The 63,993-nt window shown below is 42.0% G+C and overlaps 1 protein-coding gene across 1 annotated transcript; it reads left to right on the top strand.

Moving 5' to 3' along the window:
- Positions 1-25,602: 25,602 nt before the first annotated feature.
- HPSE (heparanase) lies at positions 25,603-62,039 on the top strand. The gene is made up of 12 exons (XM_036121309.2): positions 25,603-25,924; positions 39,123-39,268; positions 41,016-41,141; positions 46,303-46,476; positions 48,258-48,426; positions 48,744-48,791; positions 49,514-49,607; positions 50,492-50,598; positions 51,726-51,840; positions 54,384-54,502; positions 55,322-55,468; positions 60,453-62,039. Exons 1-12 carry the CDS (start codon positions 25,707-25,709, stop codon positions 60,610-60,612), a joined length of 1,623 nt encoding a protein of 540 aa, XP_035977202.2. The 5' UTR covers positions 25,603-25,706; the 3' UTR covers positions 60,613-62,039.
- Positions 62,040-63,993: the final 1,954 nt, after the last annotated feature.

The raw sequence follows: 63,993 nt of genomic DNA, 5'->3' as shown, positions 1-63,993 counted from the left end.
CGCTCCTAGAGCCTCCTCCAAGGACATAACCTTGAGATGGTGATGTGATGTTGAAAACACCTGCACAGTATGCTTGACTGAGCCCAGTTAGGGCCTCTGTATAAATCCTAAGATTTGGAGGACGGGTGCGGGGATCCATTCATCTCGCTGCCTCGCAGGACAAGCTTCCTATGTAAGTTCCTTTTGCTATTATTATAATTGCCACCTGCAAACCTGGAGTGGCCGGCCTCTTCCTTTGGTCTCTCCCTGCCCGGTGAGTACTGGGGCGGGTTTCAAATTTCACTGGGAAAGCTCCCAAGAGGGTTGTGAGCCAGGAAAAAAAAGAGGAGACAGAGCTTTTGTGAAACAAAGGAAGTCATTTTAGGCCCCCAGCTATTTTGTGCCTTGCTCGCCAAGCACTCTGCTTGCAGAACTTCCCAGGAGGTGTGGAATTACAAAGAAATGCAGAAACCTCAGTCGTTAAGGTTGTCAAGGGAATTCAAAAACTAACACTCCACCAGGCCTGGAAATTGCCACACCAGATTAGAGACAAATACATCAGTGCTGCTTCAAAAGTAAGCAAGGCCCTGCACGCCTTACCCAAGATAAGGAGCCCAAGACCCCATCCAGTTCATTCCTGCTCTTGGAGCTTGCCCGTAGCCCCTCCCCCTTGTCCAACGGTTTCCTCTGCCTCATTATATTGTTAAAAGCTCTGCCCAAGGAGGAGCACAAACCTCCCTAACATCATGTATCACAATGTACCTACAGTGACGTTTCCTTAAGATGCATGCGCAAACTTATGCCTACCCCTACGTAAGATGACAAAATTCCCCTTTCTGAAGATATAGCCTAACTCTCAAGAAACCCACTCAACCCTGCTCCCGGGGTTACGGCTTTGGAAGTTATTCCTTGTGATCTCCTTATTTGCTGCAAATAAAATTTCCTTTCTGTGACAACCCCACCTGGTGTAGCCTCCACCTGTAACTCGTCCAGGAACGAACTCACGTGAGTTGAGTTACAATTATGGTTACATTAAGTTAGGTATTAAATTTTGGTTTGGTGATGTGGGCTTGCACAAGTGACTCCATTCGGGGCCTGTTGTCTCTTTTTTTAACACTTGAATCGACTGGAAGTCTGGGAAAATCCCAAAAGAAATGACTACTTTCTATGTAACCAGTGAGCAAGGAATGCTGAATATGCAGTCAACGTCTAAAAAGCCATGTCAAATCTGGATTGAAGGTAAAAAAAAAAAAAAAAAACCAACAACAACAATAAAAAACCCAGCAAACAAGAGTGATCTAGGAGATACTGCCTATCTTGTATTTCTAATTACTTACTTTTGTTTTTTAAATATTTATTGAGGAGGAAAGAGCTTTTTTATTACAAAACTAATATCGCTGCTGAAAATTTAGAAAATGAAGACCCCCCCCCCCCAAAAAAAGGACATTTTAAAATGTCTTCATCCAGAAATAACTCACGCTGACACTTTGGTATGTATTCTTTCCTTCTTCCCTTGCAAACATACACATTTTAACAATGTAATTAAACGTACTGCCTGTTCCTTCTGTGTAAGGAAGAGAAGGGTCGCTGTGGACATCTGTGGTTCAGACATGGTTCAGCAGTTGCTAGAAGCTGGTGAGAGCAATAATGATCACACCGTCTTTTGGCAGAATCATCCATCCTTTTTAAGATAATGTTGCAGGATGTATGTATTTGTACATAGTGGAGCCACACAGCCAGAAATGAAAAAGATAGATCTTTTCCAGGGGCGCCTGGGTGGCTCAGTCGTTAAGCGTCTGCCTTCGGCTCAGGTCATGATCCGAGGGTCCTGGGATCGAGCCCCACATCGGGCTTCCTGCTCAGCGGGAATCCTGCTTCTCCCTCTCCCATTTCCCCTGCTTGTATTCCCTCTCTTGCTGTGTCTCTCTCTGTCAAATAAATAAATAAAATCTTTAAAAAGAAAAAAAAAAAAAGAAAAAGATAGATCTTTTCCAAAGCGTTTGTAGGAGAGGAAAGATGTTTTCCCCTATTCTCTTAGGTTTAGTGCCCGGGGCCTGTGAATTAAACTGACAAAAGACAGATTAACAGGAGAAGGTTTGTCACTATGCACACAGGAGTCAGTAAAAGAAGTAGCTGGTTTAAATGGTTAAAGCTAAAGGTTTGTATATCTAACAGCTTCTATTAATAGGAAGAAGAAATAGATTCCTTTAGCAAAAACAAATGGATTTTTAGGAGAACAAGTGGGAGAGGGGAAAAAATTATGAGAATGTTTGTTTATACAGGTGCCAGGTGGTCTTTCTATCTTCTTCATGGCCTTGAAACACCCCTGGAGAGGGGATATATGGTAGGTTTATTCTTGGTCCCTTTCCTGGGAGTAGAAACCACCCCAAAGAGAATTTAGGGCAGCCTCATTTCTTAGGAATTTCTGCTTTTAGATAAGGGAAGCTCTAAGAAGGCTTTTCTCTACATCGGTTGAATCTCAAATATCTTCATCTTAAAATAATCTTCATACCAACTCTGGAGGTTCCAAGTGAGTCCCCACACCTTCAAAGATGGAAAAGCAACAAAAGGGTTGGAAGCTAACACTTTCTGAACCATGGCACTGGGCTGGGTCCTTTATTTACAAGTTCCACAGTTAGTTTTGACTATTTCTATTTTACAAACAGCACACTAGAGGCTCAAAGGAGCTAAGTAATGGACCCAATAATCTAAGCCAAATTGTATCTGAGAGTCTAGAACCATTCTACTTTTATTCAACAAGCATTCGGCGAGAGAATCCTGTGTGGCAGGTTTAATAGCAGGCACTCAGGATGCCAAGTAACAAATCGCTCCTGCCCTCCAGGCATTGCAGCCTAAGGGGAAATCCAAGCAGAGCGGTGATTACTGTAGAACGTAACAGGCGCTGTGATAGAGACGGTCCTCTGCACACAGGTAGAAGCAGGTGCTAGAGAAACACAGAGGAGGAACACCACAATCAGCCGGCTCACAGCCCTCTGGCTGAATCAGGCCCTCCCAGGTGTCTTAGTTGACCCATATAGTCATTATGGGTTGAATTGTGCCCTCCAAAAAGATATGTCGAAGTCCTAACCCCAGGACCTCAGAAGGTAATCTTATTTGGAAATAGGTCATTGTAGAAAGAGTGAGACAAGGTCATCGTGGAGAGGGTGGGCCCCAAGTCCAATATGACCGATGTCCTTATGAGAAGATGATGTGAAGACACAGGAAAGAATGCCCTGACAGAGGCAGAGATCGGAGCAATGTGTCTACAAGCCTTCTCTCAATTTCCTCTTAGGAATGATCCTGCCCTAACAGAGCCTCTATTCTGTCCAGATCTTCCATGTTATGAATGTTATTGGGGCGAGCCTCCCTTTGGGGGTGGGTCTTTGGGTGAGTTCCCCAGAAGCAGAACCTGAGATGCGAATTCACGTTCAAGTGCTCTAGGGGGAAAGCGTGGCAGGAGGAGCAGAATGGGGGAAGCAGGGCAGAATAGGGGAATAAAGTGAGGCAAGCATGTGGTCTCCACGGAAGCCTAACTCAGTCTCATAACCTGGAGATGCTCTGGAGCACAAACTGCAATACCGAGTCAGTCGCCTTGGAGGCTGCTTGTACCCTTCTTCGTCAGTCAGTCATTGGACAACTCAGGGATGGGCGAGCGGCAAGCCCAGTCGCCTGGGCAGGCCAAGGCAGCACCTATGTGGCTGAGGGCAGTTCTCTAGCTAAGGCAGCAACAGCGGATGTTATCAGGCCCCCCTCACAGCAACAGTAGGGGGGTGGGTGCACCGGCTGGCAAAAGGGTTCTGGGCCCCCTCACACCAACCACCTCCAGCACGGGGGAGCCTGCCGTGGCCCCGTGCTCTTCTGCCTGGGTGGGCAAGTGTGTCTAATCTGGGGAAAATTAAGAACCAGACCAGAAGGAGAAGCCCTTTCCTCCTGCAGTGTCCTTCTAGCACCTTCTATTGACAAAGTCTAACAAAATGCTTGCTGCAAACAAGAAGTGCTTAAAGGGTCTAGCCCATTACAGCAGAGCAGATAATAAAAGATAGATTCTGAGCTGAGTAGCAATAAATTGATAACTGGTACAGCCACTGAGATCACATCTCCCTTTGCTTTTCTTCTTTCTCTCCATTCTTTTTGCATGTTTATAACATTCACTCCAAAAAATGAGCAAAAGAGCCTGTGCAGCCTCACTCTTTCGCTCAAGCCTGCAATGCTGGCAGGCTAGGCCAGGGTTCAGTCTCCCCACTGCCGGGAAGCTCTGAGCCGCTGATACGACCAGCGTGGCATGATAAACGGTAGGAGAAAACCCACTGGGGCACAGGCCTGAAGGCCAGCTCCTTTGGGGGGTGCTGGAGAAAGTAGGGGTCAAAGACAAACGTCCAGATTCTGCCATGCATTGTCCGAGCAGTTACGGCTGCTCAAACTTTATGGAGAAACATGATGAAGTTCTGGTGGTTGAATTTCGCCTCAAAGGTCACGCTGTTGGGGACATGACTGGAGTCTGCCTTCAGGTCATCAAAGTAGCCAGAGCCTCTCTTTTGTCCTTATGAGTTTTCATAATGCAAACAGGGTAGTAATACATTTTCATAAAAACATTTAAAAATTATATTTATATTTTCTATTAAAATATATTTGAAAATAAATTTCTAAGAAATTAACAGAAGAAAATAGAGTAACAGTCTATTTTCCAAATAATATCTTTTTCATTGTCATAAGGAGAACACTTTGTCATTATTATCCCCAGAAGTTACAGAGGACAGTGTACGAAGCACCAGGTAAGGTCTTTTCCCATTCTGTTCTCTGTGGTGACCGACCTCCAAAGTCAGTTTCAAATCATGTGCTCAGCCTTAATTTAGGCTGTTAGAGCTGAGTGAACCTGTCAGGCACAGAACTCATCTATACTCAACCTTGCAGAAACAAAAACAAAACTGCTCACCGGTATTACACACTTCCTTATTTCCTTTTCTTTTTTAAAGATATTATTATTATTTTTTTAAGATTTTATTTAGGGGCACCTGGGTGGCTCAGTCGTTGAGCGTCCGCCTTCGGCTCAGGTCATGGTCCCAGGGTCCTGGGATCGAGCCCCAAATTGGGCTCCCTGCTCAGCAGGAAGCCTGCTTCCCCTCTGACACTCCCCCTGCTTGTGTTCCCTCTCTCGCTGTCTCTCTCTCTGTCAAATAAATAAGTAAAATCTTAAAAAAAAAAAAAAAGATTTTACTTATTTATTTGAGAAAGAGAGAGCATGAGCGGGGGGAGAAGGATAAGCAGGCTCCCCACTGAGCAGGGAGCCCAATGCGGGGCTTGATCCCAGGACCCTGGGATCATGACCTGAGCCGAATGCAGATGCTTAACCAACTGAGCCACCCAGGCGCCCCAAGCCATATATTCTTATTCTTATTTCACAAAATGAGAAAAAATAGGGCTTAGAATGCTTAAGCATCTTGTCCAAGGCCACAAAGCTAGTACCAGGGACAAGAGTAAAACCTGTGCTTAGTTCCAAAGCCCCTCCCTCCCCCCCAAGCAGCAGTCAGAATTCTTGGTTGCAGGTGACAGGAAGTGGATTCTAATAGAAGGACAGTGCAGGTTTACAATATTCACCTGGGGCCTGAGGGCCACACTGGGAAAACTCGCTGGAAGGAAGGACGCTCCAGGGAACAGAACAAGGAAGGACATCAAGTCCTCTTTTAGCCACGACAGTTGGGAGGGACACTGACACCAACCCTGCTGCCATCTCCATAGAACATCACTGCCGTTGCCACGAACAACTGTTTGTCCCAGATTCAGAGTCCCAGGTGAGCGTCAGATCGAGGGAGCCTGGCACGTACCACCCAGCCCAAGAAGAGGGGAGGCGCTGTGACACTTCACGTGGGGACTCAGTTTCTGCACACACCTCTACAGACAGAGGAGACCAGGGCAAGGAGAGAAGTAGGTTTGCAAGTGACCTCCTAAGCCGCCTCCTCACAGGCAGAGGGATGCCCCAACCGAAACATGAAAGAACACTTTCCCATTCTTTCTGGTACTGGTCTGAACCCATATGTAGGTCGTGGGTGCAAAGCAACAGAGTTACATAAAAAGACATTTACAACATTATAAAAAAGACATCATCACTTATCAAATGAAAAAAGGAAGGCATACTCAAAAGCTGATGTCGGAGGGGCATCTGCATGGCTCAGTCAGTTAAGCGCCCGACTATTGATTTGGGCTCAGGTCATGATCTCAGGGTTCTGGGATCCAGCCCGGCATCGGGCTCTGTGCTCAGCGGGGAGTCTGCTTGTCCCTCTTCCTCTGCTCCTCCCTCTGCTCACACTCTCACTCTCTCTCTCAAACAGATAAAAAAATAAATTATCTTTTTTTTTTTAAGGTGATGTTGGAATAATTAGTTAAAAATTTAAAGAAATAAAAACTATTTAGGTTCTCACTTGAATAATACCAAAATAAGCTTGGGAGACTTTAGTTATATAAATAAATAGAACAAAAAATTCAGGGGCATCTGTATGGCTCAGTCGGTTAAAGCATCAGACTCTTGATTTCGGTTCAGATCGTGATCTCAGGTCATGATCTCAGGGTCGTGGGATGCAGCCCCTCATGGAGCTCTGCACTGGGCTCTGGGATCAGCGAGGAGTCTGCTTGTCCCTCTCCCTCTGCTCCTCCCTACTCCCTGTTCATGCTCTCTCTCAAATAAATAAGTAAATAAATAAATAAGTAATATTTTTTTTAAAAAGAACAAAAAATATAAAAACTATAATTAAAGAATTGAACGAAAGATGCCATTGTTTGACTACATAAAACATTTTAACTCCTGTATCTAAAAATAAAATTAGATTTGGAAAAATGTATTTGGTATGAAAAATGCTCAGAGTACAATAGTTTAATTGGCAAAGGACATTGTTATGGGCTGGACTGTGTCCCCCTGTATTCATATGTTGAAGCCCAAACCCCCAGGACCTCAGAATATGAGTGTATCAGGAGATAGGGAATTTCAAGAGGTAATTAAGTTAAAATGGGGTCATTAGGGTGGGCCCTAATCCACTATGGCTGGTTCTAGAAGAGGAGATTAGGACAGAGAAACACAGAGGGAAGGCCACCTGAAGACACAAAGAGAGGCCTCAAAAGAAACCAACACTGTCAACACCTTGATCTCAGACTTCCAGCCTCCAGAGTAGTCAGAAAACAGATTTCTGTTTTTAACGCAGTCTATGGTAATTGTTACGTCCATCCTAGCAAACGCCTGCAGGCATGTACAGATCTTTCATAGAAGAGAAAAGAATTAATACACAAAAGTACTCAATGCCAGAGGGAAATCCTCACAAAGGAGATGACTTTTAAGTTTGGTTCTGAGAAATGAAGGGGAATCGTTGACAGCCAATGAGCTTGTGATATTTTGTAGAGTCGGTTTGCTTGTTTTTAAAGAAAAACACTTTGTATTTTGCCAAAAATGAGTGAATCTGAAACACTAAATTTTAGTTAGTAACTCTGTATGAATGAAATAAACACAGACAACAAACTAAATGAAGCTTTGTTCAAACAGGAGCTGTGTCAGATACCATCTAGAAGCTGTCCGTATCACTTTGATAGGGTTTTGTGGTGAGCTAATCTTTGGGGACCAGATGACAGATTCAGTGCGTTGAATCTATTTGTACTGAATCACTGTTGCTGTGGCATTTTTGAGGCTGTAAGCCGGAGGTCTGCAGCTGTGTTGTGGGGACGGATGTGGTAGACAGCCCTGTTGCTGCCTTCCTGGCTCCCTTCTAGTGTGCCCGCAAAAGCTGCAGGGGTGGGAGAAACGAAAGTCATGTTTTACTTCCCAGACTTCCTTGCAGCTAGGGTCTGAACAGGAAATCAATTACACCAATAAGATGCATGCACATCTCTACTGCTGCTTACTACCTCTGTGACCTGAATAGGCCTACTCTCTCCTTTCCTCAGGTTCCTTGTCTGGAAAGTGGGGTAATAACAGCCTTTACCTCAGAGTTGTTATGAGGACTAAGTGAGTAACTCATATGAATTGCTTAGACTGGTACCTAATACCAGTAAGTGTTAGTTCTACTAACATTGAATAATCATTGTTGTTATTTTGAAGGCAGAAGTGAGGTAGAGGCCATCTTCCTGATGTGTAGCTTGTCTTCGGCAAGTACTGTCCTGGGGTTTTCTGTAGCAGGGTTCTGATGGCCATCAGTAGCTTCGTGGGTGTCCAGAGGCAGCCGGTCCTGGACCAAGGCTATAGAAGTGTGTCTTTGAAATCAACAAGTGCCGCTTCAGCCTCTGATTCCCTCTGGTGAGCCAATTCTACAGTATGTTCTGGAGAATCATCCCAGACGTCCAGCCTAGAGCCCTCTCTTACAGTCCCAGCAGCAATTTTGTAGGCACTTCTTGCCTTTTTAAAAAATCCCTTTCCACAAAATATACATAGAGTGGCATCCATTTCTGACAACTGAATCCTGAGTGATCTACCCACGTGAGCCCTTCTCAGTCTCCCTTTACCCCAGTTACAGCTGTGAAAATAAACAAGGAAACTGGCTTAGGAAAAGGCTTCACAGATCTGGGTTGGTACTGGCAAAGCCCAGCTTTTTAAGCAGGTTTTTAATTCAGTGCTTAAAAAAAAAGATTATTTATTTATTTGTCAGAGAGAGAGAAAGCACAAGCAGGGGGAGCAGCAAGCAGAGGGAGAAGTGGACTCCCCGCGGAGCAGGGAGCCCGATGCAGGGCTCCATCCCAGGACCCTGGGATCATGACCTGAGCCGAAGGCAGAAGCTTAACCAACTGAGCCCCCCGGGTGCCCCAATTCAGTACTTTTCTGCTAGCTCAGACTCCAAGGAAGGTGGCTCATTCAGACCAGCTAGCTGACCCTGGTGGCCACACCCGATCTTCCCATAGAACCCCAACAGCAGAGATAGGGGAGGAAGGGAACTTACATGTATTGACATTCCCTCTTTATGCGTTTGGCACTCCTCTAGAGGCAAGAACCAATCCTACTCATCTTGTATTCCCAATATTGGCATAATCTATTATATGCCTATTAAATGTCTGCTAAAAGATCTGAACTGAGTTGTTGAATGCGGTCTATTACAGAATTCACAAATCTCCACTGGAAAGGAAAAGTTTCTGAGGAAATCAAATGAAAATGACAATGTGCTTATTTTTATGCAATGTTCCCTCTGGTAATTTAGGTTGAACTTTTTGTGCAGTTTATTTACTCTAAGATAGGAAGGAAAATCCTAATAACAGTAGAACCTAATAAAACAGTTTGGATCATGATCTTTATTTAATATCGGATTACTCTTAAACAGACTCTTAACCACAGAGAACAAACTGATGGTTACCAGAGGCGGGGGTGGGGTGGGGGTGGGGATGGGTGAAGTAGGTGCTGGGGATTAAGGAAGGCACTTGTCGTGATGAGCACTGGGTATGTATAGAATTGTTGAATCACTACATTGTACACCTGAAACTAATATAACTCTGTATTTTAACTATACTGGAATTAAAATAAAAAAAAAAACAAAAACGAGAAAAAGATTGCAGTACTCTTCTCCTAAATAAGTTAATTTTAAAAAAAAAGATTCAGATTCTGTACCTACTATTTAGTAAGTGGCCTTTATTTCGTAGTCAAAGTTCTTTGGGTTACAAGTAAGAGAAACCCAAGCAAAGTAACCCACAATGAACGGGAGGATTTATTTTTATTTTTTTTTTAAAGATTTTATTTATTTATTTGAGAGAGAGAATGAGACAGAGAGAGAGAGCATGAGAGATGGGAGGATCAGAGGGAGAAGCAGACTCCCTGCTGAGCAGGGAGTCCGATGCGGGACTCAATCCCGGGACTCCAGGATCATGACCTGAGCCGAAGGCAGTCGCTTAACCAACTGAGCCACCCAGGCGCCCCAAACGGGAGGATTTATTATAAAATGCAGGGTCACTTCACAGATTCCAAGGAGAGGATGTGCCCTCAGGTTCGCAAGGGATTGGAACCAGGAACCACAAAGCCATCAGAAATCAGCTGCTCCATCTCTCTCCCTTGCTACCTTGGCCTTATCTACCTTTACTTTGCTCTGAACATCTGGTTCTCTCTCTGTAGATGGGCTCCTTGGGCTCTACAGATGGGGGGCAGCCTGGCTACCCCAGAGCAGTAGATTCTGAACCCTGTTCACGGGACCTCCCACGTGCATATCAGCAGACACTCTCCCGGATTTCTATCTAAATTTCCCAAAAAAGAATGACCAAGTTGAGACTGCATTTCTGTCCTTGGTCAATCAACGACGGCAGGAAACAGTGGCCATCACGTAGTACAAATTTTCTGCCCAGAATCAACTCTGTGGACGAGTGGGAGGAACAGTTCTCAGAGGTGTGAAGAGTAATGTGTGCATGACAATATCCCAGGGAACAAATATTTTAAGGTGAAATTAATATAACTTAAACTGCCTGTATATCAGAATATCATCACCTTCACATTTAAAAAATGATACTTATTGCATATGAATCTGTACATATTATACGTATATGTTTTACCTCAGATAGCAACTTAAAATAACCCACATTAGCTCAGTGGCTTTAGTATTCCCCTTATCCAAGGAAGATGATATGGCTACTCTGAGAATAGTTCTCAGAGTTAACTAGAAAGTTAACTAATGAGATAAATAAAAATAGAATTCTAGATGTTGCCGGGTGGCTAAATCATGCTCAGGATGCAAATTAGGCAATTTGAAAGGGGGCATCTATTTATTCAGGCCACCAGGGCAGCATTTAAGGAATTATTATTCTGTTAAATGAGGGTAAATAGGACCCTAGTGACTGAAAAATTTGAGGCTGCTTCCAAAAGCTCTCATTTGCACCTAGGGAATAAAAAGAAGAATCTGGGTGGAATAAATAGCCAGATAAATAATGCAAAAGCAGAGAGTCTGGGCCAAGGAGGAAGTCATATTCCAGAGACCAGGTACTGACGGAAAGATTTAAAGTGTATTTTGTAGGAAGATGATTGTAGCAAATTGACCCAGGGCTTTGACATTGGGGTGTCAGCATCTAGGACATATGCCACATGACTTCATAGACACATGTTTGAGCTTGGGACCAAGGTCCAAACATGGCGAATATGAGGCTTGGGTAAGAGGAGCGGGCTCCTCTTCGCACTTGGCTCCCGGGATCCCTGCTTTATGCAGCCTGTCCTCGTCACTTATCCAAAGCAAGTTTCCTTCATTGTCGCAATATACAATGACCACACCAATTTTTTAATGTCCTCATGGATGGTTTTTTGTGCACAGAGTTATTTTCATTTTAAAAATTAATATTCAAATAATTCAAAACCTATTTCTTAAGCTTTTAAGAAGTCACAGTTTTAAAAAATTTATAACTCTCTTGATAAATCTAGACAACTTTAGCACTCACCTTAAAGAATTTTTAAAGTGAGTAGATTCCCTTACGTATTTCCAACTATATTTATACATTTAACATATTTGATTTTCTTTCAAGTACTGCTTAAACAAACAAACCTTTCTATGTTCTTAGGTAAGTTAGAATCTAACAGATTAAACTTACAACACCTGAACTTAAAACCATGGGCTGAATCAGTTGCTCAGTTGTACATTTAGTTGGGACTCTCAAAGCTGAAATATTATTCTAACAGGCCCAAATCTCTTAAACCCTTAAATATCAAATTTGTACAGTTTCTTCCCTCCCAAAATATTCATTTATAGGTGTGATTTTCCTGAACATTCCTATAGCGCTATGTATAGATGCTTCTCCACCAGGGAAAAGATTATGTTGTCCCACACTTTGGGGAATTACCCTCTCAGATGCATGGAAGGTTGCAGAACAACCAGAAGATTCAGCCTGGATTACAGACCTCAAGGCCTGCTTTTCTTACAACCCAGACCTAGGGTGAGTTCCCTTTTATAATCACTATAGTTTTATATGCCATAATTTAAGGAGGAGGCGGTCAGTAACAGGAATGACCTTCATTTTTGAGAGTGGCACACTGTCTAGGACCTATCATACTTTTAGGTGCCCACAAATATACTTCAATTTTAATTTATTTTATTTATTTATTCTTTTTATTTTTTTTAAATTTCGAGTAGGTTCCACACCCAACGTGGAGTTTGAACTCACGACCCCAACATCAAGAGCTGTATTCTCTACTGACTGAGCCAGCCGGGCGTCCCTGAATTTCTTTTAAAATCAGAAGAAAAATATTAATGTAACAAAAGTGAATATATAATGCCAAATCAAGGTTGGATTATATTCATCTTTATACCAATGCAGTAGTAGAATACAATTCCTAATATTTTTTCTTACAAAGGCAAAAGGGCCCCAGAGCCTCTGAAAGTCATAATGTGACCCTGGTCACGGTACACATCCTTGGGTGTGAGTTTTATCAGGCCCTAATTCTTAAATGAATTTACAGAACTCTGACTGACCCCACCTAGACGGCCCATCATGCCAATGCCTTTTGCATTTCTTTGGCTCTTTATTTAATTTAAATATTTAAATATCTGAATTCACAGCACTATGTATTCTTTTTTTTTTTTTTTTTTTGCTATCTGGAAGGGCATACAACCCTTACATATGTTAAAAAGCTGTACAATCAACTAAATTTTGGACAGTCATTTCATAGAGGAAGCTATTCAAATGGCAAATAAGCACATAAAAAAATCATTAGTCATCAGAGAAATGAAAATTAAAGCCACAATGAGATAGGATTATATGCCCTGTCCTATCCTGGTATATAAAGCTACAGTTTTTAACTCTGACAATGTTTATTGTTGGTGGGGATGTAGAATGACCAGAACTCTCATACATTGTCCATGGGAGTATGAAATGGTACAATCACTTGGGAAGAACTTTTGGCAATTTCATAACGACCCCATGACCCAGTAATTTCACTCCTATTTACACTAGAGAAATGAAAATACATGTCCACAAAAAAACTGAGATAAGGGTGTTCTTAGCAGCTTTATTCATATTAGCCCCAAATTGGCAACAACCCCAAATGCCCATCCATAGGAAAATTGATAAACAAGCTGTGCTATATTCATACAATGGAAACTGCTTAGGAAAAGAAGAAATGAACCTTGAGACATGCGACAGCCTGACTAATTTCAAAAACAGTATTCTGAGTGAAAGGAGCTTTACACAAGGCTATGTAATATGTGATTCTAGATCAGGCTAAACTAATACACAATGAATAAAATCAGAAGAGTGATCGCCTTGGGATGAGAGCAGGGGTTTGCCGGGAAAGGCTTTGAAGAAACTTTCTGAAGTGATAGAGGTTCGGGTTCATACATTTGTCAAAATTCATGCAATGTTACACTTAAGGTTTGTGCATTTGTTAGAAAACAAAATTCAACTGAGTCTATTTTAAAGATCTTATTGGCTTTATTCAATGATTCATGAATCAGGCGACATCCAATCTAACAGATTGAAAGGAGCCCCAAGGAGCTATACATAATGAAAGACTCTTATAGACAGAAGGGAGCAGGAACAAGGAAGTTACACTAGGTAAAAAGAGAAAAAGTGGGTTAGTTACTGCAAGGTCTTTCTGTAGGGGCATGGCAGGGGTCTCTCAGGCAGATTACCTAACTAGTGCTGATCATGTGATTCCTAACTAACTGGTTTAAGATTCCAACTCTGGGAGAGCTGAAACTGTAATTAAGTCTAGGTTTAGTGACAGGGGACTTAGCATAAGCGACTCCATTTGGGGCCTACTGTCTTGTTTTTAACACACCATATGTAAATTTTACCTAAAAACAAAGAGAACCATAAACAAATACTGAACTCTCAGTAATAATGATGCATGTTGGGGCGCCTGGGTGGCTCAGTCGGTTAAGCATCTGCCTTTGGCTCAGGTCATGATCCCAGGGTCCTGGGAATGAGCCCCACATCAGGCTCCCTGCTGAGGAGCCTGCTTCTCTCTCTGCCTGCCACTCCCCCAGCTTGTGCTCTTTCTCTCTCTCTCTCTCTGTGTCAAATAAATAAATAAATAAATAAATATTAAAAAAAAATAATGATGCATGTTGAAGTCTTTAAGAGTAAAGTATACAGTCTGCATTTTACATTGCACTATCAAAAAAAAAAAAAAGATTATGGGCAGGGGCCCCTGGGTGGCACAGTGCGTTAAGTGGCTGACTCTTGGTTTGGGCTCAGGTTGTGATCTCAGGGTCCTGAGATCAAACCCCGAGTCAGGCTCAGCACTCAGCACTCTGTCCCTCTCCCTCTATCCCCTCCCCCTATGTTCTATCTCTCTCTCTCTCTCTCAAATAAATAAATATACCTTTTAAAAAAAAAGATTATGGGTGAAGAATTTAAATAGACATTCTCCGAAGAAAATATACAAATGGCCAAAAAAGAACAGGAAGAGATGCTTAGCATCATTTATCATTAGGGAAATGCAAATCAAAACCACAAGAAAATATCACTTCACATCTACAAGACTATAATCAAAAAGACAGAAAATAACAAGTGTTCAAAGGGATGTGGAAACATTGGAACCCTCAGACATTGTTTGTGGGAATGTAATATATTATAGTCACTGTGGAAAACAGTTTGGCAATTCTTCAAAATATTAAACATAGAGTTGTTATACGACTCATCAATTCCACTCCTACTCTCGAGAATTGAAAAACATATATCCACACAAAAATTTGCATTGGTGTTCACAGGAGCATTAGACACAATAACCAAGAATGGAAACAACACAAATGTCTATCAACTGACAAAGGGATAATACATGTGGTATGTCCATACAATGGAATATTATTCGGCCATGAAAAGGAGTAAAGTGAGTAAGGAGTAAAGGAGTAAGGGAGTAAAAGGAGTAAAGCCACAACATGGAAGAACCTTGGAAATAGTGTGTTAAGTGAAAGAAGACAGACACATATTGTATGATTTCTTTTGTATGAAATGTCCAAAATGGCCAAATCCATGGAGACAGAAGGTAGATGGTGATTTAGAGTGACTGGTGAATGGGGTAATGAAAATGTTCTGGAATTAGTGGTGGTGGTTGAACAATCTTGTGAACATACAAAAAACTACTGAATTGTGCACTTTAAAAGGGGGAACTTATGAGAATTATATCACAATTAAAAAATAAGATTGATGGAGGGACGGTTAGATGGATAGACATATGTAGAACAAACATAGCAAAATGTTCATTGCAGCATTTAGATGGTGGTTATATGGGTATTCACTGTATAATTCTTTCAACTTTTCTATGTATCTGCAAATTTTATAATAAAATGATAGAAAAATTATGAATAGTTAACAACTTTTAAGATTATTCTACCAATATGTAACAAAGACCTTTTTTTAAAAAAATAAAAAGCAAAATACAAACAGATGATAGGTGAGAGATAGATGATAGATGCCATAAACCTTTGACCCAGCAAGTCTGGTTCAGCAACTTAATTTAAGGAAATAATCATACCTTAGCTGAAAAAACAAAGTGTATGGGAAGAAGTTTCCCAAAGTGTTGTTTATCATAACAAAACATTTGTAAACAAACTAAATAGACACTGTGACAGAAATGAATCTCAAAGCACAAATTAAGGTGTGTACTACATGTAAAACTTTACATTTTCTACAACAATTTTTATTTTGAGCCCATTCCATAGAAGGGGTAGATGCAATCTCAGTCAATTAAGACTTTTCCCTCGTCTATATGGTTAGATCTGAGCTCTGGGGTGCATGCAGGGAGCAGGCAGGGGATGGGCAGGACTGGTCCTCCAGGCATCTGCCCACCCTGATATCGGCTGGAACATCTATTGGTCCATCTGCCCCTTGGCTATCTGCAAGCTCTTTCTGCCAATCGTAGCTTCATTATTTTGAAATACTTATTGTGAAAAAGTTTATTATATCTAAAAGTCCTTTCACTTTATCAGGAAATTCCAGCATTATCTTTGCCACCAGAGAAAAAGAATTGCTGTGAGATTCTTTGAATACAATTACAACTGTTTAAAAAAATAGAAAATTGCTGGAGCACCTGGGAGGCTCAGTCAGTTAGGCAGACGACTCTTGATTCCAGCTTAGGTCATGATCTCAGGGTCCTGGAATCAAGCTCCTTGATGGACTCCATGCTCAGCTGAGAATCTGCTTGAAGATTCTCTCTCCCTCTGCCCCTCCCCCACCAAAATAAATAAATAAATCTTTAAAAAAATTGAAAATTGCTTATGATCTACTTGTGTGAGCAAAATCTGATCAAGAATTTGGGGATAGAGGGATGGGCAAAATGGGTGAAGGGGAGTGGGAGGTACAGGCTTCCAGGTAGGGAATGAATAAGTCACAGGGATAAAAAGTTCAGCAGAGGGAATATCTGTAATAGAGTTGTGTGGTGACAGATGGTAGCTACACTTGCGGTGAGCCCAGCATGACATACAGTGTTGTCAAATCACCACGTTGTACATCTGAAACTAATGGAACGTTGAGTGTCAACTATATTTCAATTTAAAAAAAAGAGTTTGAAGAGATTATCATCTAAAATTTTTGATCAAGACGGTGATCAGCCATTTGAAACACAACTGTGGATACTAAAAAGTTTTGTTCATGAAATCAGACTCCAGTCTTTTGTTAAAAAAATGGAAGAGACAATATTTAGAAGTTATTTAGCAAACATATGCTCTGTATTTATTTTTCTTATCATAATTATATAACATATAAAATGGAAAGCATTTTTCACCAAGGCTGTATATAGATTTCTTCCAAAGCACTAGCTTCCCCCAGAGTGCCCTGCAAATGCTGTAATTGTTTATGTATGTCAAGATGCGCAGAAGGTTGGGAAACTGCACTAGGATGAAATGTTACCTCTCATGCACCTCATACAATCTCCTTCATGGATTTAGCTTTGGGCTTTTGGAAATGAAAGCTTTTTTTTCTTTCCCCTGACTTTTCACCCCCACCCCCAACCCTGGCAATGAGCCTGGCTGACTACTTGTTCAAAAGGGAAGACTAACTAGAAAGAAAAAAAGAACATAGAGAGGTTGGTAAAAGGATGCAACTTTGCAGCTATAAGATGTGAAACATGGTGACTATAGTCAATAATGCTGTGTTGTAAAATTGAAATTTGCTTAGAAAGTAGACTTTAAATGTTCACACACATGCACACAAAGATAAATATGTGAGGTGATGGATGTGTTAATTAACTAGATGGGGAAATTTTTTCACAATGTATACATATATCAAAAAATCACATTGTACACCTTAAACGTCTTACAATTTTATTTATCACTATACCTCAATCATGCTGAAATTAAAAACCAATTTTTAAGGACATAGAGCAATATCTATAAAACAATGGTTCTTAAAATGTGGTCCACAGTCCATGAAAAGTCCAGACATCCTTGCAAGGTCAAAATTCTGTCCATAATAATACATAATAATTTCCATTTTCATTCTCTCATAAGAGTACAGAGCAGTTTTCTAGAAGCTACATATGTAATGTCATAACGGATTGATTACAGAAGTTGATATGAGAATCTAGCTGTCTTCTATTAAGTTAGATATAAAAGAGATTTACAGAAATGTAAAACAATGCCACACTTCATACTAGTTTTCTAGTTTTAGAAAATATAGCTAGGGCGCCTGGGTGGCTCAGTCAGTTGGGCATCCAATTCTTGGTTTCTGCTCAGGTCATGATCTCAGGGTCGTGAGAGCGAGCCCCACATCAGGCTCTGCCCTGGGTGTGGAGCCTGCTTGGGATTCTCCCTCTCCCTCTCTCCTCCGTGCTCACTCTCTCTTTCTAAAAAAAAAAAGGAAAGAAAATGTAGCTATTTTTCATAAAAATTGTATTTATATTAATATGAAATGAGTTCATTATAGTTATTTTTAAATGAATTAATAAATAATTTATCAGGTTTTTTAACGATTTTATTTATTTGAGAGAGAGAGCACATGAGCAGGGGGGTGGGCAGAGGGAACAGCAGGCTGAGCAGAGAGCCCGATGTGGGGCTCAATCTCACGACCCTGAGATCATGACCTGAGCCAAAGACAGACACTTAACCTACTGAACCACCCAGGTGCCCTAATTTATCAGTTTTAATATCTAGTACATTAAATATCACAGATGTAATGCACAAAAAGTTCTTTGATAATCTCGGTAATTTTGAATTGCATAAAGGGGGGTGCCTGGGTGGCTCAGTCATTAAGTGTCTGTCTTCGGCTGGGGTCATGGTCCCGGGGTCCTCGGATGGAGCCCCACATCAGGCTCCCTGCTCAGCGGGAGGCCTGCTTCTCCCTCTCCCACTCCCCCGGCTTGTGGTCCCTCTCCCGCTGACTCTGTCAAAAAATAAATAAAATCTTTTTTTAAAAAATTGCATAAAGGGGTCCCGAGACCAAAAACTTTGAGAACGACCGCCAAAGTTTTATTTTGCCATACATCTAATATGGTGAAAAACTCTGCAGCCATTGAAATGGTGCATGAAAACATATTTACTAAATGGGTATGATCCCATATTTAATTAAAATTGTGTGTGTGTGTGTGTGTGTGTGTACCCATAAGTAAACTGTATGGAAGGATGCATATCAGTTAATGCTAATTGTTTCTAGGTGGTAAGATTGTGGAGATATTTATTTTCTTCTCTATTCCTTTTCTATATGTAGTAGCTAAAATTTTTTTAGTGTGGTAAAAAAGATCACATAAAATTCACCATTTCAACTGTCTTCAAGTGTACAGTCCAGTAGTGCTAAGTATATTCACATTGTTGTGAACTCGATTTCCAGAACTTTTCCATCTTTTTTTTTTTAAAGATTTTATTTATTTATTTGACAGAGAGAGACACAGCGAGAGAAGGAACACAAGCAGGGGGAGTGAGAGAGGGAAAAGCAGGCTTCCCGCGGAGCAGGGAGCCCGATGTGGGGCTCAATGCGGGGCTCGATGCGGGGCTCGATCCCAGGACCCCAGGGACCACGACCCGAGCCAAAGGCAGACGCTTAACGACTGAGCCACCCAGGCGCCCCTGGAACTTTTCCATCTTGCAAGTCTGGAGCTGACCCATTAAACCACTCCCCATCCCCCATTTGCCCCAGCCCCTGGCAACGACCATTCTACTTCCTATCTCTATAAATTTGACTCATGTAGGAACCTCATGTAAGTGGGATCATACAGCTATTTCACTTGTCTTGCAAGGTTCATCTATGCTGTAGCATGTGATGGGATTTCCTTCCTTTTTAAGACTCAACAATATTCCATTGTAAGTATATACTACATATGTTCATTTTATGTTCACCCATCGATGGACATTTGAGTTGCTTCTAGATGCACTAATTTTTAACAAAGTACACGAATTCATTTTACAAGCAGAAATAAGACAAAGCCATTTCCATTTTGGGAAAAGACAACACATGCTTCCTCATGACACGCAGGTAACAGAGATGTCACGAGCATCACTTCCCTATTGCTCTGCTGCAAAAATTTTTACTCATGGGCAGTCTTACTTCGCCCATACCTGTACTGAGTTTATGTTGAAGCAAATCCCAAACACCATATCAGTGCACCCACGAACACTTCAGCCTGTAGCTCTAAAAGATAAGGAATCTTGAAAAATAGCCACAATGCCATTATTCCGCCTTAAGAAAGTTAACGATAACTGGTTTGATACCATTAACTATCCAGGGGATATCCATATTTCCCCAATTCCTTCATAATTTTTAAATAAAGTTTATTTGTCCAAGTGGAATTATAATAAGGTTATTTCTAACATTTTTGAATAGATTATTTAATATGAGTTTTTCCTTCAGAAATAAATACACATTTGGGCTGTTTACATCTGAAGAACATCAGATCAAAGAAAGATTTGTCTCTATTAGCACACCTAACAATTTCCCACCTGCTCACAAATGAAGGGACTTAATGAGACCCATGTTTCTCACCCATAGTATTTTCCATTTTCTATTCCTATTATGAACTAATGACAAAGTCTAATGCAATATTCAATAATCACACAATCACGCCTGAACCGACTATTCAATAAAAGTTGTAGAAGCAATTGCCTTCCCAACTCATTGACCAGTCAACAGGACTTCAGCTGCGGTCTCAATGCAAACAGCAGCCATTATAAGGCCTCAGTCCCTCCCACTAAATCGCTTCCACTGCACGGACTATTTCCTACATACCCCACCTTCCTTATTAACTCCTTATCTGGAGCCAACAAAGCAGGAAATACTTTCATCCCACTTCATTGCTCTTCTTTCTTTTTCTTTTTTACGTTTTTAATTTTAATTCCAGTATAGATAACAGACAGTATCATATTAGTTTCAGGTGTACAATATAGTGATTCAACAATCCTATACATTACTCGGTGCTCATCAAGATTAGTGTACTCTTAATCCCCTTCATGTATTTCACCCATCCCCCAACCCACCTCCCCTCTGGTACCATGTGTTTGTTCTCTACTAAGTTAAGAGTCTGTTTCTTGGTTTGTCTCTCTCTCTTCTTTTCCTTTGTTTGTTTTGTTTCTTAAATTCTACATCTGAGTGAAATTATGTAGTATTTGTCTTTCTCTGACTGACTTATTTCACTTAACATTATACTCTCTAGCTCCGTCCCTGTTGTTGCAAATGGCAAGATTTCATTCTTTTTTATGGCTGAGTAATATTCCATTTTGTGTGTGTGTGTGTGTGTGTGTGTGTGTGTGTGTGTGTGTGTGTGTGTGTGTGTGTATACCACTTCTTCTTTATCCATTCATTTATCAATGGACCCTTGGGCCGCTTTCATAATATGGCTATTTTAAATAATGCAGCAATAAACATATTTTTTGTTTATTGGGGTGCACATATCCTTCTGAATTAGTGTTTTCGTATTCTTTGGGTAAATACCCAGTAGCATAGCACTTATTTCTTGAGAGAGCCCAAAACTACCTGATGCCTGGTCAAAAGTCAAGAACAGAGTAAAGAGTCTTGCCTACATATGTATTATGTAATATGTGTAATAATGTAATACATAATAAGTGTATTATGTAACACATAACATTAAGATAGGATTCCTCCTCCCTATCTCCCCACCCGAACCACTTCCCTATTTCCAATGCATTTCCTGGAACTCTTCCTTTTCTGTCCCATGTTTATATTGTTTACACTGTTTACAGAGCCTGGGGGTAACAATAAATAATGTCCCACTGAATTCACTTTATTGTGCCTTTTTGTCATGAGTATAATTGATAGGGTCTCCAGGGCTTTCATCATTCCAGAGACAGGTGACCAAAATAGGGCAGTCAGCTCTCCTCTGAGGACTTCTGGATAATCCTTCATCCTACACCCTAATAACCCACCTGGTTATTGTGTGTGTGTGTGTGACTGCTGGAACTTATGAGTCCTTATTCTAAGGACATTTCCTGCTTTCTCTGACACCCTCTGGCTCACTTACTGGCTCCAAGTAGCCACTTTCCTACAAACTCAGAGAAATACATATTTATAGGGTATATATAAACATAAACTTTTTTTTAAGATTTTATATTTATTTGAGAGAGAGAGAGCATGAGCAGGGTGGAGGGGCAGAGGGAGAGGGAAAAGCAGGCTCCCCACTGGGCAGGGAAGCTCGACCTGGGACTCGATCCCAGGACCCTGAGATCACTACAGGAGCTGAAGGCAGACATTTAACTGACTGAGCCACCCAGGCACCCCATAAACTTTTTTTTCTCAAGATTTATTTATTTTAGAGAGAGTGAGTGGGTGGAGAGGCAGAAAGAGAGGAAGAGAAGCAGACTCTGGCACTGAGCCCAGAGCCCGATGTGGGGCTCCATCCCACAACCCTGAGATCATAACCTGAGCTGAAACCAAGAGTCAGGTGCTTAACCTACTGAGCCACGCAAGCAGCCTTAGACATAAACTTAATAGAAGAGAATGTAAGCTTACTGCTGCTTAGCCGAATGCTTGGCCCATGGTAGGCACCCAAAAAATATTTGAATGACTAGACAAATAGACAAATATGTGAAAGCACCTTGAAGAACAGCGTGTACAATACAGGTTAACGTCCTTCTTTCCAGACTCTAGCACATATTTGCTTTTAGTTTTTCCTTGTTTTAGACTATAGCTTGAGAACCAAAAAATTTAAACTAAAATTTAAATTTAGTAAGTCTAACCCAATATCTCAAAACAATATAGTTTATGTGAACTATTTACACAGTCTAAAGGGAACAAAAAATGCTTAAGAAATTACCCCCACTAAGGGATTTCTACATTAAGAAAATCTTAATTTTCTATACAGTTGAGTAAAAAGATTATTATTTTCTGAAGATGCCCTGAAATCAGCCTGTTGTCTTACGAGTGTTTCTAGTTGTTGACCAGTTGTTGACCTTGTGTGAGTCCCTAAAAGCCCAGTGCCATTAGAGAAAATCAACCCAAAGGCCACATGGAAATGATACCACTTTATAATTATTAAATGATCCACATGAACTGTCCTAATTTGAAGATTATTATTTATTTTTTTAAAGATTTTATTTATTTATTCATCTATTTATTTATTTATTTGATGGGGGAGGGGCAGAGGGAGAGGGAGAGAGAATCTCAGACTCTGTGCTGAGAGTGGAGCCAGACATGGGCTCAATCTCACAAGTGTGAGATCACTACCGTGAGATCATGATCTGAGCCGAAACCAAGAGTCAGATGCTTAACCAACTGCACTACCCGAGCACCCCTGCAAATTTTTATTTTTAATTCATTATCATCACATAATTTGTGAGTCACCAAATCTGTGTGACACAGTGGGAAAACTCTGGACTTGGAATCAGAAGGCCAGGTCTAAATCTGCTTGACAAGGTTATTGTGAAGATTAAATGAAGTACTACTACTAATAAAAACATCTGTTGAACACCTACTTCATATTGTATATGGAGCTAGATGTGTTACATATATTAAGTAAGTTCTCAAAAAAAACATTGTGAAATATGCAGCATTATTCCCACATTACAGACGAGGAAATGGGGGCTCTGGGAGGTGGAAAAAGTGGCCAGCTTTCCACAACCTTTCAAGATGCGGTGCTAGGATGCATGTAAAGGGCTCTCGCTAGGATGTATGTAAGCTGGAACTTGCCATAAGAATGTAGGGTGTCTAATTGCAAAGTGTCTCTGAAAGAAAGGATCATTTCTATTAATATCGCTTCTCTTGCAGAATGGATCAAACCAACTTAGATCCAGGAGCCAGAAACTCATCTAATCTCAACCACAGACCATCACGTGTGCAAGTTGCTTTTCTTTGCTTCCTCATTTATGTTTTCCCAGTTTCCATATTAGTAACTTATCTGTGGACTGCACTGCCCACATCTCAGGATGTCACGAGGACTCACTGTTTAGAAAACTTGCAAAGATCCACTTTTCAAATCACCCAAATATTCCAAAGAAATTGTTGTGAGTTTTGCTCTTTGAGGTTGCATTTGGGTCAATGTCATGGCAAAGGCAGAGAAAGAGCCTAGGCGTCTGCTTTTCCACCTCCGTGTCTACCACCATATAGTCTCCTGGTGACTTGGTGTTTATGTATGATTTTTTTTCTTATGTATTGTTTCCGGATATAAACTTGATTCAGGTTGCAAAATAGTAACTGATACACACACACAAACTCCAAACTGTCACCTTCCTCAGCTAGCTATATAGTTAACTTTTAAGTTGCCTGAGAATAGACAGATCTATGCAAATTAGATATACATTTCAAAACAATCCATTCTTTTTTTTTTGACAGAAAGAGACAGCGAGAGAGGGAACACAAGCAGGGGGAGTGGGAAAGGGAGAAGCAGGCTTCCCTCTGAGCAGGGAGCCCAATGCGGGGCTCGATCCCAGGACCCTGAGATCATGACCTGAGCTGAAGGCAAACACTTAACTGACTGAGCCACCCAGGCACCCCAACAATCCATTATTTACCTATTTTTTTTATTATGTTATGTTAATCACCATACAGTACATCATTAGTTTTTGATGTAGTGTTCCATGATTCATTGTTTGCGTATAACACCCAGTGCTCCGTTCAGTACGTGCCCTCTTTAATACCCATCACCAGGCTAACCCAACCCCCCACCACCTCCCCTCTAGAACCCTCAGTTTGTTTCTCAGAGTCCATAGTCTCTCATGGTTCGTCTTATTTACCTATTTTTTTAAGTAAGCTTTACACTCAACGTGGGGCTTGAACTCATGACCTTGAGATTGAGTCACATGCTCTACAGACTGAGCCAACCACGTGTCCCCAGTCCATTTTTTTTTTAATTTTTATTATTTATTTATTTATTTATTTGAGAGAGAGAATGAGAGACAGCATGAGAGGGAAGAGGGTCAGAGGGAGAAGCAGACCCCCCGCTGAGCAGGGAGCCCGATGTGGGACTCTATCCCGGGACTCCAGGATCATGACCTGAGCCGAAGGCAGTCGCTTAACCAACTGAGCCACCCAGGCGCCCCATCCCCCGTCCATTTTTATGTATTGTTTTATAGGTGGTACAATCTCAGTAGAAAATCCTAAGGGTCTTGGTGTCATTTGTTTAGTCAACAAATACTTATTGGATGGCCACTAAGTGCCAAGCAGGATGCCATGAACTTTAATGAGTGCACTAGACAAGACAAAGGCCATCTCTGCATTCATGGAGTTTGTAATCTAGCAGGTGAGGCCAACGTGGGAGCAATAATCACAATACTAGCAGATGTGCCAAGTTCTAGCCAGGTCAGGATGCAGTGAGAACGCGTCATGGAGACTCTCAGCTGCCTGGCGTTCCAAGCACAGCTTCTTTGAGGAAGTTATATTTCAGCTGAGACAGGCTACCATCTGCCCGGGGTTGTGTAACTGTCTTCACATCCCAACTGTGACACTTGGACATGTTAATGTCTTAGAGCCTGAGTCCTCCTGTGTAAACTGAGCATAATACACACTTGGCAGGGAGGTGGAAATACGAGAGAATACAAGGAAAGCATCTCCTAGGGCATCAGGCATATAGAGTGAGCCCTAAGTGCGTGGTGCTTTTCACAATTATCTATCAATGTAAGGCATCAAGGGAAAACTGAAGGAGATTGCCCAACAGCTAAAGATAAATTTACAGAGGAGAAATTTGGCGAAGACTCCAAATTCGAGAGATAGTCACCATCCCAAACTCAGGCTTGGCGTCCTGAATTTCAGGTGCTGGAGCACCTGATACTTTAAGGCTCTGCCAAGTGCTGTTTTCATGATAAGCTGGTAGGAATTTCTGAAGGTTGATCTCTTTCTAGCTGTGGGTGAGCCAACGCCCAGGTCCGACTTCTCAGGTAAAAGTAAGACGTCTGGGAAACAGCTCTCTGGTCAGAGGACACACGGTTAATCAAGAGACAAGCAAGCGTTTATAAGCCAGATGAGGCGGGGAGCGATGAATGCCCAGCTGGAGGTTCTAGTTGAGCATCAGAAGACCCGGCGCCACCCAGGTGAGGCCTGGAGTGGGAACCGTGCGCAAGGACCTTGTGCTCTGGGGTCGGGATGCCCAGGGCCGGTCCGCGGGCGCTCCCTCTCCAGGGCTCCTGGGCACTTGGCTCCTGGCCAGGTCCGCACCCTCCGGGTGGGTGTGGGTGATTCCGTAAGTGGGCGTGACCGGCCCCGAGGGGAAAGCGTGCAAGGAAGAGGGAGCGAGCGGGGGAGGCGGGGCTGCGGGAAGAGGGAGCAGTGGGAGGGATGCAGGGCAGGAGTGGGAGGGATGCAGGGCGCAGTGGGAGGGGTGAGGAGCGAGGGAGAAAAGGGCGCTGTGACGGGGCGGGAGGAAGTGCGCGAGTTCTCAGCTCCGGCTGCGAGGCGGCTGGCGGGTGGGCCGGCCAGGTGAGCCCGAGATGCCGCTGCGCTGGAAGCCGGGGCTGCCGCTGCTGCTGCTCCTGGGGCCGCTCGGTCCCTTCTTCCCGGGCGCCCGGGCGGGACCCGCGCAGGCCGAGGACGCCGTGGAGCTCCGCTTCTCCACCGAGCGGCCGGTGCACCTGGTGAGTCCCGCGTTCCTGTCCTTCACCATCGACGCCAACCTGGCCACCGACCCGCGGTTCCTCACCTTCCTGGGGTAAGCGCCGGCCGGCCTGTCCCTGTGTCCTGCCTTCCTGACATCCACGCCCGGGGGCGACCTTTATCTCCCTCCGTCTCTCGGTCTCTGTCTCTCTCTTGCCCTCCCTCCCTCTCCCGAGGCAGCCGCCCCCAAACCGCTCTTTCCCGCCTTCATTCATTCAGCAAGTGTGGCCTGAGCGCCAACTAAGGGCCAGGTATTACGGGGAAATTTGGAAAAGAAATTTCCCACCGACCCCAGAAACATGCCTGGAGGAGGGGACCCAGGCAAGTGCGCTGGAGGGCTATGAGCCCTTGAATTTGCAGCACAGTATAGAACAGTAAGATCGTGGACCAGGCTTACCGCTCTTAAACTCTGTTAGGAAGGTTAAAAAAAAAAAAGTTAGAAAAGATCTCAAAGGAAAATAAGTGTGTGTGTGTATAAAATATAATTTTATATATTTTAAAATAAACTTTTAAAGAGCAGTTTTAGGTTCACAGCAAAGTTAAGCACAAGGTAGAGATTTCCAGTATTAGACTATTTTTTTTTTAATCTAAATATTAAATAAATGAGACTTAGGAGACCATTGCAGTGACTTACAGAGCCTGAATAAAAAGATATTTTTCCAACACGAGGCTGCAAAATCAGCCGTAATTTTTTTTTCTCGCCTGAGAGAGACAAACTGGTGCTTGTTCACTGGCCGTTGCCCCATGAGTGCAGGCTGATCCCAGGACAGGGAGCTGCAGGGACAGTCCCGGGTCACCTAGGCCACTTATCTAGGTCATGAGAGCCTCCAGAGATGGCCACACCTCAACCAGTCCAAACAGCTGGGAATCTCCTCATTCCCAGACACCTACATGTTCTCCTGCCTACGCCCATGCTGTCAGCTGCCATTGCTAATTTTGGTCATGTATTCTGTAAAGAAAAGCAGGTAGCCTAATGGTGAAGAGACTGGCAGTCAGACCACCCTGGCTTGATTCCCAGCTCCGCCAAAGATGGGTGGCTTGGTTGTTATAGGAGGTTGGCAACTCCAAGCCTCCATTCCTTCACCTGTAGCATAGAACTTCTAAACAGTTTGTAGGACTGTTATGAGGATTTCATGAGATAATAAATAAGTAGGGAGCAAGTGTTTGACACAGAGTGTTCAAAATTTAAGCTCATTGCTTCTTCCTGGAAAATGATGAGTATTTACTAACCGTTCACCAGTTCTCTGTGTGTCTCTTTTGATCATAGCTAGCCTCCATCTTTCCCTTTGGCAGGGGAGGGAGAATTGCCTGGTGCAGAGGAAGCCCCACTTTTTGCCCTTCCTCTTGGGGCTAGGAAGCTGATATCACAGAGCAGGTGGTTGGGAGAGACGGAAAGATGACTCTGGAGAAACTCTGAACTGTGGGCTCAGTATCTGAGGACCCCGGGCCTAGCTTCGGAGGTGGGGTGGGGGCATGGGAGGGGAAGAGACAGTGTGAGGTGCCCTGCTGAAAACAGAGGCACTAACTGAACCGCTTACTGAAATGTGAGAACGCCAGGCCTTTTCTGATGCTGAGGCTACCATGTGCCCCGCCCTTCCCCAAGGAAGGCATCTGGGGATTCTTCCTGGAGAAACAGATCCAAAAGAAAAAACCTACAGCACAACTTTGGGGATCCAGGCCTGAACACCCTGCGGTGGAGCTAACCAGTTGGCTAGCACCACCCTCATCCTCCCCACCCCCAACACACACAGAACTTCCGGTCTGCAATTCAGCAGGGGTGATACTTTGTCTCTTCATTTCCCGTATCTCTTTCTTCCCCGCTGGCCCCCACCTTTTGGTTAAAGGCGGGAGGATAATGAAACCAAAAGAGTATAGTGTGCAATAGATAAAAGTATTTCTTTGGTTTACAGAACTCAGTGTATCCCTCTTCATATGGGCTTCTCTCCTGGGCTGGCTCCTGACCACTCCAGTCCACTCCCTTGGCAAAGGCTGTCTTCAATGCCTGCTCCCCAGGGGCTTCTGCAGCACTTCCAGCTATTCCCAGCTGCGACTTACAAGACGGACGCTCGAATAGGCAGGAGCTTCCTCTCGCTGTCTGCTAAGACCTGGCTTCTGATTTAGGGTCTTTGAGAGTCCACCTCCCCAGGACGGTTAGCACAGTGCCCCAAGGGATCTGCCCATCTCAGATGGCAACACTAAGCTTAATACCTGTGAGATGGGTGTTGTTCTCTTCCAGTTCCTCAAAAGTGAAGATGCTAAGGCAAAGATGGCAAGAGCTGAGCAGATGAAAGCTGAAGGAACAGGGAGAGGGTAATAGAAATAGCTGGTGCTATCCGAGCCTTCGGCATGTCAGGTCCTCTTCCTAGCATCTCCTGGTTTTGATCCATTTAGTCCTTACTACAAGACTATGAGGGCAGGACTATTATTATCTCCATTTAAAAAAAAAAAAAATGAAGAAGGATGCCCAGGTGGCTCAGTAGGTTAAGCGTCTGCCTTCGGCTCAGGTCATGATCCTGGGATTCTGGGGTTCTGGGATTGAGTCCCGCATCGGGATCCTGGCTCAGCGGGGATCCTGCCTCTCCCTCTGTCTGCCACTCCCCTGCTTGTGCTCTCTCTCTCTCTCTGACAAATAAATAAAATCTTTAAAAAAAATTTAAAAAATTTTAATTTAAAAAATGAAGAGTGAGGTTTAGGGAGACTCAGTAAATGACCCCTAGTCAACCAGCTGTTCATGAAGTTGCAGAGTCTGAGCCCAGATACTAATTGCAGGTACAAGAGTGCACAAAAATAAAGTAAGCAGTATATAGATATAGATTCTTTATTTAAATTCAATTTAGTTAACATACAGTGTATTATTAGTTTCAGGGGTAGAATTCAGTGATTCATCAGTTGCATACAACACCCAGTGCTCATTACACCATGTGCCCTCCTTACTGCCCATCACCCAGTTACGCCATCCCCCCACGCACCTCCCCTCCAGCAACCCTCAGTTTGTTTCCTAGAGTTCAGTGTCTTTTATGGTGTGCTTCCCTATTTTCATCTTATTTTATTTTTCCTTCCCTTCCCCTATGTTCATCTGTTTTGTTTCTTAAAAGCAGTTTATATCTTTTAAAGGCAGTAGGGTAGGGTATAGAGGAAAAAGAATGCCCAGAAACAAATTGAGAAGACTGATGTAATGAAAAGAAGGACTGACCTGAGAGTGGGAGAATCAGGGCCCAGACCTCAGAGCTTCAACAGAGGCCTGAGCACATTTAATCAGGTGGCATTGTTCTGGTTTCCCACGATGGCAAACAGATGTGGTTTTTCTTTTTTTTCACATTTGTAATTAGAGAACGTAGAGTACACAGAACTTAAATGCCAGTGGTAGAACATTCTAGAATTGGAAAGAAGCATCTTTTCAGTGTGTCTTCTTCCCAGAGGTAACTAATCAACAACGCAATCAAAAATTTCCTATGCCTGACTATGTGCAGAGCTCCGAGGAGGCACTGACCCTCAGAGATGGGGGAGGGGGGCCGAGCCCAGCACTGCTCAGTAGGAATGTCATGTGAGCTTCCTGTGCCAGCTACATATGCAATTTAAAATTTCCTAGTAGCCATGTTAAAAAATGGTAAAAGAGGGGCGCCTGGGTGGTTCAATCAGTTAAGCATCCTGACTCTTCTTTTTTTTTTTTTTAAGGTTTTATTTATTTATTTGACAGAGAGAGACACAGTGAGAGAGGGAACACAAGCAGGGGGAGTGGGAGAGGGAGAAGCAGGCTTCCCGCTGAGCAGAGAGCCCGATGTGGGGCTCGATCCCAGGACCCTGGGATCATGACCTGAGCCGAAGGCAGACGCTTAACGACTGAGCCACCCAGGCATCCCGTGAGCATGTGACTCTTGATTTTGGCTCCGGTCATCATCTCAGGGTCATGCCATGGAGCTGCCTCTGGCTCCGCACTGGGCATGGAGCCTGCTTAAGATTCTCTCTTTCCCTCTCCCTCTTGCCCCCACCCCCTGCTCATGCTCTCTCTCTCTTAAAAAAAAAAAAAAAAGGAAAGTAAAAGAAACAGGTGAAGTTGATTTTAATAATATATTTCATTTAACACAAAATATCCGAAGTATTATCATTTCAACATGTAATCAATATAAAAATATTAATGAGATATTTTACATTTTTTTCAAACCAGGTCTTCAAAATCTGGTGTATATTTTATACTCATAGCACATCTCAATTCAGTCTAGCCACATTTCCAGTCCTAGCCACATGTGGCTAGTGGTTACCTTCTCTGCAGTGAGGTCCACACTTCAAACAAGACACACAGGGAGGCTGGGTGGCTCAGTTGGTTAAGTGTCTGCCTTTGGCTCAGGTCATGATCCCAGGGTCCTGGGATCGAGCCCCACGTCGGGCTCCCTGGTCAGCAGGGAGTCTGCTTCTCCCTCTGCCTCTCCCCACCCCCGTGTCCCCCGCTCGTCGTGCTCGTGTGCACGCGCGCTCTCTCTCAAATAAATAAATAAAATCTTAAAAAAAAAAAGACACACACACAAGCAGGATTCTCTAATACAAGGTAAAAAAAGTAGAGTGCAGAGTCAGTGCTAGAGACCCTAAGTACTCCAGAGCAGACAAGCTGGTATTAACAGCAACAGCAGTAAGTCTGCAGTTGTGCTTTTTCTTTTCTTTTCTCTTTTCTTTTCTTTTTTTAAGATTTTATTTATTTATTTGAGAGAGAGAGCGCATAAGCAGGGGGAGCGGCAGAGGCAGAGGGAGAAGCAGGCTCCCCGCTGAGCAAGGAGCCCGATGTGGGGCTCCATCCCAGGACCCCAGGATCATGACCTGAGCCAAAGGCAGACGTTTAACCGACTGAGCCACCCAGGTAACCCATGCTTACTTTTCTTACGGGTTTGCTTATTTTTTTTCAGCAACGTTCATTCCTTTTTGCCAGTTCGATAAATAGTTATTAATAATGACTTTCCATAATCAGATCCCTGCATTGTCATGGACAAAATTGCTTTTCATATTCAGAAAATCACTTCTAATCAATGTCAAGTGCACGTTTTGAAAACCAATATTGGAAATAACCTCAGGCCCTCTACGTGCCTATTGCTGAGAGAATAACCACAGCCAGAGAAACAGAGAACTGAGAACAATTACGAGCCATAGACTCACATGCTTTGACCCCTGAGAAGCACTGTCTCCCTGATTAAGTGCTCCTCGTTCCCTTCCCTCCCAAATCTTTCACAGTGCTCCCTGGAGCCCTTTGCATGGCCCGCCCTCCCTAAAACTTGGCTCTTCTCTGAAGACCCAAGTGCAGAAGTGGACATGGCTGCCTGAGGGAGCCCTTGGGAGTAGAAGCTGTGCTTTCTACAATACTGCAGCCCTTTTCCCATTTGCCAACACAGCCTCTCAGTGATCGCCCACCACTTTGAATGTAGTTCAAATCCCTGCTGGCTTGTTACCTTGGGCAATAGCCTCCTTTTGTTCAGGTTCCTTGTCTGTAAAAAGAGGATAATAACCTACCTCACTGGGTCGTTTTGGGATTGAGTGAAATAATGTATGCAAAGTGTCTAAAACACTTGAGTTTGCACGAACCCAACGCATGCTAGAGATGACTGTCATGACTCCAGTATGAGGTTCACTGTCTCCATGTCTGGCCCTCATCCTATGCTCCCCATCCCTGCACTGTGCTTTGCTCTTACTCACGTCTCCTTATTGATTAAAGATTGGTGTTAGGGATACCTGGATGGCTCAGTCGGTTAAGCATCTGCCTTCGGCTCAGGTCATGGTCTGTGGGTCCTGGGATCTAGTCTTGCATTGGGCTCCTTGCTCAGCCAGGAGCCTGTTTCTCCCTCTGCCTGCTGCTCCCCCTGCTTGGGCTCTCCCTCTCTCCCTCTCTCTCTCTGACAAATAAATAAAATCTTAAAAAATAAAAAAATAAAGATTGGTGTTGATCTCACAGTTTTCTCTCCACTCCCATGTCCCACCATCATCCTAGATGACTTCAGGTCCTCTTGAATAAACTGTCTCTCAATTTCTTCACATCCACACTTTACAGTCCTCTTCTCTTGGTGTCCAATTGGAACTGGGTTGTACCATCTTATGAACTGTGTGCATCTCTTCCCAGCCCCGCATTCACTGACATCAAAACCGCCATCTTGAAATCAGCCCCCGTGGGTGTTTGCACCATGGACATCGGCAAATGTGAAAAAACAGGGCACTTGTTTTTAGGGAGCCAGCTTACTAGCACACACGGCTTCACCCCATTCCAGCCACCTAATGCCATGGCCATGCCTTGACTCTTTTTATCACTAAGAACCTTTTAACATCTGAAATCTTAAGTGAAAGTCTCCCGTTCTTGGATGACACTCCTTACCCCCTTAAACTTTCACTCTGTGGATCCACCACAACCATCTGTTAGGTCCCTCCACTGAACAGCCTTTTCCTGTCTCTGCTTCTTCCACGGCTCACTTGGGCTTCTTGGTTTACCACACAAGTCGTTCTTGTGATAACATCCCCCAAACTCCTGCCCTGCTGTTCTTCCTGCTAAACCCAAACCTAGCTCAGTCCAGCTGTAGTTTCCTTCTTCGGAATCTATAAGGTGGCCGTAAAGTCTGGGAACGAGAACTATTACCTAATTATGAATTGTAGTGTGTATTAATAAGCCACTTTTATGTATTTGCCTCTACCTCCCGTCTCAGTGGTTGCCCTGAATAGCGGGCTGTGAGCTCTTGGGGCTCAGGGGAAGGGCCCAGCACATGGGTTGCACTATACATTCTTGGCCTCCAGACTTACTTGGCCCTAGTGCCACCCCTTACCTCTTCATCTCCCTGCCTCTCTCATCTTCCACTTCCTTAAAGCTCCGATCCTACCTCCACCTCACCACTCTGAGGCTATGACCACGTTTCTTTTTCCCAAAGAAAATGAAGTCACTGGACAAGAACTTCCTTTTCTTCTAACCACCAAACCTGCACACATACCATGGCCACGTCTAGCTTTCTTTCTCTCTCCTCAGGCCAGTAGCGCCTCTCTCCTCTCTGTCTCCTGCTGCCTCCCCAAGGACTTCGCTCTGTCAGTCATCTCTTCTCTCCCTTGTCTTTAACCTCCCTTTTGACTGGGTCCTTCCTCACAGCGTGGAAACATCCTCAGGTCTTTCCCATCTCAAACGTGCTCTCCCCTCTCTCTCTCCTCCCCTTGGCGGCCTTCCTTACTGCCCACTTCTTCCTTGATCCACTCTCACGATGTCCCTATCGTTGTGTCATAAAATCCATCTCTCCAACATCACCAGTGACCTTTTATTACAAAATCCAATGAACACCTTTCTGTTTGTATCTTATTTGGTGTCCATCATGGGTTGAATTCCTGGGTATTGCCCCCACAATTCATACACTGAAGTTGTAACCCCTATACCTCAGCGTGTGAGCTTATTTGGAAATAGTGCCATTGCAGATACAATTAGTTAACGACTAGTTGGAGTGAGGGGCACCTGGGTGGCTCAGTCGTTAAGCGTCTGCCTTCGGCTTAGGTCATGGTCCCAGGATCCTGGGATCGAGCCCCACATCGGGCTCCCTGCTCAGCGGGAAACCTGCTTCTCCCTCTCCCACTACCCCTGCTTGTGTTCCCTCTCTCGCTGTGTCTCTCTCTGTCAAATAAATACATAAAATCTTAAAAAAAAAAAAAAGAACTAGTTGTAGTGGAATGGAGGGGGCCCTAATCCATTCTGACTGATGTCCTTACAGAAAGAGGAAATGTGGAGACAGATATGCACACAGGGAGAAGGCTGTGTGGAGACTGGAGTTGCAGCGGTGCTTCCTGGGCTGCAGGGAACCACCAGAAGCTGGGAGGGAACCTGGAACGGATCCTTCCCCGGTCACTGCAGAGGGAGCACGGCCTTGCCGGACCCCTTGATTTCAGATTTCTAGCCTCCACACCCAGAAGAGAGTAAATTTCCATGTTTAAGGCCCTGGTCTGTGGTACTTCGATTCTGGAGTCTCTTGGAAGCATTTGGCGAGGTTGACAATGAAAGCTTCTCATCCTTTCAGGTCTATGTTGCTTCCATTTCTGCGGGTTCCCCCACCTCTTTAACACTTCTCCTCTTTCTCTAGCTTGTCTTAATGTTTGATGTTCCTCAGACTTCTGACTTGGGCCTTCTTTTCACATAATCTCCTGAGTGGTCTCACTGGCTTCCATGGCTTGAATTCATGCCCTATGGGATTTATGGGTTGTTGGTTTTTTGTGGGGTTTTTTTCTTTTTTTCTTTTTTTTTCTGATTTCTGTGGTATAAATATTCCCATCGCGGCTGATTTCAAACTGCCAACGGTTTAACAACTTGTTCTCAAAATATAACAACTGGCGGGCGCCTGGGTGGCTCAGTTGGTTAAGCGACTGCCTTCGGCTCAGGTCATGATCCTGGAGTCTCTGGATCGAGTCCCGCATCGGGCTCCCTGCTCGGCAGGGAGTCTGCTTCACCCTCTGACCCTCCCCCCTCTCATGTGCTCTCTCTCTCTCATTCTCTCTGTCTTAAATAAATAAATAAAATCTTTAAAAAAAAAAAAAATATATAACAACTGGCTCTCACACCTGATAGGAGCCGGTACACGCTGGCTCCCGCACACCTCCGATTTGGTGTCAGAGATAAGCAGCTTATTTTTACACGGAAGGTAAAATAAAAATACCTGCAGACTTTGCTTTCCCCTCACAAACTGTTCCGGAAGTGAAATATCTGCAGCTGCTTTGACGTGGGGCTTTTTGGTTTATTTCCATATCACTGTGGTGGTGGTAGATCCCCCCCCAACCACCACCTTTTTTTTCCCCTCCCCCGGATATGATAGAAATAGTATACCTTTGATCAGTTTTATTTTTATGACATGTTTTGCAGCTGTTTAAAATCTGGTTTTTGTCAGAGGGCATCGATATCGTATTCTCAAAACAAGAAAATGTTCCCTGGCAAAGGAGGCAAATAAAACGATCTTTACTACCAATACTTTTGAAACACGTGATTTCCTTTACTTGGCAGGAGCCATAGCATTGGGTTTTAATTGCGTTCAGAAAACAATCTTTCTCTGGCCCCACTTGCCTTTTCGTCAGGGTGGACTCACTTGTTCATTCACTTAACAAATATTTATTGAGCCCCAGCTGTGTGCCCGGCACTTGTCTAGGTGCTGAGGAGATTCTGATGAGCCAGCCAGGTGAGAGCTTACATGGCGTGGAGGGGAGATAGACAGTAAACCAAGCCAATAAGAAGGAAGCTGATTTCAGAGAATGGTGAAGGATTTGAAGAAAGTCAAAGCAGGGTAATGTGACTGAGAGTGACCTGAGGTAGTATAGTCACTATCTCTGGGAGGTAGGCTCGGGACTCGGGCATCTGACCTAGGCTGTGCGCAGATATGTATCTTGAGGTATCTTGAGCTCCTTCTCCATGGTGCTAGTTTTCCTTCTGTTTGTCAGAGAGCACCAGTCTCTGGTACCAGCTACACAAAAAATCTAAAGGAGCTTCCTCTATCATCAAACACAGTCAAAATGCCAAGGGCTGGAATCAATGCCTGACCAAAGGCAGGGGGACAGAGCCAGCCTGAAGTGACTCTGAGGAAGCTCCTTGTATTAGTTGTGGGGCCGTGTATCTGCACCCGTGGCCTGGGGGTTACCAGTCACTGACGTTTAAACCGAGGACTCTCCATTCTGCATCTCACCTGGATGTGTCCCTCAGCTTGTCCATTACACATGGCCAAGGGCCAGATGGAAATATGTTTTTTGGTGTTGCTTTAACATTTCCAATTCTACAAAACTGAGCCTCTCCCCCCTGCCCTCATCCCCATCTCCAGTCTATCACCTATTCTTCATCTCAGCAAATATTACCATCTTCCAAGATGCTTCCCAGGGGGTAATCCTTGACTCTTCTGTAATATCCAATTAAACACGAAATCCAGTATTTCTACCTCCACAGGTGTCTTGAATTTACCCACCTCTCTCCATCCCCAGGGCTGTTACCCTATCTCAGCCTATCACTTCCTGTTTATGTTAATGTGACCACAGTCTTGGTCCTTCTATTCAGTTATTTACACTGCAGCCTGAGATTCTCTTCTAAAATAGAAGTCTGGTGAGGCCTTTTCACTCTTCTAAATCCTTGCATAGCTCTAAACTGCAAAGTTGGATACAAAGTTGGATTCCAGGACATGGTGGCTCCCAGTCCCTCCATGGTGTGGCCATTAGCCTCTATAGTCCACCCTCTCCCTGCCCCCAGTCTGTAGGCTCTAACCACATCTGTTAGCTCTTCATTAGTGCCATATTCTCTCCTACCTCTGCCTTTGCGGACATTTCCCTACACCTAGAACGCTTCCTTCAATCCCACCTCAGTATCTTTGACCTGGATAAGATTTATTCCTTTTGAATGTCAAACAGTGAAGCTATTTCCCCCAAAACCCTCTAACCACGCCCTACCCCCAGCCCAGAGTTTGGGTTAGGATCCCCATTGTGTGTTCTCATAGCACTGTTTTGGAATTGCCTATATACCTGTTTAAATACATGTGTATGCACTTGGGGCACCTGGGTGGCTCTGTCGGTTAAGTGTCCAACTCTTGATTTCAGCTCAGGTCATGATCTCAGGGTCATGGGATCGAACACTCCTCCCTCCCCAATCCGGGCCCTGTGCTGAGCAGGGAGTCTGCTTGGGATTCTCTCTCCTTCTGCCCCTTCCCCGCTTGTGCAAGCTCTCTGTCTCTCTCTCTCCCTCAAATAAATAAATAATAAATCCTTAAATATATATGTATAAATATATATATATATATATATGCAAGATTGTAAATTATATGAGAACAACAGCTCTCTCTGTCTTGTTTCCTATTGTATCCCCTGCAACTAGCATAATGCCTGGCAGAGTGGGCCTGCCGTGAATATTTATTGATTAACGGATGGCTATGTCTCCCTTCTAAATTTTGGTTTCTTTGTTTATCCTTAAAAAATAAAACCACCTTGTATAAATTAAAATGTCATATGCTCATTATGGAACACTTATAAAATACAGAAGAGAGTCTACCATCCATCTCAGTACATAGAATGACCCCTGTTATCACCTTGTATATATATATTATTTTCATTGTTGAAATCACACTATGTCTGCAGCTTCTTTTAATTGTAGTAAAAGATACCAAACATAAAACTTACCATTTAACCGTTTTAAGTGTGTAGTGTAGTTCAGTGGCATTAAGTATACTCACACTGCAACCATCACCACCACCCATCTTGGAACTTTCTCATCTTCCCAAAAGAAAACGTCTGTGCCCATCAAACAACAGCGCTCTCTTGCCCTCCTTACCGCTTATTTTTGTTTGGGTTTGTAGGAAAGTGGAAATGGCTTTCTTCTGAATCCTTACTTAGTTCAAGTTAGCATCTCCCTTTATTTTCAAGTGGTTGTGAGGATTTCGCAGCACAGGCCGTCCTTCCTGGCGTTCTTTGGTGCTGCCCGGTGTTTTAGTTAACGCTGAATCCCAGGCCAATAACATTTCTGAAGCCTCACTTTGTGCTGTGTTTCCACACTTAGGGGCCCATGAAAATCTTCTAACTTCTTGTAGGATCCAAAGAAAATGAACTTTTAGGTCCAAGAAAATGTTTTAATATATAATATTCACATGTTTGTCTTTATAGAAATATCATCATGACATATAAATTTAAATATATATATATATTTTTTTTTAATGGAGGAAGAGGATCATGAAGGCAAAAATGCCTAGGTAGTACAGTGAAAAGCTCTCAAGTTACAAACAAACAAAAGAATGGTGAGGAGGAATTGCTGGAGTTTTTTAAGGCAGGAGACTTATCCTTTGGTCTATTTCCATCTTTTAAGTTCTCTTTCTTAAGCATAAATACAGTCATCTTTAGAACATTTTACATAGCAGTATATATAGTTCAGCAGTATCCTAAAATTTTAGATTTAAAAATATAAAAATTTTAAATTTTAGGTCAGGTCTCTAATTCCTCAGATGTTAAGACATATTGCCAATTAGTCCTCCTGGAATGATTTTCCAATGTGAAAGAACCCACATGGAAGCTAATTAATTGGACCATTCCAAAGAACTATACGGCATTGGTTTTACGTGTTTTAAGAGAATTCAGAGAATAGTGTGGCCAGGATCACATGTATGAGACTTCAGAAATGTATGGCAGGTGTCCCCGTTACCTGTGTCTTCTGGTATCTTTATTTTGTTCATTTAAATATTCATGACATCTTCATCTTTCTGAGGGAAGAGATTGTAAAGCATTCTGATTCCATTCTAGAGCATTTGGTGCCATTCTGAGCAATAATAGGCACCTACCAGCAGCATTTTTGACTTGATGAGATATGCATTTAGAATTGCTCAAATTAGAGTTGTTGATGATAGGAATTAGAATCTTATCTAATTCTAATTCATTTGACTTAAATTTAGAAGGATGGTTTTCCTTGAAAGCCAGAGTTAGGGAGAAGAGGAAGAATCCTAACTCATTTATGAACTTATCTGAGAACATAAACTTTTTTTTTTACATTTTTAAAAAGATTTATTTTATAATTTTTTTAGATTATTTATTTATTTGAGAGAGAGAGAACACAAGCAGGGAGGAGAGGGAGAAGCAGACTCCCTGCTGAGCAAGGAGCCTGACGATGCAGGGCTCCATCCTAGGACCCTGGGATCATGACCTGAGCCAAAGGCAGACATTTAACTGACTGAGCCACCCAGGCGCCCCAAGATTTATTTATTTTAGAGAGAGCATGAGCACAAGTGTGGGGAGCAGAGGGAGAGAATCCCAAGCAGCAGACTCCTTGATGAGTGTGGAGCCTGACGTGGGGCCATCCCAAGACCCCGAGATCATGACCAAGTCAAAATCAAGAGTCCGATGCTTAACCTACTGAGCCACCCAGGGGCCCCGAGAACATACATTTTTGAAGACAATCTATTTTTCAAAGAAACACAGAGTCATCTTTCCTATAGTGCCCACTCTCTTAACCTCTTTTCCTCCATCAATCATAAAAGGTTATGAGTCTTTTGAAAGTACTGAACGCTATCCTACTTGTCAAATTAAAATATAAGTTCTTGCCAGAGTCAGAGCTCCAAGTTGCCTGCAGGCGCCTAGATGTGCAACCTCGCACTTAGAAAGATTCCGACTAAGAAGACGTCCCCATTATAGCAATAGGACGTCTCCCTCCAAGCCCCGTACAGCTACATATTAAGAAATAGGTCCACCTCAAGAGTAAACATGTTAGACTGGAGTGTCCTGGAAAACATACTTTTAATTTCTTGCTTGTCTTCTAACAGTTCTCCAAAGCTTCGCACTTTGGCTAGAGGTTTGTCTCCGGCATACCTGCGATTTGGTGGCACCAAGACGGACTTTCTCATTTTCGATCCCCAAAAAGAACCGACCTTTGAAGAGAGGAGTTACTGGCAGTCTCAAGTCAACCAGGGTGAACTTTTTAAAGATTCACAATATGTTTTAATTCACTTGAGTCAGTCTTGAGCATTCTCAGAGAAGTGTTCCGGCTGCCATCTAACAGTAAGAAACCGAGGGCTCCCGGCTGCCCGATGGAGGCACTCTCACAAAAGGAGGAAGTAGGGGCCAGGTTTCCTCCTCCCGATGTTTTCAGGAATGTGAGACCTCACACAAAAAATTGTGCTGGGCGTAACTGAGAGTTAATTGTGCTGTAAATAGAACAATGATTGTAGCTGAAGGACACAGCTGCTTAGTGGGAGCATGTGGGCAGAAATGTGTCAAACTGAAAAGAGTATTTCCAGCCGAAGACACAAGCAATGGATTGCAACCCATTTATTCTGAAAATAGAATGTGAATGGAAGGTATACCAAGAGGGTGTGGAGATATGCTCTGCTTCCTAGACTGGATTTTAAGATTTGATTTATTGGGCAGTGACTGTCAAACTTGATTGACTACCCGTAGTCACCTGGGGTGAGTTTGAATATTTGGATTCTGTGTTCCAACCTTAGATTACAAGTTTAGCAAGCTCCTCAGGTGATTCTGATATTTGGAAGTCTGTTGGCTCCCCCTGAGAAACCTGCCTTAGGGAGCGACGAGGATTTGCCCTATGTCTTTCATAAGTACTATACAGACATCAAATGGAAGTTAAATCATTATTCTAACAATTATGAAAAATACGGTGTATATATAGTTGAATTATAATAATGTATGCATCATGCATATATTAGTGAATAATATTTCATTATTTCATATATTACATATTTTCCTTCTATTTTCTTCAGGTAGGAAGTGTCCAGAACAGTTAATCAGTAATTGGGCCAAAATTGATAGAAGAGTAATTAGAAAAAATTGAAAAAAAGCAGGAGAATTCTCTTAAAGTGACATATTGGAATCATTTATGCTTAGACTTGATCCATTCCCATCAGTCATGTGTGTTTGAAAGGTCTCTTAAGTTCAGACCAGAAACTATCCTTTGCTCAACAGTTTTCCTCATCCTGTGTGTATATGTGGTGGGAGATAGGAGGTGTCAAGTGCCTCTCAAACATCCTTTTTGAGCACAGGGATGGATGAGGCACCAGCTGCCAGAAAGCCAGAATGTGCAGCTTCCCAGAAAGGAAGTTGTTGGCGGGTCAGCAGGCCCTGGTAGCCAACGCCCAACAACTCTGCTGCCCTTGTGATAAAGAAGTCCGGTCTGCCTGACAGCATAGTGGTTGACTTTTCCAATCGCTCATGTTGTGGTCTCAGAAGCTTTGAGGATATCATATTTGAAGGAAAAAAAAAAGTCAACCTTTCCTGTCCCACCATTATGGCAAGAGGAAATCAACCCAAAGCAGATAGTGTCCAGCAAAACAAACTTCTGTGTATTTTGAAAGTGAATCTTAAGAGAATTGAACTATGTTTTCTTCGGTGGGGTTCTCTAGCAATTTTAAGTTTCTGAGGAGCCTTCTGAATTGTTAAATAACCTGAAGTCATGTACAGTGTATCTGTGTCCAGGGTATGTCCAGTGTTTCTTAGGAAACCTGCCCTTTGGTGGTTTTTTGTGTGGTGATTGGTTAGCCAACAAATTTGACGTGTGTAACAGAATATATCTTTCTCTGATCTCATACCAGGAATGTAATTATACTGCTTTAGGCACATAAATAGGTAATGAAATAAATGTATGGGATTTCAACCTTACCACTGTGAAAATAGATCCTCTAAATTATTTCTTCCATTTGCAGATATTTGCAAATCTGGATCCATCCCTTCTGATGTAGAGAAGAGGTTACAGTTGGAATGGCCCTTCCAGGAACAATTGCTGCTCAGAGAACAGTATCAGAAAGAGTTCAAGAACAGCACTTACTCAAGTAAGAGACGAAAGGCACCTGCAGGTGTCCCAGCCCCCAAAATACATGGATAGCTTGAACTTGGGCTTGAACCATGTAAGCCCTATAGCAGTTGTGTTAAGAGTTAATGGAACCCAAAACCTCTGTTTTTTTTTTTCTCATTTCTTCACCTGACTTTGCCTACTAGCCATGAAGTGAAATCTAGAAATCATTCACGAGCTAATAATGACCTTTACTGCTCTGAAGAACTAGGAAGTCAAGGAAGACACAGATACATTCCTTATGTAAAAGTGAAGTACAAAAGTATGAAGAGTAAATAATGGGGGTGCTTGACTAGTTCAGTCAGTAGAGCCTACGACTCTTAATCTCGGGGTTGAGGGTTCGAGCCCCATGCTAGGTGTACAGATTACTTAAAAATAAAAATAAATCTTTAGGGGAAAAAAAAGAGCAAGATGTGAAAACCATTCACACCTCGTCATCCATTCCATCTCTCCTCCCAGAAGCAACCCCTAAATTATGAGTTGGTGTGCCATTAGGCAGTGGAAGCCTGAGTCATGCCAGACAGTGTTGGCCATCAAGCAGCTCTCGCTTTTTCTTTCCTCTGTGGCTTTGCAGACATAGAACTAGCTCCACGAACCAGGAATTTATTTCCATTCACTGAAACAGTTATCCAGTCTTCAAAATGGGAAGATGTTGTCATGCAGGGCTTTAAAATAACTGAAACAAGCCATCCTTATTTAACTATGAAAAATATTTTTATCTGAAAGTTGATGTTTTAGACCCAACTAAGGGATGATGTTGCCCCAGATCTCAGTTAAGGGAATAACCTGCTCAGATACTCTACAACTGTCTTTTGATTTTTGAAAAATAAATTATCTTGTAGTTAATTTGGGTCACTTGGCATTTCTAAGAGAACATTACTGGAAGTAGATCATTTATCTTTGAAAGATTTTACTGGATATTATCTGGATGTCAATGTATCCAATGGATTTTTATTTTTATATTTTTTATTTCTAAGGTACAGAAAAGATGTGACACATAAGAAATCAGAAAATAGTTTACATGTTAATAGATAATGCAGTCCTCTAAATTGTTTATTGCATTTTAAAGGGGGTAGGGGAACAACTCTGACACTTTAATAACATGATCTATGGTTGAATGGAATTTGACATAACACAGGGCCATCTCAATCCCAGGAAGGGAATGACAAGAGTACAAGAGACCCATAGCAGTAGGTCTCACCTATAATAAATCAATATGATATAGGTCTGCTAAGAGAAGACTCCATGGTATTAGGTAATCTATTGATTTCTACTTTATTTTGCCTCATGTTAAACATTATACCAGTTTATACCAGTTTCCTACCTCACACAATCTTTCTGGAATCAAGATGGTAGGTTTCCACCATCTTTCCCTGCCTCTGGGACTAGGACCTTCCTAGTTCCTCCACCAGAAGAAAGTTCCTTCACTAATTATGTAACTAGGTCATTGTAACTGCAGCCACCCTATTGGCTAAAATATTTAACAAATACGGATAGTTTATTTGCATCTGGAAACATTTGACTCCTGGTTTGAAATTCTTTGTTTTAACATACATGTCTTAGAAACATATAGATAGGAATGCACTGTGTTTAGTCTGGGCACCAACTCATTATAGTAGGAAGTATCTCAGAAGCCTATAGGTGTTTCCACATATTGTTCTGCACTGATGGCTGAGGTTGGTGATGCCTGAGGAACTTGGGCTGGCATTGGCCAAAGGAAGAGATAGCAAAAGTCTCTGGTGGCAAGGACAGTCCTTTAATGTGTCTATCATGGCACCGACTGATTGCTTAGTCAGTGGCCCACACCCTTAAAACAGGTGTCCTAGAAGATACAGGCAAGTTTTCCAATTACAGGACCCATTGGATGGTGGGTTTCACTTAAGTAGAAGATGACAAAAACATTTGTCACGAGACTACAAACTGTAAGCCCGTTTAGGCAGGTAGAGGAAGCAATGTTACAGATGTAATTCCGGGTGTGACTGCAAAAAGAACTTCCTTATTCAAATAGTTCTACTTAATGAGCTAATTCTTTGCTCTCCGTCTTCTCCACCTCTCTTCCTCATCACCTGAGTCCTCCCCCTCCATCACCCAGTCCCACACTGGAAATGGACACCCTTATGTAAACAGACATGGCATAAGGCCAGAGAAAGAATCAGTGCCAATCCTAGTGTGTCATTTAGATTATCCGGCCCCGGGGATCTTTCCACCCTCTCGTAGAATAAGGGTAATGATTGGGAATTGGATACTTAGCTGTGAGTTTTCTTTCTTTCTTTTTTTTTTTTTAAAGATTTTATTTATTTATTTGACAGAGAGAGACACAGTGAGAGAGGGAACACAATCAGGGGGAGTGGGAGAGGGAGAGGGAGAAGCAGGCTTCCCGCCGAGCAGGAAGCCGGATGCAGGGCTCAATCCCAGGACCCTGGGATCATGACCCGAGCCAAAGGCAGACGCTTAACAACTGGGACCCCCAGACGCCCCTTTCTTTTGTTTTCTTTTTAATTTTATTTATTTGTCAGAGAGAGGGAGAGAGCAAGCACAAGCAGGGGGAGTGACAGGCAGAGGGAGAAGCAGGGTCCCCACTGAGCAAGGGCCTGATGTGGGACTCGATCTCAGGACCCTGAGATCATGACCTGAACTGAAAGCAGACGCTTAACCGACTGAGCCACCCAGGCGCCCCTTAGCTGTGAATTTTCTTATTCTTATTTTGAGGACAGAGTAGGCTGACTGGGTTTTTTTTTTTTTTTTTTTTTTAAGATTTTATTTATTTATTTGAGAGAGAGAATGAGAGAGAGAGCACATGAGAGGGGGCAGGGTCAGAGGGAGAAGCAGACTCCCTGCTGAGCAGGGAGCCCGATGCGGGACTCGATCCCGGGACTCCAGGATCATGACCTGAGCTGAAGGCAGTCGCTTAACCAACTGAGCCACCCAGGCGCCCGGGTTTTTTTTTTTTTTTAAGAGTAGATTCTAACTCAGTAATATACAGCCCTTATTCTAGGAGATGTTACTATTATGTTGTAGGAAGCATATAATAGAATTTTAAGCTATATAAATTCCAAGTGCATTTGGAAAAATGAAACAGACAAAGAATCAAGTATGAGTTGAATAAATACTCTGAAATGCAAGCATTCTAGGTTTTTTTGAAAATGCCATTGAGGGACGAGGTGGTGGCCGTGCCTGATACCTATAAAGGCTTTTTATGGTTTACAAAGGGTTTTCACATATGTCCTTTCAACCTCGGTTTTGTGAGTAGGCACATGATGGTGCTAATTCCAGGATCGTGGATCCACAGCTGAGGCTCATGCCAGGTAAAGCGGTCACCTCAATCATACAGTCTATAAGTGGGAGACTGGGTCCTGGAGCTCAGGTCTTAGGATTTCTGATCCAGGAAACTTTCTACAGCGTGGTTTTCCAATATGTATGTCTAACGTGGAGCTGTGACTAAGACATTCGAGTCAGCCCTTTACAACAGGCCCTAGTAATGGCGCTGCCACCAAGTAGCTATGCCGTACTGGCCAAAGCACTTCATTTCCTTGTGTGTCAGTTTCCTCATGGAAACATGAGGGTGGAGGTTTGGGGAGAACTCAACAATCCCCAAGGCTCTGTGCCATCCCAAACTGTGGCTCAGGATCCAGTGGAATGCTGGGCTTTTCCAGAGAGCTTTTCCACCCCTGCTGCCCGTAACTCCCTGATGATAGACGGCAGCTCTGCAGCTGTGCGTGACACAGCAAATACCTAAAACACCTCAAACGACTCCCGAGAGACGTTCCTGCCCCTCAGGCTTTACCGACAATATTAAATTGAGGGTTTCTCTGCTATGCTCACCCAGTAATTCACTTAGAATTTTTTAAACTAGGAAAGTTCAAGAGTGAATTTCTATTCAACCACTCTAAATATGATATGAAAATTACAGACATTATGCATTCGATACCTGACTTGAAGATGATATTCAAACTGACATTGTCGCTACTCTCAAGAAGTGATTTTGGACTAGCTGATGGTTAGAGAAGCTGAGTTCAAAAGTTCCCAGACCTTTATGGCACTTAAGGGACTCAGTAATTTTTTAAATTGTTTTAATTTTTTTTTTTTTAAGATTTTGTTCATTTATTTGACACAGAGAGACCCATAAAAGAGAGAACACAAGCAGGGGGAGCGGGAGAGGGAGAAGCAGGCTTCCCGCCGAGCAGGGAGCCCGATGCAGGGCTCGATCCCAGGACCCTGGGATCATGACCTGAGCCGAAGGCAGACGCTTAACACCTGAGCCACCCAGGTGCCCCAATTATTTTAATTTTAAATTTATCTTACCTAGCCCCAAGTAAATACCTAAGAGTTTCAATTATTAAGTTAAGTCCAAAAACTTACTAGTAATAGTTCTTGTCACGTCCAACAGAGTTGATATTTCCCTTGCAAATCTAAAGGATCCTGTAGTGCCTGTGTGAATAGGGTTGCTTGGCTGAGTTTGAATTTCAGATAAACTAATTTTTTTTTACTGTAAGTATTTCTCAAATATTGCATAGACATGCAATAAAAAATTATTCCTCATTTATCTGAAGTCCAAACTTAACTAGTTGTCTATATTTTCCTTTGCTAAATCTCACAACAAGGTGGTGAATTTCTTGAGGCTTGCCAGGATGTCTTGGCACCTAGTTTGGAAGCCACAGATCTATAGCCTTAGGCCAATTTTTTAATGTCAAATTTTACTTATTTAAAATTAACAAACCCTATACGTGAATTTTCCAAAAAATTGTTTTAAATAGAATGAAATTTACCAAAAGTATTCTGTGACTGAGTTCGTGAGCAGAGATGTTTCAATTATGAAGAGTGTGGCTTCTGTTGACTAATGACAGTGTGACCTGGGCATGAATTCCCCTGAGGTCATTTGAACGAAACCAGAGTGCCAGACCAAAGCTTCTCGTTCTTTACGTGGTTCAGCGTGGAAAGCTGAATCAACAGCTGAAGTAAATGAAGTCCTATTAATTTTTAATTTTTTAATTTTTTAATTTGCCTGTCTAATTATAGTCACTCATTAGGACTGTAATTCCTTCAGTTTAACAACGAAAATAGTAATCCGTTGGAGAACAGATCTGGAGGCCTTCATTATGTGGTGCTGACCTAGCCATTAAATTGCAACATTTTTCTTTTAGAAAGCTCCGTGGATATGCTGTATACTTTTGCAAATTGCTCAGGACTGGACTTGATCTTTGGGCTAAATGCCTTACTACGATCAGCAGATTTGCAGTGGAACAGTTCTAACGCTCAGTTGCTCCTGGACTATTGCTCTTCCAAGAATTATAACATTTCTTGGGAACTAGGCAATGGTAAGTGCCCCTGGGACATTTCATTAGTAAGGAGATTCCCCTTTGGCATTAGTTGTAACTGTTTATGACATTCTTTTTAATATTAGCAAATATACTTTTGGCTCAGCATACTTGTACCAGCGCTCAACAATGCAACTTTTGGAATTGCTTATGTCAGAACACTCCTTTATATATCCTAGGACCTATTGTGAATCCTAGTTTATGTTACACTTGAGCTGAAGACAACTGGTTGGACCCAGAAACTTCCACAACTGGTTGGACCCAGAAACTTCCACAGCTCCTGGGCTCACTTGACATTTTCAGGATTGCTTAAACCTATTACGGTTGGCAGGCTGGACTCAGCAACACTGGGAAGCAGGCACTTTTGCTTTTGCCCTTTCATGTCTTTCTCTGTTTCTCAACTTGTCGGTTAATTTCAGCAACTCCATCCCCCAACCATCATGATACGCTTAAGCAAGAAGTTCTTAGTGTAGAATACTACCCAGGTCAAGCTCCTGATGATTTCCTTCTTCACTTTTTGGCAAAGAACTTGTAAATTCTAACTAAAGTACTAATGATTAGCCACATTCATTTAAACATACTTATAGAGCTTTTTCCACACATGAGCCAATGGAACTGAAACTAAAATGGGCAATGAGGTGTAGTAATATTATGGGCACATACTACATTCCAGGCAATGTTCTGAGCATTCAATAAGTATTATTTTCTCTTTATAACCACGCTGGGGCGGATACAATTATGACCGTCCTTCTAAGGAAGACAAAAGAGGCACAAAGAGGTTAGTTAAATAGCTGTGTGATGCTGGGCTACCAAGTTGAGGACTTGGGATTTGAACCCAGGTAGTCTGACTCCAGAGCAAGGTCCCTGCTTTCTTGGGAGTTCCATTCTAGAGGAAGGGAGCCAGACTGACAAGAAAGCAAGCAAAGAAATAAGATACATGTATATAGTGCCATGTATTGCAGTAATGTCTAGAGGCAGATTTGGGGATGAGGTTGCTAAGGGTGACTGGCAAGTGAAGCACAGCACATAGTATAGGGGCAGAGGGAACCATATCTTGGCTAGATGCTGAACAACTTCAATGGCAACCACATGAATAATGGATCATCTGAACCCGTCCTTACCCATCTCTATATATCCCTCCCTCCCTACTTTTCTACTGTACCCATCCCCAACTCCTTCTGCTCTTCAGAGTAAGGTAACAGAGCCATGCCATCCTGTTTCCCTCCTCCTTGGGCCCCCTTTTGCAAAGGAAAGGTCTGCTTTCCAGGAAGAAGGAGAAGGGAGCAAGGGAGAGCCTGGGCAAGGTGTTTGGGGAAGTAGATCGAACACTTCTGTGCCTCCCTCCCATGTCTTCAGCGTGGCTACTTCCAGGCTCACCTGCACAGATAATTTGTGAATAAACAGTCTCAATAAGGCTTTTAATGGCATTGTAGAAATCGGTTTTTCAGTGTCTTCCCCTCCCACCCAAACTTTTTGTCCTTTTTAAGTAAATCAGTTTATTATATACTGGATATAGACTATTCCTCAAATATTCATTAGTTTAATATCCCCATTATTAACTTCAAATCATTGTAATACCCCCTACACTTTAGTTATGCCATTTACATTTCTGTTTAACTGAAATAACTTCTTCATGATGAGGGCTTTTCCTTTTCTTGCCTTTGAATTCTAAGTTTTTGTAACTGGGAAATGTTTTCTTGCTTTCATATGCTGCTTTTAAGTTTGCTTTCAAATACAAAATTTCTAGGTACGTGACTACCTTCAGAACTGCTGTCTTTCAGAACCTAACAGTTTCCATAAGAAGGCTGGTATTTTCATCGATGGATTGCAGTTAGGAGAAGATTTTGTCAAGTTGCATAAGCTTCTAGGAAAAACCAGTTTCAAAACTGCGAATCTCTATGGTCCTGATGTTGGCCAGCCTCGAGGAAAGACTCTCAAGATACTGAGAAGGTAGGAACTAGAAAAAGCAGAACCACTTTTCTTAAAAAGAATACTTCTCTCTGGTGGAGAATTCTCAATAGTCCACCTGTTATTAAACCATTTGCTACCTAAGCAGATGTTTTACCAAAAGAGGAAATGCTGACTGGTTCAGAATACCAAGGATCTGGGGCCAATGGAACCTACAATATAATTTGTATCAGAATTAGGAAGTTTGTGTTTGCCTGATGCTAAGGCAGTAAGTAGCCCATTTCTAGGCAGTGAAACTCCTGTGCATATGTTGTGCATATGACGATTAAGTAAAGATCATAATAGATTTTTTTTTCTAGTTTCCTGAAGGCTGGGGGTGAAGTGATTGATTCGGTTACATGGCACCAGTAAGTATGTCTCCTGCTCTTAGTACTAAGAAACTAATGCTAGTTTTACTTACTACTTAGCTTTCAAAAAATTATTTCCATTTAACTACTAATTGACATAGTTCAAATAAGAAACAAATAGAGTCTCAAGCAGCAGTGTACTAGACTTTTAATATTAATAAAACAAACACTTAAACTTTATTTTAAATAATGTGGTAGTTTCTATAAGATCAAGGCACACTATCATTTAAATCGTGGAGCAGATAAGTAGCTAAAATCAATATGCTTGCCAAAGACCAGGTAACCTCTAAGTACCTGCACTTCTGACTATGTCTTTTCAAGACAAAGTAACTGAGGGATGCCTGGGAGGCTCAGTCAGTTAAGCGTCTGCCTTCGGCTTAGGTCATGATCCCGGGGTCCTGGGATTGAGTCCCACGGCCTTGTGAGTCCCATGGCCGGCTCTCTGCTCAGCAGGGAGCCTGCTTCTCCCTCTGCCTGCCGCTCCCCCTGCTTGTGCTCTGTCTCTCTGTCAAATAAATAAATAAAATCTTTAAAAAAGAAGACAGAATAACTGATCCTCTTCCATCTTTGTCTCTTCTTGCTAGAACTTCTGCCTTTTTTTTTTTTTTTTTAATATAACAGAGGGGTGGTAAGAGGTAGAAAGGAGAGCAAGGTAGCCAATTAACTTAAAAGCAGAAAGCACAGTTCACTATTTTTTTCTGAATATTTTCTGAATAATTTAGCTACTACTTGAATGGACGAATTGCTACCAAAGAAGATTTCCTAAACCCTGATGTGTTGGACACTTTTACTTCATCTGTGCAAAAAATTTTTCAGGTAATAGTCTTTTTTTTTTTTTTTTTTTTCCTAATGGAGAAAGGTCTCCTTTCTTTCTAGGGGATATGGTCCGAGACCCTCAGTGGATGCTTGGAACCACAGATAATATCAAACCCTATATATATACTTTTTCCTATACATACATTCCTATGATAAAGTTTAATTTATAAATTAGGCACAGAAAGAGATTAACAACGATAGTATAAAATAGAACAATTATAACAGTGTACTATAATAAAAGTTAGGTGAATGTGGTCTCTCTCAAAATACCTTACTGGACTGCACTCACTCTTGTGATGATGTGAGATGGTATAATGCATATGTGACCAGATGAAGTGGGGGGAATGACATGTGTTGTGACGTGGCATTAGGCTACTAGTGACCTAATGAAGGTAGTCAGAAGGAGGATCATCTGCTTCCAGACCACAGTTGACCGCAGGTAACTGGTACTGCAGAACGCAAAACCATGGGTAAGGAGGGACTTTTGTAAATCCAGAGTTTTTATTTTTGCAGTCTAGCTAATTCTAAATTCTATATGTCTATACATTTACATGTTTTTCTTTAGATAACAGGCACTTACTCACTTCAGTCCCCCTCAGCATCAGGTCTTATTCATGTGTATCGATTGAAAATTAAAAATACTTCCAATAGCCTTTTGGTAGCATTAACTCTCCAAGGCCATAGGAAGGGGATGACTTAAGTTCCTTCCACACTTAGAATTCCAATAAAAGTTAATTGTCCAAGACCTAAATGACCACAGACATATTTTGTAACTATATTGGACAAATCGGTCTGGGAATACAAGGTTTTGAATGTCATTAATCTTCAATACCATAGCTGGTCAGCTTGTTTACAAATATAACGGGGACTCTCCTGTTGCATAGGTTGTCGAGGAGACCAGACCCCACAAGAAGGTTTGGTTAGGAGAAACGAGCTCTGCGTACGGGGGTGGAGCACCCTTGCTGTCCAACACCTTTGCGGCTGGCTTTATGTGAGTGAAGCAGCACCGCCCTGGGGATCAGGCTGCAACATTCTCCTGTCCTTTTATTAAACAGCTTCTGTTGAGACCGTTCATCAGCCAAAAAGCTGATCAAAGACGGTTTCTATGGCTGAGACCCCAAATGCATGCCAGATTTTGCAAGAACATGTTTTACTAAAGTTTGTTGGACATCTTTAATGAGTGTCCCAAATTAATCACTGTATGAATGAATTGCTTTAGAAGTGCTGTTCCTTAATTTTGGCCCATAAATATGCCAAGGATTCCTTCTTCTGAGAGAGATCGTTAATGAGTGCATCTGGAGGTTTGAGTCTGAGAAGGATCCCTAGTGTACATAAAGCTCTATTCATAGATTCCCAAGGAGTTTAGAGCGTGAGGTCACATCAGAGGAGCTACCAATGAGTTTAAAGACTTACTAAATCACCCTCATCATCCAGCCACCACAAACTGGATTGCTTTAAGCCACTGGTTTACTTATATTCCGTAACTCCGTTAACACTCTTAATCTATAGTTCTGTATCCTCACACTGGGACTTAATTCTCTTTCCCCTCCTACCCTCATTCTTGTAAATCCAGAATAAAGAACAAATCTTTTTTGCTCATGGGGGCACGAGGAGGAGAGTTAAGAATAAAGATGTTTGTCTTGCCATTAGTCAAAGATGGACGGGGTGCAGGGAGATAGCCATGAAAGTCGAGGTGTGATTCTACTTACTTCACATTTTACTACTGATGACTACAAGCTGCCTTTTCTTCTTCACCCTGTTCTTCCTCACATGGGCCTGGGGGTGGGGAGGTGGGGAAGGTATCTAGCAAGATGGAGAGTGATTACCTGTAGGGTGCGAATTTGTCTACTCTGCTTTGTAGAAGTTTTCTTACCCTGAAAGGAACTGCTATGGCATATTAATAGTATTCTATGATTTATTATCATACTCAAGTGTGGGAACATGTGAAGGGAAGGATAGTCTCCATTTCATTTGATTGACTTATTTATAATTAATACCACTTTTCTGGTTTCCTGTCAATTCTTCCCACATAGATGAATCAATCAGAATAGTGTGTAATTAGAATTGAGTTTTTTTGTTTTCCAAACCTGAAGAGAGCTGGGCCTCACTCTATTCCAGGTGGCTGGATAAATTGGGCCTGTCGGCCAGAATGGGCATAGAAGTGGTGATGAGGCAAGTGCTCTTCGGAGCCGGAAACTACCACTTAGTGGATGAAAACTTCAAACCTCTACCTGTAAGTGATCGTTATTTTCCCATTGCTGTGAGGAGACGGGAGTATACTGAGTGCCCCTTGTACCAAGCTCCTATGAAGAGTCAATCCTCTCAGGAAATTCAGTACTCTCAGTAGGTAGCCAATCCGTGGAATGATGAATTGGAAGAAACCTTAGAGACCATCCATTTTAATATTTTTGTGTCCCAAGAGAAGAAACTGAGAAGCAGAATAATGTTTTTAATGTGGGCCACTTGGAACGTAGTATGGGGTTTTTACATTTAATTTAATTTTATTTTCTTAAAGATTTTATTTATTTATTTGAGAGGGAGCGAGCGTGGGGGTGGGGGAGGGAAGAGCAGAGAGAGAGGGAGAGAGAGAATCTTAGGCAGGCTCCACGCTGAGCAAGGAGCCGAGGCGGGGCTTGATCTCACGACCCTGAGATCATGACCTGAGCTGAAATCAAGAGTCAGAAGCCCAACTGAATGAGTCACCCAAGCACCCCTACAGGTCTTTTCTTATTGGATTTGCATAACCATCCTGGAAGCTGGCAAGGCAGTGTCTTTGATCCATTTTTCAGATGAGAACGTTCAAACGGAGACAAGGTTGGGTAAGGGAAGTCACACAGCTGTCCCATGTTATTCTAGAATCCCATACAGATCCCGGCTCCGAGGCCTGAATGCTTTCCACTCGAACAGTCACCAAACCACACTGAAGTTAGATATCCTTTATAAATGCTTAACTGATTCTACTCTTCTCTCCAGTGAAAAATTTGAATGTAAACAGAGAAACAAAACGTGTTTGCCCTGTTGGGTCTACATTTCTTCAGCTGAAGAGGGAAGAGTTGGGGTATACACTGAGTAGGGCTCTTTGAAAAAAAAAAAACTTTTTATTATGGAAAATTTCCAAGTAGAGAGAAAAGCATATAAATCCCCACTTCTGTTTACTCTCTAGTCCTCCCCACTCCTCACCTCCCACCCACTGATTCCTTTGAAGCAGATCTCAGCTGTAGCACCTAAGTGAGTAAGTCAGGATGTATCTCCTTTACACAAACACTAAATATTATACTGTAGAATACTGACAGTAATTCCTCCATATCATCAGATGTTGAGTCAGTGGGTGTTCCACATTTTCCTTATTGTCTCAAATGTTTTTAATAGTTTGCTTGTTCACATCAGAATACAAACAAGATCCATATATTGCATTTGGATGAAATATCTCTTAAATCTATTAATCTTGAAGTTTCCCCTCCCACCCCCTTTTTGTCCCGTGGAATTTATTAATTAAAGAAAGCAGGTAATTTGTTCTATAGTGTTTCCCATGTTCTGGATTTTGCTAAATTCATTCCTGTGCTATCCTTTAGCATGTTCCTCTGTTTCTTGTAAACTGGCAGTTAGACCTAGAAGCTTGAGCTTATTCAGATTTTTGTTTTGTGTTTTGTTTTGCAATAATTATTTATAGGAGATGTCACATGCTTCCAACAAGAGGCACATAATGTCTGGTTGTCTCTCTCTCTCTCTTTTTTTTTTTTACCTTGATAGCTAGTAATGACCATTGCCTAATCCACTACTTTATTCAGGAAGGGGGGTTATAAGGTTCTAAAATAAATTATTTTAGGGGCACCTGGCTGACTCAGTTGGTGGAGCGGGCGACTCTCAATCTCGTGGTTGTGGGTTTGAGCCCCCTGTTAAGTGTAAAGATTACTTAAAAATTTTTAAAAATCTTGGGGCGCCTGGGTGGCTCAGATGGTTGAGCCTCTGCCTTCGGCTCAGGTCACGATCCCAGGGTCCTGGGATCGAGTCCCGCATCAGGCTCCCTGCTCAGCAGGGAGCCTGCTTCTCCCTCTGCCGCTGCCTCTCTCTATCTCTCTCTCTGACTCTCATGAATAAATAAAACATTAAAAAAAAAATTTTTTTTTAATCTTTAAAAAAAGAAATTATTTTAATCTCTTAAACTGGTAGAAGTTTTATTGTAAGACTTGCTTTTGTGTGTGTGTGAGTGTGTACATGTGCATATCTAAAAGTTCTGCTTTGAGCTTTGCTTTGAATTCTTGGATGATAGACAATAAAGGATATTTAAACTCTCTCAGCAATGAATTACATTCTTGAAATATATCTCCTAGTGGTCATGGCCCTCTGAATTTTGCAAATATAGTCCTCCAATAATAAAAAGCAGCAAACAAGAAATTGCTCTGAGATTCATGGTGGGAACATGGATCAAAAGATGTAGGCCATTTAAATATTCTAGAATAACAGTCACTGTCTTTGTAGGATTGACTATTTGCTCTCGCTGTTTTTGTTAAATAAAGAAATAAGTAAAGATCTATTTTTGGGGACGCCTGGGTGGCTCAGTCGTTAAGCGTCTGCCTTCGGCTCAGGTCATGATCCCAGGGTCCTGAGATCGAGTCCCGCATCGGGCTCCCTGCTCAGTGGGGAGTCTGCTTCTCCCTCTGCCTGCCGCTCCCCCTGCTTGTGCTCTCTACCCCTCTCTCTCTGACAAATAAATAAGTAAAATCTTTAAAAAAAAGATCTATTTTTGTTCCTTCTCTCCCCAACCACCACAACTAGGATTACTGGCTATCTCTTCTGTTCAAGAAATTGGTGGGCACCCGTGTGTTTATGGCAAGTGTGAAACGTCCAGACGGAAGTAAACTCCGAGTGTACCTTCATTGTACGAACGTCAACCAGTAAGTGTGTGACACACCCTTTCCCAGGCAACAAGTTTAATCAGTAATATGCTCTTCCTGATAGGATGATACTAAAATAATAATTCTAGTCAATCGGGCGCCTGGGTGGCTCAGTTGGTTAAGCGACTGCCTTCGGCTCAGGTCATGATCCCAGGGTCCTGGGATCGAGCCCCACATCAGGCTCCCGGCTCAGCGGGGAGCCTGCTTCTCCCCCTGACCCTCTCCCCTCTCATGCTGTTTCTCTCTCGCTCACTCTCTAATAAATAAATAAAATCTTTTAAAAAAATAATAAAATAATAATTCTAGTCAAAATAAAGACAACCATGATTTCTGGTGAGTGGGAACTCTTGAAATACTGAGCACCCACTAGGAAGTAGGAGAATGGTTTGGATGCAAATTCTGAAAAGTGTCCATAGATCTAATTTTCTTATTTGTTTTAGTTTTTTCGTAAGGCTAGGAAAAGCTCCTGTTTACATGGTTTATAATTTGAATTCCTAGGAACCCACAAAATTCGCTTTTTATTATTTAACCTTCCTATGTTTGAACAGGGTTGGGCTGACCAGCTTCCTAGCAGCTCAGCCTGGCAAAGCAGCAAAAATCTCAGAATGCCCTCACCCAGAAAATGGTAGTGTGAGGAGCAATAGTTTTTTCCAATAGGACCACATCAGCTGTCTACTGTAATCATGAAAGGAGGATAAAAAGAAGGCCCAGCATCATTACACATACTAATACTTAGTATCCATGATTATGTTTGTAATTGAGTTTTTAATTGCTTACATTAGATGAATATTTTTATGGAGTTAATGTATTTGCTTTTAGCCCAAGGTATAAAGAAGGAGATCTAACTTTGTACGCCTTAAACCTCCATAACGTCACCAAACGCCTGCGGTTGCCCTATCATCTATTTGACAAACAAGTGGACAAATACCTCATAAAACCTTTAGGGCCTGATGGATTACTTTCCAAGTGAGTAATTTTCCTTTTTCATTTCAAACTTTCGCCAAATTGATTGGTATTTATCAGAAAAGAGAGTGTTGCTAGAGAGCAAAAAAAAAAAAAAAAGTCAACTATTTCAAGTTCTAACAATTCCTAATATTCAGGAAGTTTATATATGAATATTTATCAATACAGGTAAAACTCACCCAGAGTCTAAAGCAGAAGGATATGAACACAAGTCAGCAGTTTTTGTAGGGAATAGTTTGCATTTCAAAACAATTTGATAAGTCAAGATGCCCTCAAGGCATGTAGATTATTTGCTCTACAAAAACTTATAATTCTTGGTAACACAGTCACTGAAGCGAACATACTTATGTATAATTGGTATTAAGGGCATGGGGGTTGTTGTACATATTACACCCTGTGAGCTGAGTGTGATTCTCTCACAGTGTTAAAGTAGTGTTTTCATTTGGTTAGAGTAAGAAAAAAAAAATACGTCCAGAAGTGTAGCTTTTAGGTGGGTTATTTGAAGCTGGTTGTAACACATTTTAGTTTTAAAAGCCAGTCATTGGATATGTCTTATAAAAGACCGTATTCAGCAGAACACCCAAAATGACCATGAGCCTTGAAGAGTCAGGCACACAAACATTGTAAGATTCTGTCCAATGTGTGTTGGAAGGAGCTCTTTTCATCATGATTTTCTCACATTGGAGCATAAAAAATTAAGAGTTTACAAAATTCTCACCATCTCCTCCCATCTTTGCAAATGCTATATGAGTGATGTTTTCAGTGATAATTAGCATCAGAACCTGAAAAGGGACAGTAAGCTTGCTTTCCCCAAAGACCTATATTCTGTAGACAAACATCAGTAACATTGGATACCATTCCTTATTTTTTCCCTATGCTTTATTTTACTACATCTGTGACCATACAGCCTCTAATGGGAAAGAGGGGACACCCACAAATGTTCTTCCATACACAGCCTGTGTAGACATTTTAAATGGGCTGCCTGTTTTATAAAATGCCACGATTTACTTACCCATTTTCCTGCTGTTTAAACCTTTTTTCCTCCCCTAATGTAAATGATGCATATTTGGTTAACAGATACTTTTTTTCTATTTGGGTTCTGACTTTGAAATGGGTATTTTTGTGTCTGATGCTGATATTTGTGTCTGATGCTGACAAGGGAAAAGCTTTTCTGAAGTCACAGAATAATAGTTGTAGAGTTGGAAGAGTGTTAGGAGATATTTTAGTCCAACCTTAGATGGGGAGTTTAGGCCATTCAGCTCTGCCTGATTCCTCCTCGGTTGGATGTGGCCGCTCTCCCAGCAGCCGTCCTCTCTGGCAAGGGGAACGTCTCTCTCTGCCTTTTCATCTGCTGTTTTTAGTTCTGTCCTCGACAGCAGAAGTCAGAAACTATGCCTCATGCCTGTGCACAAGTGGGTTTAGAGGGCTTTTTTTCCCTCTTTTTTCTGGTAGGGGAGATGGTCATGTACTCCGTGCTAATTTTTATTTTTACTAAGTTGTCAACATTTAAAATTTTTTAATTTTAAAAATTGATAATTATGAAAATATCTGGATTTCTAGCTTTTCTTTAAAAGCGGACATTCTAGGGGCGTCTGGGTAGCTCAGTCAGTTAAGCATCTGACTCCTGGTTTTGGCTCAGGTTGTGATCCCAGGGTCCTGAGATGGAGCCCTGCGTCGGGCTCCGCGCTCAGCGGGGAGTCTGCTTGGGATTCTCTCTTTCCCTCTCCCTCTATCCCTCCCCCACCACCTCTCTTTCTAAAATAAATAAATAAATCTTTAAAAAAATTTTTTGTAAATAGATATTCTAGGAGCTCTGGGCTTGTTTTCCCAAGTAGATGGAGTTGAATTGGGGTTGTTTACTTTAGACAGGTTCTCCTTAGTCCTTCTGTGACCCTCTTATCTCTGTGACCCTGTCCTACTGCACCAGCTCTTGTGGCCACTCGAGTTTGCTACCCTTAATGTGGAACAACGCCAGATACCTAATTTTCTCCAGGATAACTCCAATGTCTGCAGGACAATTAGATTGTTCTCTCCAGGCTTACTATGCCCAATTTCTTCAATGATTCTTCTCTTTCCTGTATTCATCAGACCCCATTGCATTCTGATCACACATTTTGTGCTTAATAATGGAAAACTGGTGAAATTGTGGATAATGTTTTATTACCCTAAGTTCTCTTTGACGAGTATACATCACTTATGCTTTTCTCTCTTTTAAAATGTTGCAAAAAATAAAATAAAACGTTGCAAAAGTATCCCAGAGAAGTTTGATGAGTGTTCAGTCTGCACACTTATTCATTCTAATGACCTCAGAGGGTTAAACAATGATCATCTTTAAAAAAAAAAAATCACTTTTTAGTTGAACAACTTGTATAGTGTCTACAGAAGGTCCAGTGTAGTAAGCGTTTAGGAAATATTTGAGGGAATATATTTTTAACTTAAAAGCAGTATTTTATATTTATCTTAGATAAATTTTGCCCAGCATCCATAATTCGGATTCCTCTTGCTTGCTAATTCCTTTCAGCTCTGTTTCATCTGAAACTTGACAAGCATTATCTTCTATTTCTTGTCATCATGTTACTGACATCAAAATATGAAACAAGATACTACCCTCGAATAAAACCTTACCCTGATTTACCCAGCCCAATGCAGAAATAATCCACGTTTTAAGCTTATTCTCACTGTACTGACAGCATCCTTTAGCTATTTTTACAGTTGATTAAACAGTGTAGCCAGATGGTCTTGGGTATTATCTTGCCCATATTTCATCGTCTGAACCCAGAGCACTATTTATTTACAATGATGAGATTTCCCTTTAAGCTCTGTGGCCTCTCCTAAAAGCATTTCTGAAAGTTTTTTATGTACCCTTGAAAAAATGGGTCTCAAATTCATGCAGAACAGCTCTTACTACTGGCATTTGGAGGTATTTTCAAGGCCTATTTTTGTTTATGGTTTCCTGGTGACGGTCATGGCCTTGCCTTCCCCATCCCATCTAAAAATGGATGTGATATAGGCGTTAAAACAAAACTCATGCACGTGTGGACCGAGTGCAAATGCAGGATGGGCTTGATAGCCCCTAGCACAATCATGGTTATCTTTTTCAGTCTGTAGATACAGAGCCCAGAGCTGGGCAGCTAACCAAGGTTAAATGGAAACCAGTTTTTCTGCTGACGGACACTTAGTGAGGATAGAGTTTGAGAGATCTTTAAAGATGAAAATTAAAATAATTCTAAACTGGAAACAACCAAATGTCTAACACTAGACAACTACTAAGCTAATACGCTCACACAATGGAATCCTGTACAGCTGTTAAAATGATGTAGATGTGTGTAAGCAAATGTTAAGATATGTTAAGGGAAAAAGAATCAAGTTTTTTTTTTTTAAAGATTTTATTTATTTATTTATAGAACAGAGAGACACAGCGAGAGAGGGAACACAAGCAGGGGAAGTGGGAGAGGGAGAAGCAGGCTTCCCGCCGAGCAGGGAGGGAGCCCGATGTGGGGCTCGATCCCAGGACCCTGGGATCATGACCTGAGCTGAAGGCAGACGCTTAACACCTGAGCCACCCAGGCGCCCCTAAAAGAATCAAGTTTTAAGAGACCATGTACGGTATGCTCGTTCTTGTTTAAATGAAAATATGCACATGTATACATAAAAGAGATGAAAAGAGATGAAGGAATATACATCAAAATATTAAAAATGGTTAGGATGAATTAGCAGATTATTTTGTTATATTTATTTATCAGAATAATGATGACAACAGATATTACTTTTGCCGTGCTTACTATATGCAAGGCACTCCTGTAAGTGATCTACATAAATACATGTATTATGTATATGACATACATATAACTCTGACATTAACCAATTTTCAACAATAAAACTGTTTTTCATATTGTAAAAACTTCATCATGTAAAAAGCACTTGAGAAAAAGATCATAGAGATATAAGCATCGTTTAGAATTATGGAATTAACTATCAGTGGAACTAAAAGCAGACTAAAAGTTTTCTTTATAAGCCCTTGTTTATATTGGATTTATTGCTGTGAGCATGTATTAATTTGATTTAAATAATAATAAATATGCACAAAAGTAACACTTGTCCTTAAAATATTTTTCGAATTTTTTTGACTCGGTTTTGAATTTGAATTCCAACAGTGGAATACAAAGAAAACATACATTTTTTTGGAATCTGTGGTTTAGTGAAACAGAATTATTTTTGTTTCACTCTGGCAATATATATTCTTCCAAAATATCTCAACAACATAAGATATGCAAATGAATGTATATCACCCTGAGGAATGGGGAGTTAAAGGGTTTATGGGCACAGTTATAAGCAGGAAATTTCATTGCCATTTTTAATGTTAAATTTGTGAAATTTACATTCCATTCTATATATCTATTTGCCTTTTATAAAAATTTTTCCAATGATTTACCAACAGATACAATTGCCACAAATCCAGAAGTTATGTCACGTTTATCTTTTTTATACCTCCATCATAGTGCCTAGTATAGATTATGTGTGTTCCATTTTCTGTAATGGGCCAGTTAGTAAGTATTTCAGGCTTTTGCAGGCCATATGGTCTCTGTCACAATGACTCAGCTCTCCCAGTGTTGCTTAGGGATCATCTGGGTCAAATATTTACCCGATATAGTAGTGAAATACAAGTTATATAATATAGGCTGTCACAAATTTTTTTGGTCTTAAAAAGACATCACGGGGCGCCTGGGTGGCTCAGTCGTTAAGCGTCTGCCTTCGGCTCAGGTCATGATCCCGGGGTCCTGGGATCGAGCCCCGCATCGGGCTCCCTGCTCGTCGGGAAGCCTGCTTCTCCCTCTCCCACTCCCCCTGCTTGTGTTCCCTCTCTCACTGTCTCTCTCTGTCAAATAAATAAATCAAATCTTAAAAAAAAAAAAGACATCACAACTTTTGTAGAGAAGTTGGAGCACACATGACTGGGCTAACTCGGATGTATCTTCCCCCTTTGCAGATCCGTCCAGCTCAATGGTCAAACTCTGAAGATGGTGGATGATCACACCCTCCCAGCTTTGACAGAAAAAGCTCTCCGCCCAGGAAGTTCTCTGGGCTTGCCAGCGTTCTCATATGGATTTTTTGTGATAAAAAATGCTAAAGTTACTGCTTGCCTCTGAAAATGAAAGGCATACACTAGCCCTGAGATTGAATTTTTCAAGTACATTTATTGATAAGAGGAAAGCAAAACCCAAGCTATAGGAAGGCAAGCGGATACATTACAAATCAACTAGTGGGAGCTTCAGGGACCCTGGGACACTCTCCGTGCAAGATTTAGCACGGTCCTTTGTTCTAAGTAGACCACTGCTAATAATACCTTGTGCCAAACACTACGCTTAGTGCTTTGCATGTTCTATTTTTATTTGAGGTTATTAAAAAGGTATGTGGGTGCTCCCAATACAGCCAGAAGGCAAGTAAGTGAAGGCTATATGATTAATTTTAAGTGCTTAGTTGTTTTTATCTTAAAAAACAGTTATTAAAAGATTGCAGGATTCCTTATTCTATACGCTGTCTCTATGCAGTTTACTGCCACAATCTTCAAATTGTCTATAAATGAGAGAGACAGTCTCTTTTCACCTAAACAGAGAGCTAAATTCAACTGCTGCTTCTCTTTTCTCTGTTCTGTCTTTGTCAACAATACTGTGAGAGACAACAGACGGTTAAAAGTGATAGTACAAAAAAAGAATTAACGGCAATTCAGAGGGACTGGATTATGTAAACGTCAAATGAAATTTTACAGTGACTGTAAATGAAATTGATTTGCCGAGAGGAGAAAATGTAATTCAATACATTATAACCACCTGTTAATGTTTACTTTTAATCTACCTTTAGTTCTTGTTTTCGTTGAGAAACTTTTGGCTGCAAGTAGCAGAAAACTGTGATTCAAATGGCTTAAACCATTAGCACATTTATAATCCTACATAACAAGAAGTTCAAGTAGGGAGGGCTCAGGATGTCACCAAGGAATCAGGTCCTTTGCATCTCCCTGCTCTGTCACATTTAGTGTTGGCTTCATTCTAAGCTGATGGCATGATGTCTGGAGTTATTCCATGGATCCATGCAGACCCGGCAGCAGCTAGAGAAAGATGAGCAACTTTTTCTGCCTCTCCTTCATAGACTTGAAGAACCTTTTCTCAGAGGTTCTCTCAGCAAACCTCTCCTCACGTCTCCTCATGTCTTACTGGTCAGGAATGGGTCACATGGCCACTCTCCCCAGTCACTACCAACACCAATGAGATCCGTATAATTGTCTCCTCCTAATCTTTTGGAATGGAGAGGGTGCTGGGAAGTCTATGGCACTGACCACTATAGTTTTGTGTTTTTATCAGTGACAGAAGGTATTATTTTCTCCTGTATCTTAATTTTTAGAAATATAATTCTCTTTATATTTATGCCTGCTATGAATATTGTCTCAATTAAACTTAGGTACATTTATAAGGAGCTAAAGACAGAACCTAGAGTTTGGATGCTTCAATACCCCTAAATTTTATATATAAGTAGTTTTTATATTTTCACATTTAAAATAAAGTAATTTTTATAACCTCAATATTGCATGATTATTCTTTTAATAAAACTTAAGCCTGAAAAAAAAAAACAAAACCTTAAGCCTGCAGATCCCTACATTTAGAAGCCTTATTTTCCTTCAGCACTAACCTGTTACCTTTATCTGTCCTTGCCACCTCCCCCACTGGAGAAGAGTTGACGTTGAAGAAAAGAGATCATCGGGTACAAACACAATTTCCTCCTTCATCACGTAGGTTTAATCATGATCAAAGTCCTGTCCTGTCTGTTTTTCTTTTCCCTGTCCCCTCTGCCACTTAATAAATTTAAAGCCTAATTTCTCATTGTATTATTATAATAATCTCTTAACTGTTCTCCCTGACTTTGCTTAAAATTCTTAAATGGCTCTCCCATCTCTTACAGTCACAATAAGGTGCTCCATAACCTGGCACCTGCCTCTTTCTTCAGCCTCAACTCTTACTCTTGCGAAGAATTCTGTTCTCCTGGGCACCTGGGTGGCTCAGTCGTTAAGCGTCTGCCTTCGGCTCAGGTCATGATCCCAGGGTCCTGGTATTGAGCCCCGCATCAGGCTCCCTGCTCAGCGGGGACCCTCTACCCTTGCTCCTCCCCCCCAGCTCATGCTCTCTCTCTCTCTGTCAAATAAATTCTTAAAAAAAAAGTATTCTGTTCTGCCTCCCACACACTGGTTGGGGGTCTGAACCTACAGCCCCCTGTACCTTTGGTGATGCTCCTGTTCTCCACGCAGACTGATTTTAAGTCTCCTGGGCGCCTGGGTGCCTCAGTTGGTTAAGCGACTGCCTTCGGCTCAGGTCATGGTCCCGGAGTCCTGGGATCGAGTCCCACATCGGGCTCCCGGCTCAGCGGGGAGCCTGCTTCTCCCTCTGACCCTCTCCCCTCTCATGCTGTTTCTCTCTCTCTCTCTCTCAAATAAATAAATAAATAAAATCTTTAAAAAAAAAAGTGTCCTCTCTTGGTGGCAAACTTCCACATTTATTAAGACCTTCTCAAGCACCAGTTCCCACAATTCCCCTATCCTTTAAGTAGCTTTAGTCCCATTACTCTGTTCCTTTAGCAGTTGTACATTTACTATGGCACTTATGGTGCATTTTAATTGTATCCATATATCTTTTTTTAAAAGATTTTATTTATTTGACAGAGAGAGAGAGAGGGAACACAAGCAGGGGGAACAGCAGAGGCAGAGGGAGAAGCAGACTCCCCGCAGAGCAAGGAGCCTGATGCGGGGCTCGATCCCAAGACCCCAGGATCATGACCTGAGCCGAAGGCAGATGCTTAACCGACTGAGCCACCCAGGCGCCCCTCCATATATCTTTCCAACTTGACTCTAGGCTCATAAGAAAGAGGTACAATATCTTAAATCATCTTTGTATTCCCCGTGCTTCACATATAATAGTCTGTCACACAGCAGCACTCAGATGTTTCCTTAATGACAGCAAAGAGCACATTTGAAACTAGCTTAGGTATTTTGATTTTTAATATACAGAAAAAGTTAATGATATTTCAACCTGAGGAGGTGTTGTCTATTACCTTTAAAGAGTCTTTTAAAAATTATCACTAATGAGCTCTTACTAATGGCAGATGGTTATGTGAAAAACTGGGGGCGTGGTTGTATGAAGAAAGGAATGCTCTTAGTTATACATTAATGAATATTTTTTAAAAGATTTATTTATTCATTTTGGGGGGGCAGAAGGAGAGAATCCTGAAGCCAACTCCCCACTGAGCATGGAGCCCCACGCAGGGCTCCATCCCAGGACCCTGAGATCATGACCTGAGCCGAAATCAAGGGCCGGCCACTTAACCGACTGAGCCACCCAGGCACCCCTATATTAATATTAACTGAGTTAATATTAAGGTTTTAAATTTCCTTAGAGAAAGCTCTTGCCCACACCCTTCCACTGGTATTTAATTCATCAAATACATTTATTTCCTACAACTTACCATATTGGTTCCAATTTATTTTG

This window comes from Halichoerus grypus, chromosome 3, assembly GCF_964656455.1.
Source record: "Halichoerus grypus chromosome 3, mHalGry1.hap1.1, whole genome shotgun sequence".
In the NCBI taxonomy this organism is placed as follows: Eukaryota; Metazoa; Chordata; class Mammalia; order Carnivora; family Phocidae; genus Halichoerus; species Halichoerus grypus.
This window is presented reverse-complemented; position numbering and strand designations above follow the sequence as displayed.

Excerpts from the sequence above, each read along its gene's own strand:
- HPSE (XM_036121309.2), top strand. The coding sequence starts at position 25,707 with ATGCCGCTGCGCTGGAAGCCGGGGCTGCCGCTGCTGCTGCTCCTGGGG. Across the intron at positions 49,608-50,491 it reads CTGTGCAAAAAATTTTTCAG|GTTGTCGAGGAGACCAGACC; the intron begins GTAATAGTCTTT and ends CCTGTTGCATAG. Across the intron at positions 50,599-51,725 it reads ACCTTTGCGGCTGGCTTTAT|GTGGCTGGATAAATTGGGCC; the intron begins GTGAGTGAAGCA and ends ACTCTATTCCAG.